Source organism: Sciurus carolinensis (assembly GCF_902686445.1).
Source record: "Sciurus carolinensis chromosome 14 unlocalized genomic scaffold, mSciCar1.2 scaffold_125_arrow_ctg1, whole genome shotgun sequence".
Taxonomy (NCBI): Eukaryota; Metazoa; Chordata; class Mammalia; order Rodentia; family Sciuridae; genus Sciurus; species Sciurus carolinensis.
The window spans coordinates 864113-936201 of NW_025920110.1; positions in this window are offsets into that span (position 1 = coordinate 864113).

Genomic DNA, 72089 nt, shown 5'->3' on the forward strand with positions numbered 1-72089 from the left:
AAATACAAAATTAAGCCCTTATCTCTCACCCTGCATGAAACTCAGCTCACTGTGGATCAAAAACTTTGGAACTGGAACAGAGACCCTGTGACTACTAGAAAAAAAAAAGTAGGCCCAAATCTTCACCATGTCCATCAAGGATGTAATTATCTTAACAAGATCACTAAAGCACAAGAAGGTAAATTATGAATCAATAAATGGGATGATCTCAATCTAAATAACTTCTTTTCAGCAAAAATAACAATCAATAATGTGAAGATAGAGCCTACAGATTAAGAGAAAATCTACCACATGCTCCTTGGAAAAAGCATTAATCTCTAGGCTATATAAAGAACTCAAAAACTTAACACCAGAAAAACAAATAATCCATTAAATTAATGGAATAAGAAACTGAACAGACAATTCACAGAAGAAGATATACAGTCAATCAACATATATATGAAAAAATGTTCAATATCTCTATCAAATAGAGAACTGCAAATAAAATCTAAGATTTCCTCTTACTCCAATCAGAATGGCAATTATCAATAATTCAAGCAACAATAAATGTTGTCAAGCATGTGGGGAAAAAGGCACACTCATCCATTGATGGTGGGAATGGAAATTGGTGCAACCATTATGGAAAGCAGTATGGATATTTCTCAGAAAACTTGGAATGGAATTGCCATTTGACCCACCAATTCCACTCCTCTGTTTATAGCCAAAGGAATTAAAATCAGCATACTACAGTGCCACAGTCATACCAATGTTTACAGCAGCTCAATTCACAACAGCTAAAATATGGAAACAATCTAGATGTCCTTCAACAGATTAATGGATAAAGAAAATATGGCATATAGATAGTATGCCATGGAATACTACTCAGCTTTAAAGAAAAATAAGATTCTGACATTTGTTAGTACATAGATGGAGTTAGAAAATATGCTAAGTTAAATGAGCCAAACCCTAAACAACCAAAGTCCAAATGTTTTCTCTGTTATGTGGATGCTAATTCACAATAAGTGAGGGGACAATAGAAAATAGTAGAATCACTTAATATTAGGTAGAGGGGAGCAAACATAGGGGGATTTTTATGCAGGTAGGAATGATAGTAAAGTGAAACAGTCATTATTACCTCATGTACAAGTGCAACTGCATGAATGATGTGATCCTAAATTAGTATAATAAGAAAAATGAGAGACTACACTTTTACTTTTTTTTTTTTTTTGTGGTGCTGGGGATTGAACCCAAGGCCTTGTGCTTGCAAAACAAGCACTCTACCGACTGAGCTACATCCCCATCCCAAGACTGTACTTCTTTTGTATATATTTCAAAATGTATAAATGCATTCTGTCATGTATAAATAATGTTAAAATGTATCTGGCTTATTGCAAAAAAAATGTAAATAAATTAAAAATAGAATATTAAAAATTAAACTTGTGGAAAAAACCCTTTTATTCCTTTTGTATATCTCCAAATTCATCTCCACAGATGTTTTTTATAGCTCCTTTTGTGCTCCTGACAAAGAATTTGCTTGTACTTCCTCTGTGCATTGCTTTTTTTCTCTGCTTGAAATGCTAGCTGCACTTCTCAGGTAACTTTTCAAGTTCTATAATCCTGATAATATAATTTTTTTTTACTCCAGGAATCATTCAGTGGCATTCAGTCTTTCTCTGACTTTATCACTGGTACTACTCATGGACTTGGGGTGTTAGCTTTTAGTTCACTACCAGACTGCTTAATAGAAGTACCGACCATGTTCTGCTTAACAGTCTTAATTGCAACCAGCACCTTACCCTTGAAATGTCCTAGGCATGCTGTTAGATATTTATTGTATTATGAAAAAAAGAGACCAAATCCCAGGGGATTCTTATTTCATGATTATAATAAAGTTACTAGAAATTTAAGAGTAGAGGAGGAATATTTGAATTGTAATTTACAAAGAATAGCTGTGTTCAAAAATCAAGTTTTGTAAAGAGAAGTTAAGCTTGGTTTTGAAAAGGTTTTATAGTTTTAAATTTTTTGTTTCACTTGAACACTTTTATTTAAGTAATTGAAAATTCATTTATGGATTGATTAGTATTCTGGAATTTAGATGAGAAGTTGTCTTGGTGATAGGTATTTGGAAGCCACCAGTATATAAATTGTGATGTAGAAAATTTCATCCTAGGAGAAATTGGAATGAGACAAGCAGAGAAATGAGGAAAAGTTATATAGCAAGGCAACATAAAACAAGTTGGGAGGAGCAATCAGGAGTAGGATAAGAAGCATGTGTTCTTGTATGGGAACATACAGAAAAGACATTGCATATGGAGGCATATTTTATTTGCAAATATTTATACTGTGGAGCAGACATGTCCCTTATGGAATGTTTCACAATCTATTCTGTTCAACTTGACAGGCAGTGTGTCTGTTGTGTCCTTTAAAATGGTTAGTGTGAATTTGGATCTAGATTTTTAAATCTTAATTGATTTTTGTTAATTTAAATTTATATTTAAGCAACATTTGTGGCCAGTTGAATTGCACAGTTGTGGAGTTACCACCATATGTGAGGCTATAATTTAGAATTTGGAAAGTCACCATTTTTAGAGGAAAATGATTGTGAAATTGTAGTGGATACTAAAGTGAATGAGGTTCAACAGTTTAGAAAGGTGAGAATTGACTAAGAACACTAAAAAAGTTGTCTCAAATAAAAATTGTAAGATTATATTTTAAGGGGTAAGATGAAAGACAAAAATACAGAGGACTGAGAATGTAGCCAGGTGTTGAAACAATTGATTCAGAATGTCACTGTAAAGCCTCACATGGCAGGAAGTGTTGGGTTAACCTCTGAATGTGATTGGGGTTGTAAATTTCTTATGATAGGTTTAGGATTAGCATTTTTTTACTTACTTCATAGTAGGAGAGGTTTGGAGGAGCTGCAGTAGTAGTGGGAGTGCTCCCTTTCCTGGGGTTTATGTGAACTAAAGAACATTGTGCAGATTTACTGTTAGTTTCTATGATCTTCATCTGGAAACGGAGGTTGGGAGTGCGGATCAGTAGCCTGTGATTTACGTTCCCCACTTACAAATGGGAGTTAAAATAATGTTGTTTACTTCACAGAGTTTTGGCTATAAAGCTTTAAAGTGCTTTTTGTTCTTTAAAACTCAAATATGTAATTGCTTGTATGCTTATGTGGGGAGTATAGGGATACATAGTACCTCCAACTTTTGCTCAGTTTTGCCATGTTTCTAAAACCTCTCTAAAAGTAGTCCATTAGAAATACTGGAAAGCATTATATACACTTGAATTGTAATGAGGTGGTGTGGTTTCATCAGAGTGACTCAGACTCAGGTGCAAAAATTTGTTTTTTTTTTTAAATCTCATATCTAGCTGCAGACTACTAACTGCCTCTTTCTGTTTTGGGCAAAATAAGATCCCTTTCTAAACTAAATATAAGTAAAAGTCCTTTGAGTACTATTGGGATCCATATTGTTATTTTTCTTGGTGGGTTTGACTGTGTTTAAAGGTTGAGGATACATTTGTGGAGTAGTTCTATCTTCTTTTAATGATTTTATTGTTTTTCAAAAGAGCTAAATACTTATTCTTGATTATGAGACAATATCTTATTTAAACTCAGTGTTCTTAGGGGAGGGTTTTAATCCTGATGATGGCAGAATAGGGCTATTTAAATGCAAGGTGGGAACTTGTGAAGAGTGGCAATATAAATTAGAAAATTCATTGGATTCCCCAAATTTTATTGTCTGCTTCCTCCCAGAAGGTACAGCACTAGGGACTTTGTAAGATTAACTTACCATTAATTGCTCAAAGGTACAGGAGATATGTTGTTATAAGAAAACAGCAAGTAACTGATGTATTCATAGAAGTATTTATTAATAAAATATTTTGGAAAGAATTTTTTAAATTATCTTGATAAACTTCATGTAAAATTTATTATTAGGTTTTAAAAGTGATGGCAGAGAGGAATTCAATATAATGCTTTGTTCTCTTACTTTCACACAAAATCACAGAGACATTTAGGGATTTTAAAGAAGGCCATGGTGATAGATATCTATGAGCCAGTTTGCTCTGCTGAGAGAAAGCCATAGACTTCACATCTGGCTTTGCCTTCCCTTGTAAATGAATGATTTTTCTGGGAACTTGAGAAACCGAGAGAAAGACTTCAGTGACTAATCACAAAACCTACCATTCCTTTTACCAAACCAATTCAGAAATGTATGTTCTATTGGCATATCATATATATTTTTATATAAGGAATACTGCATTTCATTCCCAAATTTTCTTCTTTTCCTTTTCAGTTTGAAAAAGAGTTTACCAATCACCAAGAAAATAAGGCTCAATTACAGAAAAAAAGGACAAAGATTAATGAGGTTCAAATATAGTTAAAAACTTTCAAATCTCAGGTAAAATGCCTTCCTGGGTAGTTTTGGTATGGAAACCAGACAAGGTGGACAAAAGTTATGTCTTCAGAGCATCAAAATGTTTGAACTTGTATTTCAGTTATGTGTTTTCATAGTACTGTTTGTATGGATTTCTGTTTATTTTTTACTTTTAAATTACTTTTTAACTTTATTCCTAATCATATTTTTAGGAATTACCCTGCTTCTTTGTGCATTACTTGGGTTTTGTTTCTAATGTCACATATATCCTAAGTATATTCTAATAAAGCATAAAGGTTAAGAAATCATTTTGCTCTTAGATTTGTTACTCATCACTGATCTTCATCATGCTACAGAAAATAACTACTCAAGCTATTTAATTTTCAATACCTTCAGGCGATGGTAATTTTTCTGTTAAAGATAATATCTAGCTGAATGACACTTTTGAGATAATTATTCAATTTCCAAAGATAAACAAATTTAAAACATGAAAAAACAGAGAGAAAATCTGGATTATGAAGCAGAGAGTTCATATACATGCTTTACATTTAAAACATGAGATAGGAAGGAATATATCATCTGCATGCTTTGTATGGATTAAAACAAAGGGATAGAATATTCAAAGCTAAATTAATTCATGTAGGTTTACATACATAATGAGAAGCAACTAAGTGTAGTTTAGTATTTTCCTTTCATCCTGATTTATGGTTATGTTGAAAGAGTCTCAGTATACTATTTTCTATATAATTGGACATTTTTTTCTTTTACTTTTTTTTTTTTTTTTTTTTTTTGGTGCTGGGGATCGAACCCAGGGCCTTAGTGCTTACAAGGCAAGCACTCTACCAACTGAGCTATCTCCCCAGCCCCCATTTTTTTCTTTTAAATAATTAATGAAAAGTTTTGTTACAAGGGCTGTGTGATGATATCTTAGGTGATAGCAATCTGATAGATTTTAATGTTTTTAAATAAAATTGAATACTGTTTACAGAATTATTCTAATTGATTTCTCTTTATTTCTACAAGGAGAAAGTACCACATTTCACCAAAATTTTTTCTGTCATGGAATCTTATGTTTCACAATTTTTTAAAAAAATTGTTTCTTTGCCTTGTAGGCAATGATTGAAACATATGTGACATTATCCCTGGCCTTGGTTAATATAAATTTAATAATTTTCTTTTTCATTTTCCCAGTTGTTGAATTACTTGCACATCTATCTTGGAAACTTTCAGTTTACAAAACACATATCCATTATATTTGGATAAATTATTCTCTTCATAGTAGTTTTATATAAAAATGGGAATAAATTCATGCTTTGAAATGAATCAAGAAATCTTCTTTGTTATGTCATATGTAATAATGACCTGTGTTTATGGCTATCAGAGGAAAGCCTGAAATTAAGAGATTTAAAAATAGACACCATATTCGTTTTTTGAAACACTAGCACATTATTTCTTTGAATATATGTTTGTACTTCTCATTCATTTACCTTAAGACACTTTGATAATTCTTTCACTCTCTCTGTACTTAGACTGAACCAAGTAGTGCTTTACCACTGAGCTACATCCACAGTTCATCATTCTTTCACATTTTATTTTGAGACAACTTGTCACTAAGCTGCTGAGGTTGCCTTCAAACTTGTGATCCTCCAGATTTAGCCTATTGGGCTGCTGGGATTATCAGAAAGTACTACTGTATTCAGTCTAAGATGTTTTGTATTTAATCAAAGTTTGCAAAGTATGCTTTTATTTGTGATTTCCTTCATTTGTTTCTTTCATTACTTAACTAACTACCAAACACAGTGAGTCACTAGGAATATAGTTCTGAGCCAGAGAGTCACTGTGTTATTGTCTGACCTCCTGAATCCTATAATCAAATGAATTGTGCTTTGTCATGAACTGCTCTGGAGCACAGTTTCAGCTGTATGTTTAAAATATTAGGGAGCTAACTTTAAATGCACATGAGTGTGTGTACATATTGTAGGAATTCTTGGCATTCATTGGTCATTCTGGTTCTTAATCACAGAAACCCAGGCAGCATTGAGCTGGTTCTTCTTTAGACTTTGTTTCTAATAAGACATTCTGTTTGACCTGTAGTCATTTATAATACTGTTTTTGTTTCTGCTGGTGTCATGTCATTGATTTCACATTTTTATGTGTGATATATTTTCCATAATTGTATCATAAAACTTATAATCAATATTTCTTAAATGTTCACAATTTTCAAGGTAATTCTCATATATGTTGTGGGGGCTTAGAATTGTAGTTAACAATTTCAAGAAATTAACCACATTACAAAAACTTACTGGAAACTTCCTAAGCCTGAATCCTGCATAACTTCATCCCTCCCCACTCTCCCCACATTCCTCTAACCACTGGGCTCCCAGTTGCATTGCTTTCCCTCCTTCCCTCTTTTACTACCACCCTGGTCTACTCCATCCCTGATCCTGGTCCACTGTGCTGGGTGTCTGTTGGCCACCTAGTGCTGGGCTCTGCAGCAAGTCTTCTGCCCACACTATCATGATGGTCATGCCCCAGCTCAAGCCTGTGCCAAGCTCAGTTCTCAGTCCTGCTGGAATATTCAGGAACACCCAGAGATTTGAATATTCATCATATTTCATACTTATATTTTATTCTATTAAACAAACATAAATATGTGATTAAATACAAAATACGTACAAAATGTATATTAGAAGTATTTTGCAGAATCATCAGTTAGAATAATTACCTTTGGTTTGTGTTAATTTTATCTTCATTGTTCCCTTGATTCATAACACTGACCAATGGATAATAGAGATTGCATATAAAAATGCTTATAGAAATATGGCTTAAAAAATCCTGAAACAGATAAAAGAAAATTTTAATCATTCTCATTGAAATTATGTGCTGGAGCATTTAAAAATTTTTTGTTGGAAAGTTAATTCTTCTTTACACTGAAGTACACAGCTTTATTCTAAGTCTTCAATGACTGGTGCAAATAAAATATGTGGTTTTATTTTTTTCAGAAAAAAATAGGGATAATTCAATGTGGCTTTTGATGAGAAAAAGAAAGGACAGTCTTTTGAGGCTGATCCTTCATTATTGCATACAACACAGCAAACTGGTGCAACATATCTAGGACAAACTATCCTAAGTATTTTTTCCCCTCACAGAGAAACTTCCAGGAAAGACACCAAGACATCTGTGAGATTCATAATCTGGTAATATCCAATCATTTCTATATGTATGTATTCAAACATGGGAGACAATGTTTGATGTACTTAGAAGTGTATAAAACAAAGTCTCTTTAATCTGAGTATATCATTTTCCATTGGTACTGAGACGCAGTTTGCATCAAGGTACTTAATGTTCCTCCCTATATCCCCCATAGAAGAGTTCTCACATATTTCACCAAAAAAAAAAAAAAAAAAAAAAAAGCATTCTAGGTGATGTCAAGGTCTTGAACAACTGGAGAGGACTCCATATCTGATGTAAATTAAGCACTATTTTCATACTATGTTATCCTTTCATGGTCACCCTGTTCCACTCAGAGCACATGAAGAGTTGGTGTAACAAAACAAGACTATAAAATGACCAAGAGGTTTGTTGTTTGGTCTTTGGTCATAAAAAGTTTGAAGTAAACAAATTTGTGCCAAGTCTTGCTGAGTTGGTTTTGGCCAATTCACCCACCTGCATTCTCTCTTTCTCTCTCAGCTCCGTCTCTCTGTTGCTTTTCATAGAATGTTAAAAGACAAATTTACAGTCTCATGTACACATTAGAAAACTAGAGGAAGAAAGAATTCAATTTGTTGTCTAAACACCATTCCCATTTTTGGTTATAGTCTTGTAAATTTCTGTTTAAAACACAGAGAGAGGCAAAAATCTGCAAATGGAAAATTTTAACTTGCTAGGACACCAAATCAGTAACCTATATTTGCCTTATAGAAGGTAACATACAATCTGTTACTTATGTCATGTGTACATTGCTAAGAGAAACTGTTTTAGCTAATTAATATAGTTATTTGATTATGTGGGCATATGTACCCTGCTTATGAGCTTCCCCAGGGCAGGCACAGACCCCCAGCTTTTTGTACACACCATCTGTCTGGTATAGCTTCAGCCATAGAAGATGCCACAACTGAACTGTTACTATGTGTCATATGATCAAGTATAAATGGGAACAAGGCCAATAAACTCTAACTGAGATCCTTAGAAAAATTTGTATTTTTGTCAATATTACCATATTTTAAAAGTGTTAGTAGAAAGGAAGATAGAGTGTTCAAAGTATTCCTGTGCTTTATTACATCTTTTGGTAGAAATCTAACTACACACTTTTGATTCAGATATGTGTCATCACAGTGTTAACTTTTCTTGGGTACAGTTACTGAGTTTTCATAATTCTGAAGTAAATTTAGTTGCACCAACTATTCAAATAGTAATATTTAGAAGGGGTAATCTCTGTTCATTAAAAAGTGGGTAGCAAATGGGCATGATGGCACATGCCTAGGAAGGTGAACTGCAAGTTTGAGGTCAGCCTAAGCATCTTAGTAAAAGCCTGCCTCAAATTAAAAATAAAAATAAAAAGAACTACATGTGGTTTAGTAGTGAGATGACCCTGGGTTCCATCCTCAGTACAAAAAAATCATGGGATACTGACAACTGCTATGTTTTTAAATCTCAGTGGAAATCATACTAATGAGCTTACTTGAAGAAAAATTGTAATTAATTCTCAAACCTTCATTTTACAGATAAATACTCATTAATACTCATTTTACAGATAATACTCATTAAATCTTATTGAACTCTCCCACATACCAAAGAAAAAAATTAGGAAATACAACAATCATTCTAACCAAGAATGATATGGTATCTGCTTCTGAATTACATTTACTAAATTACAGTAATTAACTGAAATATTTCTACTTTTCAAAACCAAAGCCCAGGTCATCAAAATTCTAAAATTCATTTACAAATTCTTGAAATGATAAACTCATAAAAATGGAAAAGTATTAATGGTGGCCAGAAGAGGTGGGGAGGACAGCAAGAGAACATGTGTTTGGTTATCAGAGGTCACCATGAGGGGTCCTTGTGACAGAAATGGTCTATACCTGAGCTATATCATCTTTAATGTCAAGATGTGGGCACCTCTATATAAAGTGGGCAGAAGATGTCTCTCTCTTTTAACACAACTACATATAAATCTACAGTTTTCTAGAAATAAAATTACCTTAATTGAATAAATAAAATTATAAATGGTTGAACCATGCTGAAATGTGATCCAAGTGATAATCATCCTAAAATTATCCAAGTTTTTTTTTAGAAGTCTGGTAAAGTAAGCATGAAAAATTTAAAAGGAAAGTCTAAACAATAATCACAAATGGTACCTTCTAGATAGTTCATGAAAATGTCTTCCAGGAAGGAAAATGGTTGTACATCCATATAATTCTCAGTATTTTCTTCAATTAAACATTTAAATACTACTTCACAGAGAATAATATTCACATGCAAAATACATGCATATTTATTTTCTATATATTAATGAAGTTGAAACCATGTCTTCCTTCAGAAGTTTAGGAGGAAAAAAATATGCTTGAAAATATTTAAGCTTTAGTATTTAAATGAAACTTGTAATGATATAGAAAAATATAAACAAAGGGTTCCCTTAGCTCTGGTGAATCCAAGATAACTGAAGTAGTCAATCCAAATATTCCATTTTACAAAATGACAATTCTTTTGTCACATACTAAATAATTAAGCAAAAAGCACAGATAAATGAAATACATTTTTACAAGTAATGGAAGAGCTAACCAGAAATACAGCAATTTGTTTTCATGTAGTTAAACACAAAAGAAGGCATTTAAGAAAACCTACGGGGAGATGACTCAGAAAACATTAGATAAGCATTAATTTAAAAGTTATGTTTTCAAGCTAACTGGCCATAATTGGAGTTTGGACCTTTAAAACATTATCAAATTGAAATTACTGGCACACCTAAATGACCTTCACCAGACACAGGACACAGCCAGTGCTGGTAACTTCTATCAAACCCAGAGTGCACAGTTTCCTAGTGTGCCAGTATTTCAGGATAGAGGTAATGAATAGTACAGCTAATTTTTCTAAAGTTGTTAGCAGCAAAAAAGTTCACTACTGTGTTTTAAAGACCCCATCAAAGAGGGGTCTTTTGTGAAAGACGCAACTAGCAGGCTTGACAAAGATTTAGTCAGGAAATTCAGATTTAGGTGGAAAAGCTCTTGCACAAGAGATTGTGCCTCCGTTTAAAAAAGGTCATTTGAAATCAGCATTCTCATTCCCTATTTTAGAGATCACTACTGTATTCTAAATAGTGAACAGAGGGAGAAACAGCAGAGTGGCAAAGCTGTGGATGCTGGGAGTTTTGCTTCAAGGATTGCACAATACCCACTTGGGGTGGGGAACCAGGCCTTGGGGGGCATGGAGGACGGAGCCCAGGGCAGAGGACTGAAAGGGTGGGTTTGGTGACTGGCACTTGACACTTGAAGTCCACCGTGGATGTCACTCATCCTTAGTTAACAAGACTGTGATGCTGAGACTCAGACACTAATCAACCAACCTTTAATTGGAGTAATGGGACTGGTCTCTGACATTCTTTCAACGAGTGGAGGGCAGGGTCGCAGCTTTAAAGTTTTCACCTGGCTTTGATTAAGGAAGAAAGAGCAGCAGCACGGTGCACTCTAGCTAGCTCAGTTTCCCTCTCCTTGAGTCTTAGAGGATTAAAGACATACCACATCACCAACTTCCGGTCTCCAGACCTAGCGACATGCAGTCCCTACTGGGTGACTTCGAGAGAAAGGCGGGGACCCAGATGCTAGTGCTTGCCAAGTTCGCGATGCTGTGCCGCCGAGGCCAGGCCCACAAGCCAGAGCTCATCCAGCCTGTGAACACCATAGGCCACTGAGGAGGCTTCACCGCACCTGAGCCCACGAGCAGGTCATTCCCACCATCTCCCAGCGACACCTAACTTGGGCAGCTCCCGGAACTAATGCAGCTGGAGTACTGTAGTGCCCATGATCGCAGTCACCTGGGCTGACCCTTGCCCACTGCTGCGTGCTGGTCTGAGTGTCTTCTGCGCTGAACGGGGCCCCAGAGCGTGGACACCAGGGTCTCTCTGGACCCGCCAGTTCAGGGGGCACAGCGCTGCAGCTGAGCAGAGCAGAGCAACCCAAGCGCCTGGGTGGGTAGACCACAGCAGCTGCCCCTCAGGTGGGAATGAGCTCCGCAGCAGAGCAGCGGAACTGAAGAGGGTGTCTGGAGACCTCCACGGCCGGGGGAGACTGTCGGGGACAACCGCTCTGCCCTGACTTCTGGCTGCTCTCACCGATAACACAGAGCGTGCAGCCCGTGCAGGCGCTTCAAGGACACACGGATGCCAACTTGGCCCAAGCACAGACCGTAGCACCTGCCGCTGGGGCAGCTGCTGCGCCCGCAGTCCTCCGTGGATTGGTGGAGAGAGGCAATTCTGCCCAGGGCCGCTCCTTCGAGCTCTTCTATTTTCCAACTCGCCCCGCCCACCCGCCTGCAATTTCGCTGGGGATCCAGTGACTTCCTGTGCTGACTGCGCCCCCTAGGGAGCTGAGGCGGAAGCTGCAGTCGGTGCCATCTGAGTCTGCTTTTGAATTGGAGAATATTTCAAAACCTAAATGTTTGAAGGTACTTTCTGCCCCTCGCTTCCAGTGTCTTTTTCATGAATATTTATGCAAGAAAAAGTCATCCCACTCGGTTTTTTTTCATATTTCAAACTTTGTTCTGAGTTATCTCAATGGAATAAAAGCTTAAAGGATTATATTTTAGCTGCACATTAACTGATTATTTGATTTAAATTTCTGACTTTGAGTAAATTTCACCTAAAATATAGGATGTTGTTTTCAAAATGTTAAATGCCACACTGAGATCTTTAGAATCATCTTTAGAACTATCTTTAAAATAGTTCTTCAAAGGGCAGACATTTTTAAATGTTACTGATAATGGCTCCAAAGAGCAAAAGGACCTAATATCATGCAGAAATTTTTGTTGTTTTTTTCCCAAGAGCTACAGAACTAAAATTTTGTAATTCTATTTCCTTCAGTCTATGTTGGGTGTCTCTCTGTGTGGGTTCATCTGTGTGTGTATAGACATTGATAGTTGCAGCTTCTGTTTCAGTTGATAGAATATAACTAATATTAACTTAGCATTCAGAGTGATTTCAGATTAAATTTTGACTAAATGAAATTCTAGTGACTGTTTTGATTTCATAAATTAAATTAAAACAACCTTTTTCAGGAATCAATTGACTTTTTATTTGAAGTATGTGATGAAGTGTGTGATATAAACTGGAATTGTTTTATTATCTGTGGAGTTCTAATAAAACTGCCATATATTGCTTTTGTTTTCTTTTTTTTTTCTTAGAGAATTACAGTCATACATAGTAAGTGGGTTCATTTGGACAAAATCAAACAAGCATGGAATTTTATTTACTCCATTTTGGTATAGAGTGCCCTTCAGCTTTCCATCTCTCTCTCCCTCTCTATGTCTTCCAATCCCTCTATTCTCTTTCCTCTACTCTATTGATCTTCCTTTTATTTACTCATGTATTTGACATATATCACTTATTAGTTCATATTTGTTAGTGCATAAAAAATGTAAAGATGAAAATAGAGCAAAATACAATTTGAAAAGTTATGTTGGGTTGAGTTCAAACATCTTTCAACCTATTACTACAGTTATACTTGCTAAACCATGTATTTGCACACGTCTCATGTTTTACACTGATCCTTCTCAAACAGACTTGAATGCTTAGGTTTCTTGTGCTCAATTGTTTCACCAATATGGATGGCAAAATTACATCAACCTTTTGTGGAATTATATTTTCAATATAAATTTTATAAACAATAGAATCTCAGAACTCATTTTTCTAATAAGAATTCACTTTTTCTGAGTTTATCACTATGATTTTTAAAAATTGTATCCAAACCACAAAGACAAAGCATGTCCATCCAGTGAAATCAGAAATGTTTTTTTAACAACTGGTACAAGAAATTGCCATAAAAAATCACCATAACAAGCATCCATACAAATTTGTTCTACTGCAGACTGCTAAGTCTCTACATAATACATGTATTTCAAATATAACCAATACAAATTGTCAGCATTTCCCATTAGCTGTGGTGGTTTTCCTTATCTTCTAAGCTTCAGTACCAATAATGGTCACTGGCTTTTAGCCAGGTAGAAAAGCATACTTAATTTTTTTTAGAATTCTATCTTTAAAGGTGGCAAAGGTGTTGGAGATAGAAATGAATCTTTATGCAAGAAGGTTTAATTTGGGAAATAACAAATAATAAGAAGGTTTAATTTGGGAAATAACAAAGAATATGATTTCATCCTACAACAACTAATGCCAGGCGAGGGTGGCTTCTGGTATACCCAAGGAGCAAAGGAATGTTTGGGGTTTAATTGTAAAAAGGCACAGATAGTTTAAATGTTTTATAAAAAAGATATTGGCACTTTTGTAGCTATTTAAGACATGGTGAGCTCTGATTGTTGAATGGCTACAATTGTTAGTCATTAATTATTAAATCTAAAATAACTAAATCTAATCTTAGGGAAAGAGCTAAATGTTTGATAGAATTGGACTTGCAAGACTGCATGTCAGGCCAGTGGTTTTATTTAAGTAGTGAGTTTTCTGTGTGGTAGTTTCTCTTATAAGGTGACTTGTGTACACAGCTGTCTCTTCATGGCCTTCCTCTGTTGTTTGTCAGTATTGACATCGCAAGTCTATCATGAATGACAATGTTCACAAAGACATTGATTTTTGTTTTGGAAACAACCAGAAAATGAGAATTGAATTTTTGGTTAAATTTCAGAATTAAATATGCAGTAGAATGCAGTTTACTGAATTAGGTAATAGAGGAAATGGCAGAAGATGAAAGTGAAGCAAAGATATACCAAAACCATCCTAAGTTCACTGAACAATTGATAATGATTTTGTATGATAATAATGAATTAGAAACTGTGAATCTGGCATTGTTCTAGGACTGAGAATACAACAGAGAACAAAACAAGAAAAAGTCATTCTGGTGGAGGATGAGAATTTATTGAAAATAACCACACAATAGGTCTAATTATTAAATGTGGGATGCACAAAAAAGAAATGTTTCTTAAATTGCCTTTCTTATACCTGGTGCCTGAAATCCCAACTACTTGGGAAGCTGAGATAGAATGATTACTTGAACCCAGGAGTTCAAGGTCAACCTGGGGCACATAAAGAGATGCTGTCCCAAAGAAGGAGAAAAAAGCAACTTTTCTGGGATTCTATTCCCACCTGTACTGTACTCCTCAGCAGTAAAGACAAAACAGAGTAACAAATGCTTTCAGATAAACTACAAAAACAGTTTATTACTGGTATATGCTCACTCTCAAAAGGAAGTGAACCCAGAAGAAAGGCATAAAAAGAGAGAAATAAGAGCACAAAAATTATGAAATATACTGACACATATAATATACTAGGGTTGGGGATGTTTCTCAGTGATAATGCACTTACCTAGTATGTGTGATGTCCTGGGCACCATCACAACATGGCAAAAAATGTAAAGAAAAAACATAAAAGTACCATTAGTGAAAATATGAAGTCATAACTGAAAACCAAGATGAAGGAAAAAGAATTTTTAAAAGCTGTTATTTTAATCAAAATCCATTAACAGACCAACAGCTACATTGACTTTTTTGTGTGTGTATGTGCTGGGGATTGAACCCAGGGCCTCATGCTTGCAAGGCAAGCACTCTACCAACTGAGCTATATCCCCAACCTGCTACATTGACTTTTAAATGGGGACAGAAAAGTCATGAACATTAACAGAAAATAGAGGAATAGAAAACCACAAATACAGTTGAAATTTTATTTTTAATTTTGATGCAAAATAAATAACATTATGCTAAAAAACAAAAACTTAGATGAAATTGAGCATTTTATAGAAGAATAAGCATGAATAGCAGAGAGTAACCAGTATACATTGAATATTATGAAAATGAACTTAAAATATTTTTGGAATAATAAACAAGCCAAAAACAATAAAGAAATTGGGCTGGCATTCACAACTGCCCTCCACCACACTCCCAACACACACCCCACTCCCCAGTATATGTAAATGCTTTACAAATGAGTTCTAATAAAACCTCAGAGAACAGAGTGCATCCTCTCAAATATTTCTCCTATGTTAGCAAAGAGAGAATGGTATGAAAACTTTATGAAGTTAGTGTAAATGAAATGCCCCAATAAAAGAAGGTCCAAGCACCTATGTCCTATCATTATCACCCAACTATCCTGGAAATAAAGGTGTCCATTGTCTTACATGTGGGAAGGGGCAGGAAAAACAGGTGGGTCATTTTTGGTTGTCTTTCACAGTAAACCATGAGTTAGAGTGAGTACCTTGTTGATTCACCTTAGCACCAAACAAAACCACATCAGAATTGATAATCCATATAAAAATAGTTACCTCTCTATAACATATGCAACAATCAATTCAAAATTTACTAAAGAATTACATACAAAAACAATATAGGAAAACTGTTAATTGAAAATATAGAAAAGTATATTTTGGGTCATTTAATCTACTCAAGCCATAGAGATTACTCAAGTCACACCAGTAACATGGACTGATCAAGTCATTTGGACTGCTTAGATCATTAAATAACAGTGGTCCAACTAATGATTTTAATATATCCTTACTGCATTGCCACTGAGGCTTATTTTTAAATGGACATGTTTTTCTTTACCTTTGCACACTCTTCCCCTTCCTAACCTGAGTGGAAGAACAAAATTATCTTTTCCTTGTTTGAGGCCAAGTTATCTGTGTTTGAGCACATACCCAACAGAGGAGCCAAGTAATCCAGATTTCAAGGATGGTACAAGAAGCTGGAAAGAATGGCTTACCCCCAAACAAGTAAATGAATCACAGTAGCCTACAAAAAAGACCTGGATTGTAGCCCTTAAATGAATAGCTCCTTTAAAACATCTCTGTTCTCCCTGATAGACAGAATCACAGCATTTGGGACAGGGGTTCTCTTTTACTCCATTGCATGTAAAGCAATAAACCTTATTTTACCTTCTTTCAAAACTCAATTATCTTTATTGACTGGGCACTGGGAACAAGAACCAAACTTTCAGTGACAAGCTCCACTGGCTATAGAGGGTACACAGTCATAGTTTACCAAGGTCATACTGGCTACTTATAATGGTCATAGTGACTACTCACTTTATAAAGGTCTTGAAGGATACTACGGTCATTTCAGAACAAAGGCCAGAAAGGATTTGCAGGTAATAAAGACTGAGTTGGTCAAAGACTGCACTTGTGTCACAGAGGCTATCTGAGGCATAGAGGCTTTTCAGTTAAAATGGTTATGGAGAACATATGGACTACAATGATCATAGAGGATACATGGGTCGCAGAGACAACTCAGGACACAGATATTCCAGAGGTCATGGAGGCTTTAAATGTCATAGAATACATACATGTAATGAAGGCTAATTGGATCACTTTGTTAAATCAGGACATAGAGGGAGCACAGGCAATATATACTATGAAAGACACAGAGTATTCCATACTGGGTATGGATGTCATAGCAGATATTCAGGACATTTGAGTTACTCAATTCATAGATACTATGCAAGTCATAAAGATAATGTAGGTCATACAGTATAACCAGGCCACAGAGGCTACACAAGTCATAGGGGCTAATATGTTTATTTAAGCTACTCAATTTATATACACTACATAGTTCATCAGGGATAATATGGTCATTTCTGCTACTAAGGATACTGTTGGTATGAAGATCATAGAGGTTACATAAGTTCAAGATGCTAAGGGTTTTTTAAGCTAATCAGTTTCTAGAGGTTATGCAGGGTACAAAGGATAGACCATAGAATAGATGCACATAATACAGGCCATAAGGGTAAGAGAATTTATGCATGTCATAGGTGCTACTGTGAGAAATAACATGTCTGGTGATCCTCTTTCAGAATATAGCCTTAATTGGCTACATTTGTAGGTATTTTAATTATAGCCTTTCCCTTTGGCTGATCCAATTTTAAAATTAAGCAATTGTGTAGATTATAACCCCAAACTCCTCCAATCAGACTGAAGGGCAATAGTGCTCAGGCACTTTTATCCTGAGTGCTGCTGCCATTTCCCTGAAGCTTTCTCTTGGGGCACATCTGCCCCTGAGTTCACTGCCATGGGTGCCTGGAGGTCTTTTCTCTTGGTGTTGCTGCTGATGTTGACACTGTCACAGTCGACATGGCCCAGAGGTCACTGCTGCTCTCATCACTGCCTCATATGCCTGTTTGCCATTTACACTGCTGCTGCTGCTGCTGCTGCTGCTCCTGCTATCACTGACACTGCTCTCACCAAAGTCACTGCTATTCCCAGGATGTCATCTGGAGTTCTCCTCTCTGGGTGCTGCTGCAGCTGCAGCCACAGTCACTGCTGTTGCCACTGCTGCCATAGTTCTCCCACCTGTTGCCAACACCACTGATATCTGCAGCTGCTGCTGACCCCCTGGTTGCTGCCACTGATTCCTGCTACTACCACCTCCACCACTGTTCAGAAATCTGTTGCCAGGGACACTCCAGGTTTGGTTGCACATGACCACACCCATTTTGAGACACTGGCCACAGTCTAGGTTTGTGTGAAGTGCCAAAGGTTTGCTGCCACTTCCATTTTGGGGCACACTGCCCCTGTCTGGGGACACCAGCCATTACCTGGAGGTTCAGTGCCAGGGTGCCTATAGGTTTGGCTGCAACTGGGGTTACAACAAAAAGAATAAGGGAACAAAACACCACAAACAAACCAAGATTCCCCAATAAGAGAAGCCACTGACAACACAATAGAATAAATATCCAAGAAGTTTAGAATGTCCATAGTCAATTTGATTTGCAAAGTAAAGGATGGTATACAGAGTTAAATCAAAGAGAAATACAGGAATTGAAAAATCAATAAAGAGTTAGAGATTGTGGAAAAAGCAATCAGAAATCCTCAAAATGAAGGAATCAATTATAAATCAGTCAATTATAAATTCAATGGAAAATATCAACCACAGTCTAGATCATTTGGAAGACAGAACTTTAGACAATGAAGACAAAATATTTAATGTTGAAAATAAAGTTGACCACACAGAGAAGATGGTAAAAATCCATGAACAGAACTTTCAAAAATTATGGGATGAAACATGAAAAGAACAAATAAATTCTGCCTATCTAGGAGCATGTGAGGTCTTTCCATCTTCTAAGATCTTCAATTCCTTTATTTTTGGTGTTCTGTAGTTTTCATTGTAGAGATTTTTCAGCACTTTTGTCAGATTGATTCCCAAGTATTTTATTTTTTGAAATGATTATGAACAGTGTAGTTTTATTTCCATTTCAGTGGATTCATTACTAATGTATAGGTGTGCATTTGAATTATGGGTATTGATTTTATATCCTCCTACTTTGCTGAATTCATTTTCTAGTTCCAGAAGATTTTTGGTGGAAGTTTTTGGATCTTCCAAATGTAGAACCATATCATTGGCAAATAGTGATAGTTTGAGTTCTTCTTTACTTATTTGTATACAATTAATTTCTTTCTTTCATGTAATAGATGCTTCTCAGGTCATAGAGAATACTTGGAAAATAGAGACCAACAGGTCACTAAGGAGACCCCCAAAACCTTTAAATTTGTCATTCAAATACTCACCAATGGGTGTAGTACTCTGCCTGTGAACCTAAAATACTGACTCCAACTGGTGCCAAGGAACTTGCTCCCAAAGATAAACTTTTCTCCACCTTCTGGCAAGTTCATGCTCCTTGTTTGAACAGTAATGGTCTCAGGATATCTACCACTGGCATTTTAATTTTATTAGTCTCCCTTATTATGTGCTAAAACATTTTATTTCAGCCTACCTCAGTTATCCTTCATTCATTACATGACATCCCAGCCAGAACCAATCCACCTCTTCCTCAGCCTGAACAAGAAAGAGTAAGCCCCTTGTCCTAAAGTTGTACCTGTTGAAAACAAAGTTGATGAATATTAAGCTACCTGTATTTTGCATTTTTGCATCCTGGTTGTCCCCTAAATCTGTTGAAATCTTTAGTTTCCCTACTACCAGTGTTGCAGAGAGACAATTCCATTAGCACAATCAATTCCTCAGGTGGGACAAATCTATCCAGTCATTTGTCTAAACTTGGGAATTTGCAGTGCTTTAAATGTGGTAGAGGATAACCCTCAGAATTGTGGAAACTTGGGACACAGGCCTGGATAATTTACATAATAATTTTTCTCTGGAACAAGATCATGTCAATTCCCTGAGAAAAGCAGTTCTCATTCATAAGATTATTTTTCCTCCTTCCTGCCTGTATTATACCTGGCAGTTTAAGTCTGACAATTGTAATCCTGGTGATCTCCTACTTCTTTAGTGATAACTTTCCTACATTTTGCTAGCTTCTCCTAGTGTTATTACAAATGAATACCCTTGCTGTGTTTCCTCACTACCAAGGTGTGACCAATTCACATACTTGTAATTCTTTCCAGGAAGGGTAATTTCAATACTATAATGTTAGTCAAGAAGATGGATGCATGAAATCCCTGCCTGGGAGAAGGGCTGTGAGCTTGTTTAATTAATATGCAACTCATATCCTGGGGACAAGCGCACACACCATAGAGATAATGCTCTTTCCTTTCTGAAATTTCATTATGCTGTTCAGGTCATAAACCTCACACAGTTCTTAGAGGCTGTTTATGTCCCAAAAGTTACACTTGTCATAGAGGATACTCAGGTTTTAGAAACTACATTGGACATAGAGGTTAGTCAGTTAGTAAAAGCTATTTAGGTCATCAAGATAAGGAGTACCAGTGGCTTCAGAACACATAAAATATGCAAGTCGTACATGTTACTTAAATAATAGGGGTTACGCAGATCATAGAGGATACCCAGGTCACAATGACTGCTCAATCATAGAGCCTACCAAGTCCTTAGAGACTACTAATTAAATATCTACGTAGGGCATAAGCCTGTGGAGGTCATAAAGGCTGTCAGGATTACATAGGTAATAGATGCTTCATGGATTACAAATGATATAGGTTCATAGAGTTTACTCATACTGTAGAGATTTATGCAGGCCATAAAAACCTCAATTTTTTGAGGCTGCTCAGGTCCTAGAGTTTACACAATTCATAGGGACTTCTCAATCCATAGAGGACATTCAGACTATTAATACTACATAGGTCATATGGATTACTCAGTTCATTTAGTCTACTTAGAACAGAGAGGATATGCAGAACAGGTGGTCTATGGTAGGCCATGAAAAACATACATATTATAGATAATATTATACAGATCATAGAAATTTTGCTGGTTATAAAAACTTCTGAGATTATAATGACAATTCAGGTCTTAAAGACAATGCAGGTGCAGGGATCTTCACAGATTATAGAGGCTTTGAGTGTTCTTGTGGTTACATTGGTGATAGAGGCTACACTGACCATAGAAGCTACATAAATCAGAGGTTATGAGGGTTGAAGAAGCTACTTAGGTCAGAGGGTAAGCAGTAAGTCATAAAGTCTACAGAGATCCTAGAGTCTGTGCAGGTCAAAGAGGTATGCAATTCACATGTTAACAGGACCTAGAAACTATTCAGACCAGGTAAGTTACTGGGCATATAAGTCCTATGCAGGTCAAGAAGGCTAAATGATCCATAGAGGCTACAAAGTTCATAGTGCTACTGAGGTCATTTATGTTTCCCAGCTCATGAGGTTATGTGGGTCATAAATACTGTTTAGACCTTAGAAGATAGATACACAGGTCATTAAGGCTATGCAAGTCATAGAAGCTATTCTGGCTACAGAAACAGCACAGGGCACATGAGCTTTGTGATCATTTTTGGTACTCAGGCCATAAAAGTGGTACAAGTCAGAGAGTATATGCAGGCCAGAGACACTGTGCAAATTATAGAGGTTATGCAGTTCATAGTGCCTATACATATTATAGGGCATACTAAGGTCATTTAGACCACTAAATCCATAGAGGCTATTTAGGTCTACTAGGGTACTCAGGATATAAAGACATGCAGGCAATAGAGGCTATGCATACTGTAGAGGATACCCAGGTCATAGAGGTGATACAGTTCACAGAGGCCACTCAGTCCATACAGGCTATATATGCCATAGTGGTGATGCTAGCCATAGAGAATATTCACTTCATAAAGGATATTCATGTCACAGAGGCAACTCAGGACACAAAGAATACACAAATCATATCAGTTACTAAGCTCACTTACACTTTTTAGTCCAAAGAAACTATAAAAGTTATAGAATTTACAAAGAAATAGATATTATTTGGGGCATAAATAGTGTACACATCATAGAATGTACTCAGGTCATAGAGAATATGAAAGTCAAACAGGTTAACCAGTGTTGGACACTATTGAAAACTTAGAGGCTTTGCAGGCCATAGGGGTCATTTATGTTATTCAGGCTATATAAGCTACATAAATATTAGGTGTCACTCAGGACACAGAGGCTTCACAGGTAATAAAGGCTTGTGCAGATCATAGGGGCACCATGGGCCATAGTGGTTCCTGAGATCATAGAAACTATACAGGTCATTTAGGCTAATCAGGCCATAAAGGCAACACAGGTTTTAGTGGCTGTGTACACCACACAGGCTATACATGTCATGAGTCATACACATGTCCTGGGTACTACACAGGTTTATATGCTACATTGGCCATAGAGTTTATGCAGATGTTAGATGCTTATAAGTAATAGAGGTTATATTGGCTGCAGATTGACTTAGTTCAAGCTGTATGATCAGCTTAGAGGTTTAAGTAAAAAATTGATAAATTCTACACAAGTTCTTGGAATTATTCAGGACATGTAGGCTACAAGATTTATAAATAATATAAATGTCATGGAGAATACATAAGTCACAGAGAGGGCATATAAGTTACTAAGACCATAGAGAAGACACTTGTAATTAAGAAAATTCAGGTCATAAAAAAGGTGCAGGTCATAGAGGCTACACAGGTCAGAGAGGTTGTGTTACTGAAAGAGACTACTCAGTTCCAAGATGCTACTCAGGTATAGAGTGTAAGCAGATGATAGAGATTAGTTAAGTCATATGTACTACACAGGTCTTAGGGGCTAATCAGGTCATAGAGGTTTCATAGGTCATGAAGGATACTTAGGTCAAAGAGGTTATTTAGGTCATATAGGCTACTTAAGTCATAGAGGGCATGTAGGCCATAAAGGCTCCTCAGTACCTAGAGCCTTTTTAGGTCACAAAAGTTGCAGGGATCATAGAGGGTTTACTGGTCAAAGAGGCTACTTAGGTCATAAAGGTTGTGCCAACCATAAAAGTCACTCAGGTCAAAGAGGATACCTGGGCCATAGAGGCTACAAAAACATAGAGGCCATGCAGGTCAGAGGGGCTGCAATTTTTTATGGATAAAAAGGTCATTCATGCTACTAAAGCCATTATCCTACATTTATGTTTCTCAGGCCATAATGATACACAGGTAATTGAGTGTATGATGGTTAAAAGCTATTATGTCACAAAACTTATGCAGGTTATAGATGCTACTTAGCTGATAGAAGAGAGGCAGGTTACAATGGCTACACAGTTTACAGAACCAACTCTGGTCTTAAGGCTTATACAGTCCAAAGATATCACTCAAACTATTTAGGCTACTCAAGGGCATATAACCCACTTTGCCCACAGAGATATAAGAAGTCACAGAGGTTATGAAGTTTATGAAGGCTAATATAGCCATACAGAATGCTTAGTACATAAGGTTATTCAAGTCAAAGAGGCTACATAGGTACTTAAGGCTAATCAGGCCATAGAGATTATACAGTTGATAGAGACTCTGCAGGCAATGGAGAATACTCAGGCCATAAAGGCTACATAGGTCATAGAGTCTATGCAGTTCATGGTGGCTATACAGGCCATAGACTTTAAAGGTCATAGTGGATACTGTTTTTCTGGAGAATGCTGATGCCAAATAGGCTGCACAGTTTATAAGAAATACACAGGTCATAGAGGCTGTGCAGGCAAAAGAATTTATTCATTTCATAGATTCTATGCAGGTCATAGAGGTTTCACTATTTATAGAGTCTACTCAGGTCACAGAAGGAACATGGGCAATAGAAGTGATTCTATTGAAGTGAAGCTACACAGACCATAGAGGATATACTGGCCATAAAAATCTTCATAGTCAAAAAGAATACATAAGTCAAAGATGATACAGAGATCATATAATCTACTAATCCCATAGAGCTACAGAGGATATACAGGCTTTTTTGACACAGTTTTTTTGTGGTTAATAGAGGCTAGTCAGTTTATAGAGGTTAAGGTTGTTTAGGCCAATGAAGTCATAGAGACTTGCAGGTCATTTAGGCTACTCAAACAATAGAGGTTACATAGGTCATAAAGTCTATATTATTTATAGGGGTAACTCAAGCACATAGGCTCTGTGGATCACAGAGGCTACTGAGGTCATAGAATATACTAAGATCATTTAGTGTACTAAGGCCATAGAGGCTAAGAAATAATTTGGGCTCAGTCCATCTAGGGTACAGAGTACATAGCACCTTCAGTGGTCATAATAGGTGACACAGGATATGAAGTATATGCAGGTCATAGAGAGTACTAAGGTCATAGATGTCACACAGTTCCCAGAGAATACTCAGGGCATAAAATATGAAAATTCATAGTGAATACTAAAGTAATTGAACTTTTTACACCATAAAGGCTATGAGATTCATAGAGGCTGTGCAGGCCACACAGGCTAATAAGGCCATAGATTAAAAGCAGGCTATATGGACTATTCATATCCTACAGCTTACTCAGGCATAGATGCTATAAAAGTGACAATGACTACACAGATCATAGAGGCTATGCAGGTCACTGCAGATAGGTAGGTAATGTAGGTTACAAATATCATGAAGGTTACCCTGGTCATAGAGGCTACCCAGCCATTATGGCTAAGTAGTTCATAGAGGTCAAGGACATGTAGGCTATTCAGGGCATAGAAGCTATGGCCCTAACTCAAAGGCCATAGAGACCACACACAACAAAGAAGCTAAACAGGGCATAGAGATACATATATCCTAGGCATTGCACAGGTCATAATGTCTGTGAAGGTCATTAAGACACATAGTTTATAGATGTTACACAGGTTAAGGAGGTTACTTTGTCCATTGTGGAATTGGAGGTCTTGGAGAATATGTAAGCAATAAGAACTTTGCTAAATTTGTGCCATAGAAATTCCAGGAATTACAATTGCTATGCCAGTCATAGAGGCTATTCCATCCAAAGGTGATATAGGTAATGATACCTGCCCAGGGCTTAGAGGCTGTGTGTCATGGAATAAATACATGTCTTAGATGTTATACTGGTCATAGATGCTACACATTCCATACAAGTTTTAGAGGCATAAAATAGTAGTGATTATACTGGTCATAGAGGTAACTGAGCACATAGATTGTACACAGGCATAAGATTCTCAGTCCATACATGCTACATAATTCATAGGAGTCACTCATGCCAGATATACAAATTAAGTCATAGAATATATGAAAATTATTGAAGACATTCAGTTCATACATGTTATAGAGAAAATAGAGGCTACTAACACCAGACAGACTATTCCAGAAATAGAAGTTTGCAAGCCACATATGCTATGCAGGTCATAGAAGTTACAACTACTCAGTTACAAAATGTTACTCAGATCATGGGGCTATTCAGGCCAAGGACACCTTGTAGGTCATAGAGGCTACTCAGGTCATACAAGCTACTTAGGCCACAGAAGGTTCTCAGGACATAGAAGCTACATAGGCCATAGAGACTTTAAAAAGTCCTAGAGAGTTTATGCTGGTGACAGAGTCTACTCAGTCTACTCAGGTTACAGAAGCTACCCAGGCATAAATGCTACTCAATCCATGAGATTTATACAGGTCATAGGGCTACTTAGGTCATAGACTGTATAGAGGTCATGGAAGATAGTCTGGTCATAATAGCTATTTGGGTCATAGAGACTACACATCTCATACAGGCTACACAGTTGTAAAAGTCTCCTTAGTCCATTGAAGATGTGCAGAATACTTGGGCTACTCAGTTAATAGAGTGTAGGCTGGTAATATGGGTAATTCAGAACACAGATATAGATAGGTCTAGAATCTGCACAGGTGAAAGAGGCCTTTCAGGACATAGAGGCTACTCCATCATTTGAGAGTATGCAGATAACAGGTTTTAATTAGTTGAGTTAGACTACTCAGTATATAAGAATATACACTTTATACAGGTTACCCGGAACACAGAAACTATGAAGGCTACACAGAATGTACAGAAAAAAAATGTGATCAAAGAGTAAGCCATGTTAGTCACAAAGTCTATGAAGGTCATGGAGTCTATGCAGGAAAAAGTATCTGCAAAAGAAAGGCTATTCAAACCATAGAGGTCACTGAGCCTTTTGATCCTACCCAGGTCTTACTGTCTATTGATATCTTCAAGGCTATACAGGACATACAACCTAGAGAGATCACAGAAGTTGCACAATATCATAGAGGTTATTTTCATCATACAGGCTATGCAGGTATTAGAGAATTTTCAGGTCATAGAGGAAATGTAGTTCATACAAGGTTCAAAATCATAGGTACTGTTAAGTGAATTTAGTCCAATAAAGCCCTACAGGCTAGGAATATTATTTAGGCTACTCAGGTTATAAAAGACAAGTAGGTCACAGAGGATATACACTAATAAGGTCATACAGGGTTGTTGAGAGCCATCTTGGACAAGATGGCACCTGGCAGTGAGCCAAAGGGCACTGGATACCAAAATAAGGAAGTAAAGGTTGCTTGCCTACTAGTTCCTTGGAGATTTATGACGTGTTGACACCAGACTCTAGGATTGGCTATCTAATATCATGCCACGCATGGACAGCTCATGATTCATATAGTGCTATGCTGACATTCCTCTGCATGCTCTCCTGTGTGAGAGAAAGCTTTGCTATAATTGGCTGATAAGCTAGGAGCCTGGGGGAGGAGAGAGGGAGAGGGTAGAAGAAGGGAGATAGTGGCAGAACAAAGGAAGCAGAAAAACAGGGAGGACGCAATAAATCTGGTCAACTAAAGATTGGTGGTGTCTCCTTTCTCCACGCCAGTTCTGCTGGACGAAACAAGTGGTGGCCCGGACAGAGAGCTTCTTCCTCCTTCTGTGTCCTCCCACGTAAGTAACTTAAGGTAAGCTATAGAAAACTAAGTAACTTTAGGTAAGCTATAGGAAAACTGTAGGATAACCCCAGTAAAGGGAGGCCACATAACCCCGGTGAAAGGAGTCTGCATAACCCTGGTAAAGGGAGGTCTCATAACTCCAGGGAAGGGTCACAAGTGTCAAGAAATCAAATGATAGGAATCATACGAGATGTACTTAAGGCTAATGGAACTGCCATAAAACGATCTACTGTAACAGCATATGTAACTACACTGGCCAAGGTTAGTCCTTGGTTTTTGGAAGAGGGAGTCCTAAATATTCCACAATGGGAACATGATAAAGAGAATCTTATTAAAGCAGAAAAGCAATCCCCATTACCTAGAGGTACTTTTCCCATGTGGCAGCTCATTAAGGAATGTGTAACATCTAAAAAAGGTAAAATAATAACTTTAGTAAAAAAAAGGAAATATGTGTCTGGAAGAGATAAAGAAACAACTAAGTGTAACTTCTCATAAAGAGGAAGAACAGGAGGAGGGGCTTACTGGGGAGGAATTAGAAAGAGCATCAAGGACATGGTCGTTCCCATCAGTTATATCAGGAAGGAATACCAATCCCTTCCTGGAGGCAGCCGCTCCCCCTCAAGCAGCCTGCCCCTTATATCCTCCAAAGGATGAGTTATCTCATGCTATAAATCAGATGGGTTTTTCACTGCAGGGAGAAGAAACCCCCCTTAAGGAAACCTTAGCAGTCCCACAATTCTTCCCTGTACTAGAGAACCAAAATAGACAAAGATTCCACCAACCTCTGGATTTCAAAACAGTAAAAAATTTTAAGGAGGCAGTGGCTACATACGGTCCACAGGTCCCATTTACAATTAGTATGTTGGAATCAGTAGCGGGGCTGAATCTAGTGCCGGAAGATTGGAAAAGGCTATGTAAAGCTGTGCTATCAGGGGGGCAGTACCTAGTGTGGAAAACTGCATGGCAGGAAGCCTCATTAGAAACAGCATGTTGTAACACTTCCGCAGGCTTTCCCCAAAGAAATGTAGAAATGCTAACAGGAGAAGGAAATTATGAACTTATTCAACAGCAGATTATTTATGATCCTGGGGTGTACTCACAAATTGCTGCTGCTGCCACTAAAACCTGGAAGTTAATTCAAGGGTCAGGAGATTTACAGGGGCAGTTGTCTAAGGTGATTCAGGGGAGTAACGAACCATTTGCAGATTTTGTTGATAGACTAATCCAAATGACTGCTAGAGTATTTGGGGATTCAGAACAAGCTATGCCTTTAATAAAACAATTAGCTTATGTGCAAGCAAATAGATGGTGTAAAGAAGCTATAAGACCATGGAAAAATAAAGATTTAAGTACATATATAAAGGTCTGCAGGGATATCAATAATGCAGTCATTACAGGACAAGTAATGACTGCTGCTCTTCATGGGCCAAATCAGGGGCAATCAAGAGCTAAAGGAATAATATGCTTTAAGTGTGGGCAAGAAGGGCACTTCAGAAGAGACTGTCCTGAAGGGCCCACAGGATTAAAGCCCAGGGAAACACCTAAGACTAGAGAACAGCAAGGGACAAATCAACCTGCCCCAGGTTTATGTCCCTGGTGCCGGAAAGGAAGGCACTGGGCGAGATTTTGTACATCAAGATTTGACATAGAGAGAAATCCTTTTTCTACCCAGTCAAAAAACGGCCAGGGGGGCCCAACCCGGGGCCCTCAAATATACGGGGTCTTCCAGAATCCTATAGTCCAGATCCCCACTCACAATCCTTTCCAACTATCTCCTCGTTGTCCTGAGGAACATCAGGGAGCGGGAGATTGGGTCTCTGTGCCTCTGCCCGACTCATTCTAGCCCCAGAGATGGGAGTACAAGTGGTCCCCACGGGCATACATGGAACACTCCCTGAGGGCACAGTAGGATTATTGTTGGGGCGGAGTTCCACAACTCTGTCAAGATTACAAGTATTTCCAGGAGTCATTGATTCTGATTATACTGGGGAAATAAAGATTATGTTATCCTCCCCTCAAGGGGTATCTGTTTTTTCTCCAGGAGACAAAATAGCCCAAATATTGATATTGCCTGGCCATCATGGGACTTTTCCCAGTTCACAAAGGACTGGAGGAGACAACAGGTTTGGATCCGCAGGATCGGGTGTCTTTTGGGCACAATCAACAAAAAATAGACTCATGCTTAAATTGAAAGTTAATGGTACTCCCATAGAGGGTCTAATAGACACAGGTGCTGACATCTCTATTATAAGACAGAAGGACTGGAACAAATCATGGCCTGTTACAGCACAGTACTACCTTATGGGGACTTGGATTTGCCCAAACCCCATTACAAAGTTCAGCTGTATTATCTTGGGAGGACCCTAATGGGAAAAGGGGGACATTCCAACCTTATGTATTAGCTCACCTGCCTGTCACTTTTTGGAGAAGAGACATTTTAACACAGATGGATGTTGTCATTTCTTCCTCAGTTGAACAAAATATTTCCTGTCTAAACCCAACTGTTTTACCAGTCATGGTGGGACAAGGTTATACCCCTGGAAAAGGACTAGGCAAGAATCTACAAGGTATTACCTGCCCCATTCAAGCCGAAGGACAAACAGGGACTAAGGGCCTGGGTTTTATGGAGGGGCCACTGAACCATTAAATCCAATAATCCTATCTGGGTCCCCCAGTGGCCCCTTTCTAAAGAAAAAAATAGAGGTGGCCCAGGAAATAGTTAATCAACAATTGAAGGAAAATCATATCATTCCTTCCACTTCCCCTTTGGAATACACCCATTTTTGTCATAAAAAAGAAGTCTGGGAAATGGCGACTCCTGCAAGATCTGAGAGCCATAAATTTCAGTATGCAGATTATGGGCCTGGTGTAACTGGGTCTCCCCTCGTTAACTGCTGTTCGAAAACATTATCATATCATCTCTATAGACATAAAAGATTGTTTCTTTTCCATTCCTGTGTATCCCGAGGATGGCCCTCGATTTGCCTTTTCCATTCCCTCTTTGAATAATGAAGGGCCTAATACTAGATACCAATGGGTGGTCCTTCCCCAGGGAATGGCAAATAGTCCCACTATGTGTCAAATATATGTTGGCCAGGCTATATCACAGATTAGACAAAATTGTAAAGGACTTTATTGTCTCCATTATATGGATGATATTCTTTTGGCTCATGAGGAACAGGAGACCTTATTAGGAGTATTTGATGATATTATCAAAACCCTAGAAAAATGGGGATTACATGTGGCCCCAGAAAAGGTGCAAACCCACAGTCCTATTACCTTTCTAGGACATCAAATATTAGATACCTGTGTTAGGCCACAAAAAATTCAATTAGTCACAGGAAAGCTTAAGACTCTAAATGATTTCCAAAAATTATTAGGTGATATAAATTGGATAAGGCCAAATTTGAGAATCACCACTAGTCAACTTAAGCCTCTGTTTGATATTCTCCAAGGAGATTCAGACCCTACATCCCCCAGAAATTTAACTCCTGAAGGTAGAAAAGCCTTGAGGTTAGTAGAACAAGCTTTAAAAAATGCTCATAGTGATAGAGTTGATCTATCCTTGCCTTTTAATCTCATAGTATTAGATTCTGAATATACTCCTACAGGTCTGTTGTGGCAAACTGGACCCCTGATATGGATCCATTTGCCAGTGTCCCTCAAAAATGTTTCCCTATATCCTGTGATGGTAGCAAATCTAGTTACATTAGGACTTAAGACAGCCCTTTGAGTTTTTGGAGTTCATCCTCAGACAGTTATTGTCCCATACACGGCAAAACAGATTGAAATACTAGTTAACAATAATGAAGATTGGGCAATTGTCTATTGTTCCACCATGGCCACATTTGATAATCACTTGCCAGGTTCACCTATTGTCAGCTTCTTCAAAAGACATCCTGTTATTTTCCCTCAGGTTGTTAAGGCTCAACCTATCCCAACAGCAAATACTATCTTTACAGATGGCTCCTCCTCTGGCACAGCTACAGTAGTTTCTGATAAAGTACAGACTATTATTACTTCTCATAAGTCTGCTCAAAAAACTGAACTGGAAGCAATTATAACTGCCTTACAAACATTTCCTGAGAAACCTTTAAATATTTATACTGACAGTCTCTATATTGCCCAGCTTGTGCCCCAGCTTGAGACAGCTGGACCCATTAGTCCTCAATTTACCTTACAACAATGCTTTTATCAAGTACAAACTCTTCTGTGGGCTTGCAAAGAATCTTATTATATAGGCCATATCAGAGCACATTTAGGCTTACCTGCGCCTTTAGCTCAAGGAAATTCTACTGCAAACTCAGCTACTCGAGTTCGTCATGTGTTTAACATTGTATAAAAATCAATTAATTTCTATAAAGATTTTCATGTCATTGCTACTCTTCTCAAAATAAAATATAACATTACAAAAGAACAAGCCAAAAATATAGTAAAACAGTGTCCTGCCTGTTTGCCTCATTTATCTGTTCCTCATTTTGGAGTCAATCCTAGAGGACTCTTTCCAAATCATCTATGGCAGATGGATGTCACCCATATACCTGAATTTGATACTTTACGGTTTGTACATGTAATTGTAGATACCTACTCAGGGTAAATATTTGCTACTGCCCATACAGGGGAAAAGACAAAAGATGTAATCAGTTATTGCCTTCAAGCCTTTGCTACTATGGGAAGGCCAAAATCATTTAAAACAGATAATGGGCCTGCGTATACTTCTTCAACAGTTTTGCTCAAAGTTTAATATCTATCATTCTACAGTATTGCCCTACAATCCACAAGGACAAGCTATCATGGAAAGGGCTAATCAAACATTAAAAGTCTGCTTGACTAAACAAAAAGGGGAAATAGGGGCATTAGCCCCTCCCAAGAACAGACTTAACCTTGCTTTATTCACCCTCAATTTTTTAACTTTGGATGCTATGGGCTGTACTGCAGCTGATAGACATTTTAGTGGAAAGTCTGGTGGCCATCCACAAGCAATGTGGAAAGACATCTTGACTGGGTCCTGGAAAGGACCTGACCCAGTATTAATTTGGGGGAGAGGATCTGTTTGTGTTTTTCCTCAGGACCAACAACAACCTATCTGGGTCCCAGAGCGCTTGGTAAGAACTATCCATAAGAAAGAAAATGGCACCGAAACACAAAATGATGGTGATGGTGGTAAGCCTGCTGTTGTTTTCCTAAAACTTTTGGGGATATCGCTCATGGCACACAAATTTTCCCTCAATTATTTCATAGTACAGAACTTCTAGGTATTCCTTACCTACCAGTTGATTCCACTGTAAAGTCAATTATTTCTAGTCTAAACTTCAAGTTAAGAGGTAGTCTTTGCTTCCTCTGGTTAGCCACCTCGGAAACTGCCATAATACAGGGAGGAAATCTCTCTCATTCATTAAAGGTACAGTCTAAAACAAACCTATATAAAGGGAAGTAATACACCTGTTTATAGTTATACAGGGTGTGAAGCCAATTACTCTTCCTTTTATCAGGTTTTCCCCCCTACTCCCGTATGTGTCATGTCTCCATTTGTGTTCATTCTGTCTAAGAGTTCTAAGTTTGATATTAACATTACTAATAACAATGATAATGATACTGAGGTCCTTAACTGTGTTATGTGTTAAGAGTGTTATGTGTTATGTGTTAAGAGTGTTATGTGTCTAGTTGTTGGGATGCTTCACTATTTCCTCTGGCTGTGATTGCCAGGATTCCAAAATTCATTCCAGTCCCAGTGACCTTAATTCATAGTGAGTGGAATTTCCTACCCATGAAAGCAAAAAGAGATTTTGGTGTCTCAGCCATTATAGCCATCGCTGTTGCTGTGGTGGCTGCTGCCACTGCTGCCACTGCTGCTGGACTTGCCCTAGGACCTGCTTTTCCTACTGCTCACGCACTCAACAATCTGTCACAAGCCACTGCTGAAGCATTGACAGCCCAGGAAAACATCAATGTGCATCTCACCATGGGAATCCTGATTCTAAACCAAAGAGTGGAATTACTACAAGAATAAGTGGACATGTTGACTGTTACCACACAGACAGGTTATCTAGTGCATGCCTAAGCACTATGCATTACCCTGATACCCTATTCTAATATTACTGCTGCTGCCAATCTGTCCAAATGGCTGGTTAGCATGCTTAATGGGACATGGACTAAAGAGTTTACTAATTTGACTACCCCATTAAGAAATTCTATATTTGTGGTGAAGAGTACTCAGGTCAAGGTCCTGGGTATGCCAGAAGCCATTAGTTTCTTACAGTCAGCATTACAATTTGGTAAACAATGGATGTGAAGTTTTGCTATGATGGGATTGCTTTTCTTGCTGTTGTTATTGCTGTTCAGATATCTGTTGTCTCTAAGGAGTCATCAAAGACGGCAAGCTTTAGTGGTATGGCAAGCCCTTATGGCCATGGACCAAGGCTCTGATCCTCAGGTTTGGCTCTCCCAATTACAGGACTGGTAGTCAATGACAGGTAAGCACAGGGTGGACTTTATACCAACCTAAGACAGGGATCAAAGCATGCCAACAGCTCTTTGACTCCCTATGACGGGTAAGGATAAAGTCTGACTCTGGCACCTAAGACAGGCACAGTCGCTGTCCTTTTCTTTTTATAACAAAAAGGGGGAGCCTGTTGAGGGCCATCATGGACAAGATGGCACCTGGCAGTGAGCCAAAGGGCACTGGATACCAAAATAAGGAAGTACCCAAAAAATTTGCTTGCCTACTAGTTCCTTGGAGACTTATGATGTGTTGACACCAGGCTCTAGAATTGGCTATCTAATATCATGCCACGCATGGACAGTTCATGATTCATATAGTGCTATGCTGACATTCCTCTGCATGCTCTCCTGTGTGAGAGAAAGCTTTGCTATAATTGGCTGATAAGCTAGGAGCCTGGGGGAGGAGAGAGGGAGAGGGTAGAAGAACGGAGATAGTGGCAGAACAAAGGAGGCAGAAAAACAGGGAGGATGCAATAAATCTGGTCAACTAAAGATTGGTGGTGTCTCCTTTCTCCACGCCAGTTCTGGTGGACGGAACACAGGGTAGGTAAAAAAAAAATTCTCTTTATGAAATAGATGCTAGGAATGCTATAGAATCTACTCAGGCCATAGAGACTTCAAAGGACACAGAGGCTACATGGGTTATAGAAGAAACCCAGGTCATAAACTCTTCTCAGTTCCTAGAGACTACACAGGCCAGAGAAGAGACTACACAGGCCAGAGAAGCTATTCAGGATATGGGTAATGCACAGGTCATAGGGAATATGCAGATAATAGAGACTACTCATGCCATAATACCTCTGTAGTTGATAAAGGCTAGCAGGTCATAGAGGTTATACTGGCCATAGAGGCTCTACATATAATAGGGCTACTCTGGAAACACAGGCTTTGTAGGTCACAGAGGCTAAACTCATCATAGAGGCTACATAAATCAAAGAGGGTGTTATGGTTTGGATGTGAGGTGTCCCCCAAAAGTTCTCATGTGAGACAGTACAAGAAGGTTCAGAGGAGAAATTATTGGGTTGTGGGAGTCTTAACACAATCAGATGGGATTAACTGAGTAGTCACTGGAAACAGGTAGGGTGTGGCTGGAGGGAGTGGTTCATTGGGGGCATGACTATGGAGTATATATTTTGTATCTGGAGAGTGGAGTCCCCCATTTTCTCTCTGCTTCCTTATGATTGGAGCTGTTCCCCTCCATCACCCTCTCTTGCCATGATGTTCAGCCTCACCTTGAGCCCTGAAGAATGGAGCTAGCCTTTTATGGGTTAAGATCTCTGAAATTGTGAGTCCTCAAATAAACATTTTTTCTTCTACAATTGTGATGACCAGATTATTTAGTCACAGTAGCAAAAGAAGTTGACTATAACAGAGGGTACACAAGGCATAGAGGCTATTGAGATTATAGAAGTTACACAGATCATAATAACTATATAGGTATAGGGGCTTCTAATGTCATTTATGGTAATATGCCCACACTGGTGAGGGAGATAATTTAGGCTACTCTAGTTATAAGCCTTGTCAGGACATACAGGTTACTCAGGTAACGTATAATGCAAGGGTCAAAGAGGTTATACAGGGCATCAGGGCTACTAAGACTATAGAAGTTATAAAGACTATAGTAGCTACAGAGGTCAGATAAGATACTGTGATTGTTTAGACTACTCAGGCCATTCAGTTTATGCAGGTTATAGAGACTGCACAGATGATTGAGGCTATTCAGAGCTTACATGCTATGCAGGTCATAGAAACTAAAGAGGTCATAAAGGCTTATCATGGCATTAGAGGTTTTGCACAAAATACAGGTAATTCAAGTCATAGAGGAAATTAATTCCATACAGCCTATGCAGAATTTCAGAGCTACTAAGATTTTCTAGGCTTTCAAGTCCATAAAATTTGGAGAGGTCATAGAGTTAATAAAATACATAAAAGCTATGCTGATAATGGAGATTTCAATTGTCATATGGGGTACTAAAATTATTTGGGATATTTAGTCCATAAAGGCTACACAGGTCAATAGAGGATACTCAATCCATGGAATTACTGGGCATAGTGTCTTTTTAGGTCACCTAGTAACCTGGGCCATAAAGCATATGGAGATGATAATATCTATGGGATTTATAGAGGTTATGTTTGGTACAGAGTCCAGAAAGATCACAAAGGCTACTCAGGTCTTAGAGTCTAGATAGGACATAGAGCCTACTCAGATATAGATTGTAGAGTAGAGTCTACTTGCTCATTGGAATTACTAAAGCCATTTAAGCTAATAAGGTCATATAGGCTAGGAAGGAAATACAGACTCCTTTGACTGTAAAGGCTAAATTGGTCATACAGACACTTTTGATGATATAGGATGTACATTCCACAGAGGTACACAGTTCAGAGGGACTAATTAGTTCATACTGGCAGTGAAAGTATTAGTGACTACTGAGGTTATAGACTACTGAAGTAATTTAGGCTATGAAGGTATTAAATGCTATCCAGGTCAGAAGAGATCATCAGGGAATAAAGGCTTCACAGGTCATATGAGTTACTAATATCATAAAGAATCAACAGATTGGAGAGGTAACTCAAGTCATTGAGTCTACCTGGGCCAGAGAGACTTCACAAGCCTTACAAACTACTAAGGTTATTTAGGCTACTTGAGCCATGGAAGTCACAGATCATAGAGACTACTAACACCATTTAAGTTACACAACACAGAATATCTATTCTGACCACAAGGGTTATATAGGTCATAGTGCCAACTGAGATGAGAAAATACAGAACTCATTTAGACTACTCAGATCATACAGGTGACAGAGTTCACAGTGGTTTCATAGCCATAGAGACTAAACCAGTCATAGAGGCTACATGCATTTTTGAGACTCTCCAGACTATAGAACCTATGGAGCTTTACTGACTTCAAAGTCATAGAGGTTATGCTAGTCATAGAGACCACTCAGTCCATGCTGTCTACTTAATTGATAGAGGTAAGTAAAAAGAGAGAGAGAGACAGAGACAGAGAGACAGAGACAGAGAGACAGAGACAGAGAGACAGAAAGGCATTTTAGGTCACAAGTGCTATGCAAGTCATAGGGACTATTTGATCTGAGAAGCTACATGGATCCTGGAGGATACTCAGAGCACAATGGTTTCTGGAGCCATAAAGACTATGACAGTTACAGAAACTGCAAAGTTCATAGAGGCTATTCAGGCCTTAGAGCTTACACAGGTGATTCAGGCAAAATATGACATAAAGACTACACAGATCATAGATGATACTCAGGTCATAGGGCATATGCAAACAAAAGAAGTTACTCAGGTCATAATCATATACACTACTATGTTGATGGAGGATATACAGGTCATAAAGTCTAGGCAGATCATAGGGGCTATTAAGATCTTTTAGGTTACTAAAGCCATACAGGCTTGGAGGATCATTTAGGTTACTCAGGAAATAAAGATCTTGCAATTTTAACAACTACTCAGGTGATAAACAAAATGAAAGTTGAGAGATTATTCAGTATACCAGGACTACTCAGGCCATGCAGAATGTGAAGATAATAGTGGTTACTGAGGTCAGAGCGGACATTATGTTAATATAGGCTACTCAGGCCATTAAGGCTATGCAGGTCACAGAGGATACTAAGGTTACTTTGACTATACATGATATAAAACAGAAACGGATTACAGTGGCTCCATAGGTTTAGATGCTCCTCAGGTCATAAGGGGTATGCAGGTCATAGAACCTACAAAACTGATAGAGGCTCTTCAGGCCATAGATTATTCTCAGGTTTAGAGTGCTTAAAGTCAGTGATTCCACAGGTCATAAAGGCTAAGCAGTTCACCTGTTCCACTTATGTCCTAGAGGGTGTGTGGGCAGTGGAAGATACTCAATCATTAGGCACTACAGAGGTAATAGGGGCTACTCATATCATAGAGACTAGCAGGTCATTGATTATACTTAGGTCAAAATGGCTAATCAGCCATAGAGGTGATGAAAATGACAGAGGCTGCACAGGCCATGAAGGCTTCTCAGGTCACAGAAGTTACTCAGATAATGCAGGCTACATAGGAGGTTTAGGCTGCTCTTGTCATAAAGTCTATTCAAGTCATAATGGGGACCCAGGCAATAGAGACTATTCAAACCATAAATACTGAACTGATAATAGAAGCTACTCAGGTCATAGAGTCTACTCTGGTCATCAAGGCTATGAATTTTATATTGATTCTTCAGGTCATTTAGACTACTAAATGGGTAGGCCATAAGGATATGCATAGGATTTTCAAGACATGTAAGTTACACAGTTGTTTTAGTCAGCTTTTTTCCTGCTGTAATTAAAAGATGTGACAAACAATAAGAGGTGGAAAAATTTATTTGTGGGCTCATGGTTTCTGAGGTCTCAGTTCACACACATTAGGCTTCATTCCTCAGTTCTTGAAGTGAGGCTAAACATCATGGCAGAAGAGTGTGGTGAATAGAAGGGGCTCAATGTATCATATCAAGAAGCAAAGACTAAGTTCAGCTAACAAAACATGCACCCAAATGAAACGCCTTTCCCAGTCACACCTTACCAGTGTATAGTTATCATTCAGTTAATCCCTATGGAGATTAATACACAGATTGGGTTAAGGCTCTCATAACACAATCAATTTATCACTAAATATTCTTATATTTTCTCATACACGATATTTTGGGTGATCCCTCATATTTAAACCATAACAGCATTCATAGAGACACAAAGATCACATAGTTTGCACAGGTCAAAGGGACTACTAAATTTAGGATACCATAAAATCTTACACTGGCCATGGAGTCTAGATAGATCATAGTGTCTACTTGGTCATAGAGGCTAGGTATGTCTTAGTGGCTACTGAAATATAGAGTTTTGCAAGTCTTAGGGCTATCCAGTCTATAAAGGACATGCAGATAATATAGACCATATGGCTATGCAGTTCACATAAGTCATTCAGTCCTAAAGCTACACAGGTTCTACTGGCTACTAAGTATTAGGACTGCTCAGTTCATTCAGTCTATTCAGGTCATAAAGGTTATCTAAGTCATAGAGACTTCTTATGCCACAAATGCTATGAAGTCATGTAGGCTATGCAGGACTATTCAGATACACAGGTCATTGGTGTTAGGTCACATAGGCTACTCAATTCCTGCAGGATGATCAGTTCATAGAGGCTATTCAGGTCATAGAGGCTATGTGGGTCATAGGGGATGCTGAGGTTATTTAAATTACTCAGAACAAAACCTCTACACAAGTCATATATTATATGCAGAAATTAGAAGATATTAATGTCATAGACAATAGGAAGTTCATAGGAGATACTCAGATCAAAGACACTAAAAAGTTATAAAGTACACTAGGGTCATTCAAACTTCAGGGGAAACAGGGGCTCCTTACTTCTTAAAGGCTACTGAGGACACAGTGGCTATGCATTTTGTAGAGTTTATACACATCATAGAGGTTACACAGGTCATAATTATTCCTGAAGGTATAGGTACTACAGAAGTTCCTTAGAACACTCAGGCATTGAAAGTGAAGTACATCATATTGGCTGTCTGGCTATAGATGTGGCACAATTCATGGAAATATAAAAGACATAGATTTATGCAGGTCATGGATACTACTTACAATATGCAGTCTAAACTTGTCATAGAGAATTCTCAGGTCATGGATGCTACACAGGTCACAGGAGCAACACAGGTCATAGAATCTGTTCATGTCAATGAGGTAAATGGTAGTGTAGTCCAAGGCACCTAACCATGCTTTTAATGCTACCCAGATTGTTGGAGCTACTAATGTCATACAGGCTACTTAGGTCATAGAAGATGCACACACCATATAAACTATATTTCTCACAATATCCTTAGTATGCACTGTGGCCTTTCCTATTAACATAATATCTATATACAAGTATTTATAACCATTATAGTAGATGCCTTGTGGATTTTAATACTAACATTATCAATCATTTTGCATCCAAAGTGAATTGTTTCCCTGATTTATTTCAAATTTATATAATATGGCAAATGTGACCTCTTAAACTTATATAGAAACTGTCCTGTGGTGTTTCAATACTAATATTGTATTTATACTGTAGCATCAAAAACTGCTATACTTGCTGCCTTCTGTCTCAGAAAACTTGAAACAGACCCACAATTTGATCCAGCTATCCCACTCCTCATTTATACCCAAAGGACTTAGAATCAAAATACTACAGTGACACAGTCACATCAATGTTTATAGCTGCTCAGTTCACGATAGCTAAATTGTATAACCAATGTAGATTCCCTTCATTTGATAAATGGATAAAGAAACTGTGTAATATATACACAATAGAATACTACTCAGTCATAAAGAAGAATAAAATTATGGCATTTACTGATAAATGGATGGATGGAGTTGGAGGATATAATACTAAGTGAAATACGCAACTCTCCCAAAACCAATGACTGATTGTCTTATCTGATAAGAGGATGATGAGACATAAAAAGGGGAATATGGGGATAAAGAAGAATGGAGGCACTTTGAATTGTGTAGAGAAAAATGAGGGTAGGAGGGGTGGGGAATGAGATAATAGACTGAGACAGACATTATTACCCTATGTTCATGTATAATTACAAAATTTGTGTGGGTCCACATTGTGTACAACCATAGAAACAATAATTGTATCACATTTGTGTACAATAAATCAAAATTCAGTTTTTAAATATATATATATATGTACTTTAAAATATTGTCTTGTCAGGGTACATTTGTCAATATTGATGTATCAATTTTGATTGGTCAATGTAGATTCATTCAAATAAACCTATAGAGGAAAATTTGTTACTGACTACCCATTGGGGGAGATTTTATAATATCAACTCTTTGGTGTATATTCATCAAAATTGATTCATTGGTGTAGATTTTTTCATATTGACCAAACTGAATAGATTCTGTCGTGTCCCTCGCCCGCAAGAAAGCACGACACAGGAATCTTCCTTCAGCAGTTTAATCAGGACCTTAATACTATAAAACCATGGTTTTTCTTCTTCTACCTCTTGAGCTGAATTCATACACTTTTATACTCTTGCAATAGCCAATCTACTCCTGCCACTTGGCCTATGTTCATAGGTGCTCCCATTTGCAACAGTTAGCTCAACCAAATATGGGCTTGTTTACCTAGAAAGCACTTCAGGAAGCCAGCGCCATCTTATCATGGTGGCAAGGCGGCTCGCCACAGCTCCCCCTTCTTTATTTTATGAACACAGGTAAAGGTAGAGGCCCTATCCTACTGTGCAAAAGTGGCAAATAGTGAACGTCAGTCCCAGAGTGACGCCTTCTCCGGGCCTAATATCACCTAAGCCGATGCCTTTTTTTGTAGGGTGGGACGTGGACATCAAACCCACATGCAATAGGGCATGCCTTCCTTGAGGTTCAAAAATAAAACTCTCAAGTGCAGTGCTTTGCCTCGCATCCTGTGTCCATGAAGACGTAGCGGTATGGAAAACCATACTAGGGGGAGCTTATCCAGCTTATGCAACTGCAAAGGCCTGAGGTAGGAAAACACATCACCCTACTTGCCAATGCTGCACAATACAGGGGCACCATAATGAACACAAGGCATACAGTAACCGTTCTCTCCTCCAACATCATTGTTATAGCTCAAGATCAAAAGTGGAAGTTACAAGACAATTGAAGCCTTAATTAGTACAAGAAATCCCCAGGATGCAAATACACAGTCCTCAAAGAAAAGTATATAGTAATTACAGCAGTACCCTGCAGACACCTAGCGTAAATGATAATTCTAACTCTAACAGAGATATATTAAAAATGTCACTTATTCCCGTGCCAGATTAGCCAACCACATAGAAGGTGACACCCCTTGTTCAATGGCTAACACAGCTTGAATTAACACCGCCTTTTCACGTGCTTGACGCACTCTTAGCTTGCAAATAAACCAAAGGCAAAGGCAAATGCCTGCAAAACAAATACATCCAAAGATCCCCACACCAACCCATTCTTTAAAATAACTAAAGGCAGAGGTGAGCCAGTTAGAGAACTGACTCAAAGTAACAGGCTCAACACGAGTTCATTTAAAATTGCAATCTGCAATAATTGTTGATTCATCATCTTCTCAGCTTTTAGGGACCAGTTGCCTGCAAGAAAGACAGAAATCAAGTGGCTTTGATTTTTACTTCTTCATATCTTACTGGAGTTATACACATGTGTTTATGATTCCCGATGCATCCAACTTGTGCAATGTTGAAAAGTTCATCCAACTGTACTTGTAGTAAATCTATCCTTTGATTCGCTGCCAAGATCCCAAATAAGATATGTCTGTTGATGTGGTCCTGGGATTCTAACACCTGTGCAGTTTACTGTATGACTTGATCAATGGTTTGTGCTGTTTGAACTTGATTGGTCATGGCTAGAGCAGCGGTAGTGGCTGCAGCAGCAGAGACAGCAATAGCAGTTATTATGGCTGCGGTAATGCCAAAGTCTCTCTTTTCTCTGAAGAGGTTCACCAACGGAAAATTATCTGGATTGACCTCCACTGGGACAGGTACAAAGGTGGGTACCTTTACAATCACAGCAACAGATTCACTACCGTTCCAACACTCTGAAAGCAGGCAGGTTATATTGTCATTAGAACAATTTAAAATCACTTCTGAACTGTTTGATAATAGGAATAGAAAAAGGGAGGCAGGCGGCGAACAATGTCTGTCAGCCGCAGAATTATCATGTGCATCCAAAGTTAAAAAATTAATGGTAAAAAGAGCCAAAGACAAACGCTCTTTAGGAGTACGGCTTGCTCCTATTCCCCCTTTTTGTCTTTGCAAAAGTTCTTTAATCATTCTATGAGCTCTCTCCACGATTCCCTGACCTTGGGGGTTGTAAGGCAAGCCATGAGTCAGTTGCACTCCCATAGTGGAGCAGAAAGAGGTGAATTGTTGACCAGTGTACGCTGGCCCATTATCTGTCTTCAAGGAGCATGGAAGGCCCCAGGCGGCCCAAGCCTCTAGACAATGGGAGATGACATGATGGCCTTTTTCTCCTGCCAAAGCAGAGGCATGCATAATTCCAGAGAAAGTATCTACTGAGACATGAACATATTTTAGGGAACCAAACTCTGTAATATGAGTTACATCCATTTGCCAAATCGTAAGAGGTCGCAAGCCTCGGGGGTTAACACCAAGAGAAGGGAGATGGTGAAATGGAACACAATGGGAACAATCTAAGACAATCTGTCTCGCTTCTGCGCGAGGAATAGAGAAGCACTTACGAAGTGTTTGGGAGTTAACATGAAACTTATTATGAAAGTCTCGAGTACTGTCAAGAGAAGAAAGAAAACAAATTGTACGGGTAGCGGCATCTGCCCTTGCATTTCCTTAAACAATAGGTCCAGGAAGAGCTGTATGAGCTCTTATATGTAGAGGAAAAAAGGGTGCAGAACGGCCCAAAATCAAATTTTGTAACTGAGTAAATAAAGATGAAACTTTGTTGTTAGGATTGATGGCACCTACAGTTTCCAACACCTTAAGTGCTCCTTAGAGAAGTCCTTTTATTCCCTGGGTTCAGGCTGACTGAGGGCAAAAGATCCAAATACTGGTGTATCTTGCCTTCTGTACTCCAATCTCTAAGTTTGATCTGAATCATCCAGCAAGCCAGTCTCACTAGTCATAAAGTAAGACTACTGGGCTTTAACTTTAATGTCCATAACTTTACAGTTATTTACCCTTTTATATAACTGGATTCTGCATTAGTTCTGGAAGTTACCACTATTTGTTTTGGTATCTGTTACCACTATTTGTTAGGTGATGGCTTATTATCACAAGTTACATAGGTTGCGTGTTCCTGAAGCAGCTACTTCTGCAAAACATTAATAGGCAACAGTTTTATAAGATGAAATAAGTAGGAGTAAAAATATATTCTGCTTGTATAATAGCTATTTTGAATTTTGACTGAGAACCACATTATATTCCCTATTTGAGATCATAGTAATTTTACAACAAAAAAACCAATCTTTTGATTATAACTTTAAATAAGCTGAAGTCTGACTTATTTTGGAGTCACTCTAACATGCAGTAAGGTGGGAGGCAGAGCCTTATCTCAGGTAAGGCATGACTCTTTACAGATCTTAAGTGTTCTAATCCTACAACTAATTTTTTGTCCCTTTTGTCATGACCAGCATGACCAAATTTTTAAGTTCAGTGAGGGTCAAAGGAGTATTAGAAAATAAAGGTTTATAAACACAGATTTTGAAGATTAAGCTGAGATCAGATGGAGCTCTGTTCTCTGATGGAAATGTAGATCTAAAGGGTTATGTTAGCAACATTTATACATGTCTTATTATTAAGTTAAAGACTATGTAAGCATTATTCTTTGTTTTCAGGAGAGTTACAGAGACTAGACCGTCTACATAACTTTTTCTCACAACTGCAAAGTGCAATGTTAGGAAGTCTGTGTAGTTCTCAAAGAACTCCACTGTCCAAAGTTACTGTAAGGTGGGCAGGAACTAGAGAAGGGAACTGATGAAACACTGGTTATCTAGCAAAACAATTTCTTTCTGCCCAAGAGTTGTGTGCTTGATATCAATGTAAGAGCTGATAGGACTCCTGTACAGAGCCTCCCCAGGGAGGTTACTGCCACAGCAGTGAGGCATCTTGTGCTCCTACACAGGAACACTTCCAGGCACCAGGCATGCTACAGTCATGAAGTCAGGGACCCCGATCTCAGTCATTGTTGTCCCATTTTTGCTATAATGCATTATACTCTTTCTTAAATGTCATTTTAAGAAGTTTATATATATTGATTTTTGAGTTCATATAAACATCAGTTAACACAGTCTAACATTATATCCAAAACAGGAATCAATCAAAGAAAGGCTGAGAGAGCTTTTAACTTTTCTTTTGTGTAGCAAAATGATTTTACCTTCTACAATATGAACCTTTAAACAAATCAGGCTGTCACTAACTCTTAGATATATATTTACATTTAAATTTTTATCTCAGTGAAATAAGTAACCAATGTTACATATACCTTACTGATAATATGTCCCATAATAGAACATTAAATGATAGAAATAAATCCCCAATTAAAATTTACTCTTTATAAGTTTAAGATTACCATTACAGACAAGTTTAATCTGGAGAATAGCACAGCTTGATAAATTTCCTGCTTTAAAAACTTGTATACCTGAAAAATATGAACACATTTAATATACAACTAGTGACCATTTTACAATTACCTTGACACTTTTATCTTACCAAATTTAGTTTCTTAAGAAAAATGTAGACTCTGTAACACAGTACAATACTTTAACAGTTGTTTAACCATAATTGTATACACCCCAATTTTTAAGACTAATTGTTCTAAAGAATAAAACTTAATAGACACAAAGTTAAGAGTAAATTAGTGTTTCTAAGAAATCCTTGCCATTTTACCATGTCATTTTACCATGTAGATTAAACTTTGGTTTATATCAGAACATTAGTATTTCACCTTAGGAAAAACCTTTAATAGCTTTAGCTGTCTCACATACACACAACCAACTCAGTTTCACACAAACATGTTGAAACTTGCCCTTTACTTACATAGACTTTCTTAGCACTTACTTAGACCCTCATGTATTTCATCACACAAGCATTTTCTTACCTAGAAACATTTCCTTTTTCCTTTTACTAAATATATTTCCATACCCAGACCTTTCTATTTTTTCTTTCCTATCTGTTGACCCCTTTTTGTTCACATTCTGAAACAACTCTTATGAAATTTCTGAATTTAGATAAATTGCTCTATTTTTAATAAGATTAAATATTTTGTTGTTTATAGTACTCTAATTGAAACACAGTTGAAACCTTTAGAACCCTTTGTATATAGAATTTCACTTGTTAGGACATAACTCTTAGTAACCTTGTTTTTAGTTTAGTGATGACACAAAGAAAGTTTAAACCCTTTTTATTTACCAACCTATGAAAGCACCAATAATGTTTAAGTATGATACTCCATGGAATTTAAGGAGTTAAGAGTACTTGATGTTATTTAACAATGAGCATTTTAATTTTGTAAATTAATCAGATGTCTCTACAAACACATTCAAGTAATCCCATATATGGTAACTCTAATTTACTTATTCTGTAAAAACCAAGAAAGCAGGCAGGTGTCCTGAACAGTATTTGCTGTCTCTTTCCTGTTGAAGAAAAGTCCTAGAAACAATTGATATTAGACATTGTTTAACATTAACATTTCATTAGTTTGACCACCTAGAGACTTGTAAGTTATTTTTAAAGACATGTCACTTTTATTAGTTTACTCAATTTAAATTGAACCCTTTTAAATCACGTGAATAAAAGTATTTGGATCCATTTTTAAATTTTAATTTTAGGAGCGCTCAGTTTTGATGCAGACAAGACATGACACCAGACAGCACGACATACAAATAACACAAAATCAAAGGCCTTGTAACTTTATAGGTGAATCTCCATTGCAATGTAACAGATGTTCAAAAACTTTAGTTGAATAAAAAATAGAACTGATCAAAAAGAAAAAAATCATTAACCTAGGTATGCAAGATCAAAATTATGAGCTCAAAAATACAGCATTAAAGAAAAACAAAACAAAACAAGAATCCTGGAAAATGAATTAGTTCTGTGTAGCAACCCAGAAGTTTAAAACAGACATCCTTTTGTTTTCTTTCTCTTATCTTCAGGTTACCCCCCTTTCCCGCTGAGACTGTTGCAGTTTACATTCCAATGCAGGCTTCAGCAAGGCCAGGCAGGGGGGAGGGAGGATCACCCAGGACTTTTTTTAACCCTTTTTCTTCCTGGTTGAGAAATCAGGTTAGGTTTGAATGCAGAAAATCACAAAACATTATTTCTTACTACTTTTGAGGAATGGAGCTGCTGAGATCTCTGCCTAGGGGGAGGACTGCTTCAAGGACATGGGTGTTCCCTCCCTAGGTGGCCATGGAGCTGCGTGGAAGGGATCAGGAGGGGGGCCTTTTTCTGTCTCTTGTGATAGTTTCTCTTGATCCAACAAGCCCTTATCTAAAAACCAAGGGGCTTTGTCTTCTACAGTTTTTAAAAACTTCCTAGCTGAGGAAACCTCTAAAGGTGCTCCATTAGCCTTTAATAAAGCCTTTAATAGTCCTTCCATGCGAAGGAAGGCAGCGGCTAAGCCTGCATTTGTTAATGGGCCACCTATTTCTCTACAAGCTTTCATCCATGCCTCTATGTCTTTGCTTTTAAATGGATTAATAGCATTTCTGCATTCTCTTGTACATTGTTCATATACTAATTGTTTAATTAAAGGCATAGCTACATTAGCATTCCCGAAGATCTTCCCTGCTGCATCTACCATTCTAGCCACGAAATCTGAAAAAGCTTCTGTGGGGCCTTGGACAATTTTTGTTAAGTTACCTTGCACCTCTCCTTTATTAGGGAGTGCTTTCCAGGCAGCAATGCAGATCGTATTAATTTGTTCATAAACCTCTAATGGAAAGCCTGTTTGCTGATTGGCAAATCTACCCTGCCCCAGAAGCATATCCACATCCCAGGCAGGTTTGCCCATAGCTTGGTTGTGTGCAGCCTGTTCATTGGCCCCCTCTAACACGAAGGCTCTCCAGTCTAAATATTTACCTGGGGAAACACAAGCTTTCACTAAACTGGCCCAGTCCGAGGGGGTCATGCAGAATCTATTGAGCCCCTCTATTTGGGCGATAGTAAAAGCAGCATCCACACCATAAGTGCGGACAGATTCTGCTATATTCTTTATCATTTTAAATTCTATGGGTTCCTGATGTCTTCCCCCATCATTGTCCTGGAATACAGGACAGGCAAACCCCAACTCTACATGGGCAGCCCTCCAAGCTGCAGAGTTAAAAGCTCTACCCGTGCCTGGAACCCCTCCCACATATGGGGGAGGATCATAGGCTAGAGCGGGCTTCTGTTCTTCCTCATAGTCCTTTTGTCTAAAATCTTTTTGCCTCTTAGTTCCCCCTTCTTTTATCTTCACCTTCCGTAAGTGCTGCGTTAGCTCTTTCACTTTCTCATCACCGTCTGATTCTGACTCCCCTGTATCTTCTGGTGTTCTAAGGGCTTTTAAATCTGGGTACAGTCTCCTCTTTGGAATAGTTCCATAAACCTGCTCTCCTGCACTATGTTTACTGGAAGTACTCATAGAATCCTCGGACTTCTCCTCATGTAGTTGTTCAAGAACTGCCTGTCCTTTATGAATAGCTTCCTGACATCTACCATCAAGAATACATCCTTTTATTAATTTCCATAGCGGTATCACCCCTTTCTCCAATTGTCCCTGCTCCTGAAGGAAATCCAAATCTCTTTCCAACTTATCCCAACTGGCAGGAGTCAAGCTTCCGGAGACAGCAAACCATGGGGCCGCTTTATCAATTCTTACAAGGAATGTTTCTAAAGTACTGCGTTTGACCTTGAGCTCTTTGGAGCACAACAAAAAATCTAAAGACTGTACTAATGAACTAGATGGAGAATTGCCCATAATGAAAGCAGCATTCAGAGCAAGCAGAATGAAAGCGAAAACAAAATATCTTTCTTTGTTGACCGACTACACAAAGTCGGTTGAATTTATCTTTGCTGACCGACTACACAAAGTCGGTTGAATTTATCTTTGCTGACCGACTACACAAAGTCGGTTGAATTTATCTTTGCTGACCGACTACACAAAGTCGGTTGAATTTATCTTTGCTGACCTGAAAGACCCTCCATCCCCCTGTCCAAGGAAGATCACGCAAAGACACTGGCTGCAATAGCAAGAGGCTGTTTATGGATACACAGGCACCTGCGGGTGCTCAGCAAAACCTCAGCCAGAGCTTCGGTGAACTGGCACACCGGGCTTTGGGGCACAGGGTTTTTATAGGGTGAGGGGGCAGGTTTCTTGCACGGTAAGCAACAGGTTTCTTATTGGCTATTTTGAATCCAGCACATAGGTCACCTAGGCTGTTTCCTGCTTATCAGTTCCTGTTTTGACTCGATATTCTGTACTTTCCTAACCGTCCTGTTCTTTCTCAGTTCCCGTTTATCAGTGTAACGGCCTCCAGGCAGGGTGTGCTGTTGAGAGCAGGGTGGTATCTGTGCTGCTAACTGTCTCAAGAACAAACAGGACTGCTGGGCCCCCGTGCCCACCAAGGTTGCCAAGAGATATTTGTCTGAGGAATGTGTGGTTGCCTGGAGACCTTATCCGTCAAGGACGGGAGCGGGGCTTAGCCCCGACTCAGGGTTCAAGGCATGGAGCTGGGGCCTTTCATTCCCCCCTTTTTCTTTATCATGGATAGAATCCTATATCCATTTGTCCATCCTGCCTCGGTTATCAGTTTGCTTAATCATTTGGTACTGTTGAGTAAGGACCATAGTCTGGATTGTTTAAAGGGAATAATACAGACATCTCCCAGCAGGGAGAAGGGGGCCATGGCTGATATTCTAAAAGTTCCAAGAAGTGAGCGCACCCTACATCTTTTATAGGTTAAAGTTTCTTTTGTTCTTTAGTTTTTTTTTCCCCCTTACTTCTTTCTCCTTCCTGCCTACGTGACTAGGCCTGGTTCTGCATTAAGTGAGAAACCATGGGCAGGGGGAGGGCCAAGGTGATTCAGGCAGGTAAGGGCCCAGGGGGCATTAATTAGCATCTCCTTGCTTGCAGTCCTTGATAAAGGCAGGTAAATTTGGTAATCAATGGGCTCCGGAGATCCTTGATATTCCATTTTTTCAGGGGCAGTTTCCAACTTCCAAAGGCAGATGGCTTCATGGCTTCATTTCCTCGAATTGACCTGATTTCCTATTTCTACACTAACTACCTGTCCTTAATTCTGGCTTTATTCCCCCCTTTAGCTATAGGAACTCCCAACTGCTTTAAGGAAAATGGGGCGCCGATCGTTCTGGTTGCTTTGAAGCTGAAAGGGGGCAGCGAGGGGCAAGCAGTTTGGAGTTCCTTTTTTTTAAAAATTGGGTCCAAGGTAAAAGCCTGGTTGGGGAAGAGCAGGTTGTAAAGTCATCTGGGGGTGGGTGCTTCTATGATAGGAGAACAAAAAGACATGAGTACTCAAATGAGATTAGTACAAAGTAAATGTTGCAGCATCTGGAACATGCCACTGAGTATCATGAAAATGACAGAAGTCAATCTCTAACCAGGAGGTGGAAGAACTGAGAAATTGTTCCCATTAACTAGGCCTAGCAAAGGCTGGAGAGGACAAGGCCTTTATTTGGGAACTTTGACATTGTCCAGGTTATTAGGAATGTAAACACAACATTTAACTCTTAATGTTATAAATGTTCCAAAAATATAGTTAAGCTACTTAATGTTATTTGATTTTTGTAAAATATCCCTTTATTGGTATAACCTGTGTTTAGTAGAGATCTCTATACTTCTGTTACTTAGGGATAGATAATCATACGAGCAAACATAGATTAAGTCTACCTGTGTAGCTTAGGAAGGTCTGCAGGCCTTAAACTGACTAAAAACTTCTGACTCTGGCAGTTTCTCTTGATAGTTTTCAGGCACATTTGCTGAAGAATCTGTCTTTCATTTGTAGCTTTCAGTTTTATTCTAGTGGGCTAATACAAGTGTACATCTTAAGTTACATTTAACTATTATTTTTTTTAAATGTCCAAGAATGGTTATATTTTGGTTTTAACTGTTTTGCTGGGTGTCTAAGATCAAGCTGGTCAAATTGACCTGGTTCCTGTCTTGTTAAAGAGTTAGCTGATTTCCCACAGGGGCCACTTGTAGAGAACTTAAGGGCAGCTTCTTAGCTCCATCAGTGCCATTGGTTAGGCAGGGTCTCCTTGATGAGGTGACTTCCTTTGGAAGCATTAAGGGATGTCTTCCTTTTTCCATGACCCTCCTCTGCAGCAGATGCACTGAGCGATTCTTTTCCTCTAGTCTCAACAATCTCCTTGATCAGTAGGTTGTGTGACACAGAGTTTCAAAGCTCCTTAGAGAAGTCCTTTTGTTCGTGGGTTCAGGCTGACTGAGGGCAAAAGTTCCAAATACTGGTCTATCTTGCCTTCTGTATTTAATTCCAATCTCTAAGTTTGATCTTAATCATCCAGCAAGCCAGTTTCACCAGTCATAAAGTAAGAGTACTGGGCTTTAACTTTAATGTTCATAACTTTACAGTTATTTACTTTTTTATCTAACTGGAGTATACAATAGTACTGGAAGTTACCACTATCTGTTCTATAGGTGATGGCTTATTATCATAAGTTACCTAGGTTGCCTGTTCTTGAAGCAGCTACTTCTGCAAAACATTAACAGGTAACAGTTTTACAAAATGAAATTAGCAAGAGTAAAAATACATTCTGCTTGTATAATAGCTATCTTGAATTTTGACTGAGAACCACATTATATTCCCTATTTGAGATTATAGTAATTTTACAACAAAAACCAATTTTTTTGAATATAACTTTAAATAAGCTGAAGTCTGACTTATTTTGGAGTCACTCTAACATGCAGTAAGGTGGGAGGCAGAGCCTTATCTTAGATAAGGTGTGACTCTTTACAGATCTTAAGTGTTCTAATTCTACAACTAATTTTTGCCCCTTTTGCCATGACCAGCATGACCAAATTTTCAAGTTCAGTGAGGGTCAAAGGAGTATTAGAAAAATAAAGGTTTATAAACACAGATTTTGAAGATTAAGCTGAGATCAGATGGAGCTCTGTTCTCTGATGGAAATGTAGATCTAAAGAGTTATGTTAAGTTAAAGACTATGTAAGCATTATTCTTTGTTTTCAGGAGAGTTACAGAGACTAGACCATCTACATAACTTTTTCCTACAACTGCAAAGTGCAATGTTAGGAACTCTGTGTAGCTCTCAAAGAAGTCCACTGTCCAAAGTTACTGTAAGGTGGGCAGGAACTAGAGAAGGGAACTGATGAAACACTGGTTATCTAGCAAAACAATTTCTTTCTGCCCAAGAGCTGTGTGTTTGATATTAATGTAAGAGCTCATAGGACTCCTGTACAGAGCCTCCCCAGGGAGGTTACTGCCACAGCAGTGAGGCATCTTGTGCTCCTACACAGGAACACTTTCAGGCACCAGGCATGCTACAGTCATGAAGTTAGGGACCCCAATCTCAGTCATTGTTGTCCCATTTTTGTTATAATGCATTATACTCTTTCTTAAATGTCATTTTAAGAAGTTTATATATATTGATTTCTGAGTCCATATAAACATTAGTTAACACAGTCTAACATTATATCCAAAACAGGAATCAATCAAAGAAAGGCTGAGAGAGCTTTTAACTTTTCTTTTGTGTAGCAAAATGCTTTTACCTTCTACAATATGAACTTTTAAACAAATCAGGCTGTCACTAACTCTTAGATATATATTTACATTTAAATTTTTATTTCAGTGAAATAAGTAACCAATTTTACATATACCTTACTGATAATATGTCCCATAATAGAACATTAAACAATAGAAATAAATCCCCAATTAAAATTTACTCTTTATAAGTTTAAGATTACCATTACAGACAAGTTTAATCTGGAGAATAGCAGCTTGATAAATTTCCTGCTTTAAAAACTTGTATACCTGGAAAATATGAACACATTTAATATACAACTAGAAACTATTGCACAATTACCTTGACACTTTTTTTACCAAATTTAGGTTTTTTAAGAAAAATGTAAACTCTGTAACACAGTACAATACTCTAACAGTTGTTTAACCATAATTGTATACACTCCAATTTTTAAGACTAATTGTTCTAAAGAATAAAACTTAATAGACACAAAGTTAAGAGTAAATTAGTGTTTCTAAGAAATCTTTGCCATTTTACCATGTCATTTTACCATATAGATTAAACTTTGGTTTATATTAGAACATTAGTATTTCACCTTAGGAAAAACCTTAAATAGCTTTAGCTGTTTTACATACATACAACCAACTTAGTTTTACACAAACTTGTTGAAACTTGCCCTTTACTTACACAGACTTTCTTAGCACTTACTTAGACCCTCATGTATTTCATCACACAAGCATTTTCTTACCTAGAAACATTTCCTTTTTCCTTTTACTAAATATATTTCCATACCCAGACCTTTCTATTTTTTCTTTCCTATCTGTTGACCCCTTTTTGTTCACATTCTGAAACAACTCTAACTGAAACACAGTGAAAGGGGAGATGGTAACTCTAAATCCAAATCTAAGAGCTCCTTGGAGCTTTGCAGAACTGGAGGGGGAGCAGGAGGAAGTGGTAAGGGAACAGATGGAACGCTCACCCTCCGAGTTGAGGTTTTATCTGTTAGAACATAACTTTTAATAACCTTGTTTTTAGTTTAGTGATGACACAAAGCAAGTTTAAACCCTTTTTATTTACCAACCTATGAAAACACCAATAATGTTTAAGTATGATACCCCATGGAATTTGAGGAGTTAAGAGTACTTGATGTTATTTAACAATGAGCATTTTAATTTTGCAAATTAATCAGATGTCACCAACAAACACATTTGAGTAATTCCATACATGTTAACTCTAATTTACTTTTAATTTCTGTAAAAACCAAGAAAGCAGGTAGGAGTCCTGAACAGTATTTGCTGTTTCTTTCCTGTTGAAGAAAAGCCCTAGGAACAATTGATATTAGACATTTTATTAACATCAATATTTTATTTGCTTGACCACCTAGAGACTTGTGAGTTATTTTCAAAGACATTTTACTTTCATTAGTTTACCCAATTTGAATTGAACCCTTAAATCATGTGAATTAAAAGTATTTGGATCCATTTTTAAATTTTAATTTTAAGAGCGCTCAGTTTTGATACAGACAAAACATGACATTAGTACGACATACAAATAACACAAAATCAAAGGCCTTGTAACTTTATAGGTGAATCTCCATTGCAATGTAACAGATGTTCAAAAACTCTAGTTGAATAAAATAGAACTGATCAAAAAAATCATGAGCTCAAAAAAATATAGAATTAAAAAAACAAGAGTCCTGGAAAAATGATACAGCCATTAATTACTTTAGTAAAGCACCATAAAATTCACTTTTGCTGGAGTTTAGGTAAGGCTCTTTTTTACCTTTTTTTTTCCTTGGGTTTGAGACCGGTCTGCTACTGAGCCTTTCGGCTTCTTTTATTTACATTTTAATGTAAGCCTTGACTGAGATCTGGAAGGATCTAACAGGTTTTAATAGAAATTTTGTGCCTAAGGCACTTTAACCATTTCATCAGGACAGGTTGGACGTCAAAGAAAATTATGAGACCTTATATTCTATTACTTTTGAGAATAAAGCTACTTTGCTAAGTTCCTCACTGAGATATGCCATTGGTTATTGAGTTGCCTATGGCTGTTTATCCAGGATTTATTTTTTTTTTGAGATCTTTTAATTCCTATTAGCTAAGAAATTTAGGAGTTCTGTAATGGCCTTTTGATATTCCTCCTGGTTGGAGGCACATAAAGGATGTACTTTACTTACTGGAGAACAATCACAGAATGTTTTATCTCTGAATTTTGTTAATTCCTTAGCTAAGGTTTGTCCAGAACACGTGAGGACCATTTAAATCCTGAGGCAATACTGTCTAGGTTATTTAAGATACAGTATCTGGTTCCTCAAAGGCAAACAAATTGCCATTCAGAGTCTAGCATAGACAGGAAAAGTCATCTTTTAAATCTAACTTAGTAAACCAAGCAGTAGTTGGAATCCAAGATAAAAGTGTATGAATTAAGAACTACAGGGTGGGGGGAAATTACTGCTTCATTATTTTAAGGTCTTGGACTAGGCAGTTTGCTTTTTAACTCCTAAAATGGGCAAATTGCATGGACTATTGCAAGGCATTACTGCTTTTCTCCTGCCACTATAAACTCCTAATTATGAAAAGCGATGACAAAAGTAAAAAGTGTGCCTTTTACCTATCTTCTTGCCCTGTAGACTAAAGGAATCTCTGGAGGGTGAGGGGACACCTATTGGTTGTTAGGCGTATAACGCCCTTTGCTTGGAGGGTCTCACGGGAGGGGTTTTTAAATGCCTCCCTCTTTCAGCTTAAAGAGAACACTGTGAGCACATTTAAGCACAGGAACAGTAATGGGGAGACTTTAGTGTGTAGACTAGTGAAGGCTAACTGTGCGAACAAAGGGAACCCGGGCATTTTTATATTATCCCAGGCCTTCATCCCACAGCTTGAATTCCTAATGTCTGACCGGCAAGGGAAGGGGAGCATCCAGGAGGGAGTGGATTTGCGGGAGTGTTGTGCACTGTATGGCCCATACTGAGGCAAAGGTAATTGGTGCTTTCCCTCAGTGCCATTGTCTACCGATCACCCTGGATACCCTTCAGGGCTGTTGGAAGGGGGGCGTGAGAGAGAGAAGCTTACTTACCTTGGCGTAAATCTTTCCCTGGCATCTCCACCAAGATGAAAGACCCTCCTTTGGGCCAGCCTTCATTGAAGGTTGGCCATTCAGAGGTGCAGAGGGTTACCCACTTCTTCTTTCTGACCTCGACTGACAAGTTGCTGGCATGGTTTTGGACGTTTTGCCAATGGTCGAGGGTGAGACTCAGGGGGGTTACCACGGATTGCCCCATTTCAGTCTCGCTAGCGGAAAGGAAGTTAAGGAACAGGCACAAGAGAACAAAGACAAGACAACAGATCACAAATCACAAACGCTGCACGTCTTCGGCACAAACCAAAAGTACCAAACCGAAAGTACCAAGTGGTGTCGGAGAGTGTAAGTTCCTCCGGCCAAAAAACAAATCCTGAAGAATCAGGTACTAGGTCCCCTGGGACGTCTCCCAGGGTGGCAGGGGAGAAGTCTGAGTTCGTCAACTCCTTCTCGGGCTGCCCAAAGTACAAAGTGACCACGCGTGATCATACTAACGCTGCACTTAAAAGACGTGGAAACAGACATGCAGAGATTCAAGAAATATGACAACACGACAAGGAGCTCGAGCTGGCCAGCTTACCTCCCAGTAGTTCTTCCAGAAGTTCCTTGGGCAGGAATTCGGGGCAGCAAGAACACAAATCTCGGTGGAACCTCCAAATGAAAGACCCTCCGTCCCCCTGTCCAAGGAAGATCATGCAAAGACACTGGCTGCAATAGCAAGAGGCTGTTTATGGATACACAGGCACCTGCGGGTGCTCAGCAAAACCTCAGCCAGAGCTTCGGTGAACTGGCACACCGGGCTTTGGGGCACAGGGTTTTTATAGGGTGAGGGGGCAGGTTTCTCGCACGGTAAGCAACAGGTTTCTTATTGGCTATTTTGAATCCAGCACATAGGTCACCTAGGCTGTTTCCTGCTTATCAGTTCCTGTTTTGACTCGATATTCTGTACTTTCCTAACCGTCCTGTTCTTTCTCAGTTCCCGTTTATCAGTGTAACGGCCTCCGGGCAGGGCGTGCTGTTGAGAGCAGGGTGGTATCTGTGCTGCTAACTGTCTCAAGAACAAACAGGACTGCTGGGCCCCCGTGCCCACCAAGGTTGCCAAGAGATATTTGTCTGAGGAATGTGTGGTTGCCTGGAGACCTTATCCGTCAAGGACGGGAGCGGGGCTTAACCCTGACTCAGGGTTCAAGGCATGGAGCTGAGGCCTTTCAGACCGACTACACAAAGTCGGTTGAATTTATCTTTGTTAATCGACTATGCAAGGTTGATTCCCGCTCTCTCTCTTTATACAGAGGAGCGCCCCACTATGTGTGGACCCCACTTACCTGTGGTACTTACTGGTGCAGCCCCTGACCACTGAAAGTTCTGACTCCCGGGTTTCGGCACCACTTGTCATGTCCCTCGCCCGCAAGAAAGCACGACACAGGAATCTTCCTTCAGCAGTTTAATCAGGACCTTAATACTATAAAACCATGGTTTTTCTTCTTCTACCTCTTGAGCTGAATTCATACACTTTTATACTCTTGCAATAGCCAATCTACTCCTGCCACTTGGCCTATGTTCATAGGTGCTCCCATTTGCAACAGTTAGCTCAACCAAATATGGGCTTGTTTACCTAGAAAGCACTTCAGGAAGCCAGCGCCATCTTATCATGGTGGCAAGGTGGCTCGCCACAGATTCCTCAATATCAACTTAAATGGTTTGAATCATTGACATCAACTCCACTGGTTAGATTCATTGAAATCATCTCAACAGTCTAGATTTGGCTGTATTGAATGTTGTGGTAGATTAATTGATATCTACTCATTGGTGTAGATTTGTCAATTTTGTCCCTTCAGTGTAGATTCATTAATATCAAGAAGAAGGTGTAGATTCATTGAAATCAACTCTGGTTGAGATTGGTCAATAAAGCCTCAATGAGTAGGTTTGTCAATATTAACCTGTCAGTCTTGATTCATCAATATTGACTTGATAGCATAGATTTATCAATATCTACTCATTGTTGTAGATTTATTGATATTGACCCATCAGGGTAGATTTGTCACTATCTACTCTTCAGTGTAGATTAAGTGAGATTGACCAACTGGAGAAGATTGGTCAATATTGATCTGTCATGAGAGATTTGATGATGTTGACTCAACTGAGGGAATTCATCAGTTTTGACTCATTGGTAGAAATTCATAGAGATTGACTGAACTGGTTACTTTCATTGATATTGATAAATTGCTATTAATTTTTCAATGTTGATTTATTGATATTGAACATCAGGGTAGATCCTTCAATATGGAGTCTTCTGTGCATATTCATCAATATCAACCTGTTGAAATAGATTCATCAATATCAACAGTGTTGTAGATTTGTCAATATTGAATCAAAGATAGATTTGCCCATATTGACTCTTCAGGCTTCATTCCTCAATTTCAACTCTATTGGTTAGATTAACTAATATCAACTCTGATTAAATTCATCAATATTAACTTCACTGGTTCAATTTGTAAAAAAAATGTCCTCATTGGGGTTTATTTGTCTATATAAACCAATGGGGTAAGACTTGTTGATAACCCTTTGGTGTAGATGCATCAAAATAGACTTATCAGGGTAGATTAGCCCATATCAACTCATTGAGATAGATTGTTCAATATTGATTCTTCACATTAGATTCATCAATATCGACCCATCTATGTAGATTCATTAAAATTGACTCAAGAGTCTATTGATTTGTTGATGTAGGTTCATTGATATAGAATTTATGGGGTAGAGCCATCAATATTGAATCAGCTGTGTAGATTCATTGGTGTAGATTCATCAGTTTTGATACATCACTGTAGACTCATAAAATTTGACTCAAAGTTTATATTTGCCAATATTTATTTATCAGTGTAGATTCATCTATATTGACTCTTCAGGATAGATTTGTCAATATTGACTCTTTGAGATAGATGCCTCAACTTTGATCCATCAGGGTAGATTCATCAATATTGACTTGACTGGGTAGATTTGTTAGTATCAACTCATCAGTGTAGATATGTTGATATTGATATGTCAACATAGACTGGGGTAGATTTATGGACATTGACTCACCGATACCGATGCATCAACATTGATTTATTGATGTAGATACACTGATATCAAACTATCAACATAGATATGTCAATATTGACCCATTGGGGTAGATTCATCGATACTGACTTGATGATATAGATTTGTTGATATCAAATTGATTGTGTTGACTCATTTATATTGACTCCTCAGATAGATTTGTTGATATTGACTTTTTAGTGTAAAATCATCAATAGCAATCACCCAGAGTAGATTTACAGAGATCAAATCAATGGTAGATTCAATGATATCAACCCATCAGTATAGATTAATTGATATTGACTTGAAGGCATGGATTCATCATTGTAGATGCTACAATGTAGATCAGTTGATATAGATTCAATGGGTATATTCATAAATATTTGTCAATATCAACTTGTCAGGGTAGATTTGCTAATATCAACCATAGGAATAGATTCACACTGACATTTGTTGATAGTGACTCAATGGGGTAGATTTGATGATATCTACTCATTGTTGTTGATTTGCTGATATCTGCTCATCATTGTAAATTAATCAAAATCAACCCTTAGGGGTAGATTGATCAATATTAACCAGTCATGGTGGATTTGTTGATGTTCATATGTCCAAACTTGTCAATTTAGATTTCTTGATATTGACTTGAAAATGTAAATTTTTAATAACAACTCTTTTGGGTGTATTCAATATCAACCCATTGGTATGGATTTGATAATATCTGTCAACTGGGGAAGATTCACTGATATTTAATCATCAGGATACATTCATCCATATCAACCCATTGGGGTAGTAGCAGGATTAATGGGGTTGATGAAACATTGTAATTGTCTAGCATAAGAGTTCCTCTATTCCCAGGAACTATGTGACTGAGATCAATGTTAGAGCTCAAAGGACACTTGTACAGAGCCTCCTCATGCAGGGTTTTACCACAGCAGCTAAAAATCCTGTGCTCTTGCACAGAAAAATTCCCAGGCACCAGTCATGCCACAGTCATGAGGTCATCAGATACCCCCCAATCTCAGTCACTGCTCTCCCATCCTGTCACCACTCTGTACAGAAATGTACTCATTTGGGTAGATTCATCTATATCAACCAATGAGGATAGATTTGTTGATATCAGCTTGATGGGTTAAATTTATCAATATTGATTTGATTGGATTGATTTGTCAAAATCAATTCATTGGGGTAGATTCATCGATATCCACTTGCCAGTGTAGACTCATCAATTTTGACCCATCGGGTTGATTCATCAATATTAACTTGATGGCATAGATTTATTAATATGGACCCATAGGGGTAGATTAATTAATATCCAACTGTAGGAGTAGATTTATCCTTATCAACACATCAGTGTAGATTCATCAATAGCAAATTTTTAGGTAGATTCATTGATATCAATGTGTTCATATTAATTCATTGTTGTAGATTCAACATGATTGTCTCATCAGTGTATATGCATAGATATCAACTCATCAGGGTAGATTTGTTGATATCGATTCTTCAGTGTAGATTTATAGATATCAAATGAATTGTGCTGATTTGTTGAAATTAAACCTATAGGGTAGATTCATCAATATTGACCTGTTAAGTACATTTGTCAATATCGACACATCAATGTAGTTTGGTCAATATTGACCCATTGGGTTAGATTTGCTCATATCAACATGTTGGGGTAGATTTGTCAATATTGATATAAGCATGTAGATTCATAAATATTGACTCATTGTGGTAGATTTTTCATTATCAATTTGTCATTATCAATGATATGATGTAGATTCTTTGATGGGTAGCTTTTAGAATATCAACTTGTCAGTATATATCATCAATACTGACCCACTGTGTACAATCATCATTATCAGTCCATCAAGATAGATTCATCTGTATTGACCCTTTGAAGTATATTTGCCAGTATTGACTCTTTGGTGCATATTCATTGTTATTAACTTGTTTGTGTAGATTCTCCACACCAACCCATTGTGTTAGAACAGTCAATATCAACTTGATGGTATACATTCACTGATGTCAATCATAGGTGTTGATTCATTGATTCATTGGTGTAGATTCTTTGATATCTGCCAATTGGAGCAGATTCATTGATATTGACTCTTCAGTGTAGGACCATCCATATCAATCCATTCATTTAGATTCTTCATTATCAACTTGATGGGGTAGATTCATTGACATTGACCTTTAGATGTTGATTCATCTATATTGACACATCAGTGTAGATTTTTTTATATTAAAATGTCTGTGTTGATTTATCAGATATTGATTTGTCAGTATTGATTCATAGATGTAGCTTCATTTATATTGAACCATCAGGGTATATTCTTTATTATCAACTCTTCTGGATAGATTCATTGTTATTCACCTAAGGGTAGATTTGTTGATATTGACTTTTAGGTGTAGATTCATCAACATTGAATCATTGGTGTAGATTTTTTTATATCTAACCATTGGGGTGGATTCATCATAATTGTTTCAATTGGGTAGGGTTGACAATATTAATGTATCAGTGTAGGTTCTTTAATATTGACCCATTGGTCTAGATTCATTGATATTGACTCAAAGGTGTAAATTCATAAATGCCTCCTTAAAGCTGCAGATTCATCAATATCTACCTGTCTGTGCAGATTCATTAATATTGACTCAATATTGTTTAGATTCATCAACATTGACACTTTGGTGAAGAAACATCCATGTGAACCCTTTAGCACAGATTTGTTGATATTGAGCCATAGGCATACATTCTTAATATCGACTCATTGGTGTATATTTTTTGATATTGACTTGTTGAGGTATATTGTTCAATATTGATTTGCTGATATCACCTCTTCAACATAGATATGTCTATACTGACTTAATGGGCAAGGTTTTTCAATATCTATTAACCTGTGTAGATTTGTCAAAATTGGACCATCAGTGTAGATTCATGGATTATGACTCATCAGGTTAGAATCACAAATATCTACTCACTGGTGTAGATTTGTTGATACCAACACATTGAGGTACATTCATCAATATTGACTCTATGGGGTATATTTGTTGTTATTGGCACATTGATGTAGATTCATTGATATTGACTCTGGGTTATATTTGTTGATATCAACTCAGTGTGAAGATTTGTTGATATTGAAGGGTTGATATTGATTCATCAATGTAGATTTGTCAATATTGACTCAACAAAGTACCTTCATCAATATTTACTCACCATGATAGATTTTTGACATCCACAATTCTGTATAGTTTTATCAATGTCAGCCCATTGGGGTAGATTCATCATTATCAACCAGTCATGGTAGATTCTCTGATATCAACTAAACTGGGTAGATCCATCAAAACTGATTTGTTGAAATCAATCTGATGATGTAGATTCATCAATATTGACTAACCCATGTATATTGATTGATATTGATGTTTCTGAGTAGATTTGTTGATATTGACTCTTTGGTGGAGATATGTAGATATCAACTTATAGGAGTAAATTCATCAATATTGATTTGCCAGTATGGATTTGTCAATGTAGATTCATTGATATCAACCCATTGGGGTATATTTTTTGATATCTACTCTTCTGTATATATTCATTAATATCTACCCTTCTCATCAGTGTAGATTCATTTATATCAACCAGTCAGGGTAGATTTGTCAATATCAACCCATCAGAATACATCCACCAGTATCAATGATTTGGTGTAGATTCATTGATATCAATTCTTTGTTGTAGATTCATCAATATCAACTCATCAGGGTAGATTCATCAATACCAACCTACGTAGATTTGATGATAAAGGCTTGACTTGGTAGATTTGTCAACATTGACTCCTTGGTGGACATTTGTAGATATCAACTTGTAGATTCATCAGTATTGATTTATTGATACAGATTCATCAATGTAATTTTATTGATATTGATCCATTGGGCTATATTTGTTGATATCTATTCTTCTGGGTATATTTGTCACTACCTACATGTTGATGTAAATTTATCAATATTGACTCATTGGAGTCAATTCACCCAAATCAACCCATTGTATAGATTCATCAATTTTAACTATTATGGGTACATTCATTGACATCAACCCTTCATTGAAGATTCATCAAAATCAACACATCAGTGTAGATGCATTGATATTGATTGGTTAATATCAATTTTTCAATATAGATTTGTTGATATTAACTTGATAGGGTAGGTTCATGAATATTGATTCATGATGGTAGATTCATTGCTATTGACTTTTCTCCTTAAAATGTTCTTTTATAAATGCTTATTCTATTTCTGTTAAATCTATTTCATCTAATTTTAACTTATGGTATCCATGACATCCAAGATTTTAGATCAACCTACCTGATATTTTATGTCATTATTTTTTGCTGAAGACACATTCTATAAGAAATAGATGTTACACTTTAACCATTTTAGAGAAATCAACACTATATTGATTGCTTCACCACTTAGAGAAATAAATACTTAAGTAAATTTAAAGATATTCTTACTTTTATCTATTTAGCCAATTTTAATCATGTGAATTGAAAGGCATTTGGATCCATTTTATTGAAAATTTATTAATGCTTATTATATATATATATATATATATATATGCCAATTTTGGCACAATATACATAATATACAGACAAAAGCATATATTTAGATACAACATACAATAAACAGGTATGCACACACATGCAAAAAATGGATATAAAAAATAATTTATAGTTTTAGGTTCCCAGTTATGAAACAAAATAGTTTCAGATGCTTATTGCACACAATGTCATATTTAACCACTGAGAAATTAAATTAAAGCCTGTCACAGATTTTTATAAAACATGCATAGTACCTGTCAGTTGGAGACATAAGGTGTAGAATCTACCAGCCATGGGGAAGACTAAAATCAAAGGTTTATGTGGGATACTCATTCTCCAAGGTAGAAGATTTACTCTCATTTTCACATTAGGCAAGAAACTCCAGGAACAGAAAACAAGACCAACTGATGCAGGACAAAAACTGAATTCACAAAAACACCCTGGAACTCAGAAGGCAGTCTTTGAAACAAGACACAGTATGAAATATTATGCAACTTGATCAGATTAGAGTCAAATCAGATATGAAAAAATTCTGGGAGAACATAAGTTCAGGAGACTTTTTGAAAGGACAATAGTACATACGGGATCCTTTTAATTTTTCCTTACTGTGAATATCTGTAAAGAATAAAAAAATGCATGGAAATCAGTGAATTCCCTGACATTCTCAGGGCTGGTGCACCTGACTGATCCAGATTTTTCTTTCTTTCTTTCTTTCTTTCTTTCTTTCTTTCTTTCTTTCTTTCTTTCTTTCTTTCTTTCTTTCTTTCTTTCTTTATCATCCTTTTCTTTAGCCTTAATGTGAAACAAACTCAAAGAACAGAATTGCAGAGTATAGAAAAAGAGAAATCTATCTTTTAAGACCTGTAGCAACTTGGATTTAAAAGTGACATCATATTTCCTCTGCTTTTGAATCAGTTTTGGCTTTAGCTGATGGAGCTTTCATTACATATGGATAACAGGCAGGTAGCAAAAAATAAGGGAATATACCATTTTGAACATGATAGAAAACTTCTACACAGCACAGATTGACCATTTTCCTCCATTTTTGTAAAACAAGTTCTTCTATAAGATAGGGTAATAATTTATGTTTTTTTTTTTTCAGAAACCATTTTTTCCATTCCCTGGCTGGTAATCAAGCCAGGCTCAGGTGCAGAATAAACCTAGGATTTTTCTTTAAAGTTTGGGGAGGTGTTTCCAGAGAAGTGTAACCTTGTATCCAGTCTATGACACAGAGGGAAGAATAGGGAGTGTCTCCTGATATTCCCTGTCTCCTGTGAACCAGAGTGTGGTGAGTGGTGACAGAGGATGGGAGAGCAGTGATTGAGATTGAGGGTCTCTGATGACTGCATGGCTGTGGCATGCCTGGTGCTTTGGAATGTTTCTGTGAAAGGGCAGAGGATGCTTACCTAATGTGGCAATGCCCTTTATTAGCAGGCTCTCTGCAAGAGTCCTATCAGCTCTGACCTTGATCTCAGGCACACAGCTCCTGGAAAGGAAGAAATTCTTTTGCTAGACAATCACAAAATTTCACCAGCTCCAATTCTCCAGTTTCTGCATATGTTATAGTAAATTTTAACAATGAACTTTCTCGAGAGATAAACAAATCTCCTAATATTGCACTTTGCAATTGTGGCTTGCAACTAGAGAATAGCTACATAGTCCTAGTTTCTGTAACTTTCTTGAATACTAAGAATAATGGTTGCATAGTCTTTAACCTGATAATGAGACATATATAAATAAAGATTGGTGGCAAAACTCTTTAGATCTCCATATCCATCAGAGAAAAGAGCTCCACCTGATCTCAGTTTAATCTTCAAGGTCTGTATCTGTGAATATTTTCCAACCCAACTTTGCCCCTGGCTAGACCTGGGAGTTTGGTTGCACTGGTTAAGACAGTTGGTGGCCCATATGGATCTGTACACAATGTAACTTTCTCAGCCATTAGAATAAGGGACAATCCTGGAGGTGCACCTTATAAGTCAGAAAAATCCTCAAAGGTAAGGTGGTCAGGGGAGTGGGTCTGAGTCAGATACAAATTATGGAACATACAGGATCCAAAGAAAGGGATTATTATGTGTCTGTTCTTAGAGATCTGCATAGGAAGAGTGATAGTTCAGTTAGACAAGCACAACTGTTAGAATTTATAAACTTTACTACTAAAACTCTCTCCCACTGTTGGTGAAGTCTCAAAATGGCTTTATCAAGACTCCCTTGCTTAGAAAACTGGCAAAAAATGTTATGAGAATGCCCTAAATATTGCTTTTATTGTGTAGTCAGGGCTGAGGATTCACTATGTTGTGGTTAGTCATTGCCAGAAACATTCTGATTCAGTGTATATACACAGAGTCATAAACATTAACTTTGGAGCATGTGCATTTACCTTTATATAATGCATTTTCAGCGTGCCTTCTTTATACTTTATGTAAAACGGTCCTAGGAAAAGGGTTATGACTGTGTTTACATCAGTTTTTTTCTCTGTTGTGACTAAAAGCCTTGAAAAGACCAATTATAAAGGAGGAGAATTTTGAGAGTTCACAGTTTCATAGGTCTCTGTCCATAGAAACCTGGCCCACATAGAAAGAGGGTCCACTGTTGTTAGTTGGAAAGGTTCACAGAGGAGCCTATTATATGAGTAAGGAGAACACTGAATTGTGATGGGAGTTTTCTTTGAGGATAGTAGAGAGAATCTCTGTGATGTTTAGGGAGGCTAGTCAAAAAAGAATCATGAAAACTCTCAGGTGTCTAGGTATAACCTTTCAAAGTAAGTAGGAAGGGCTTTTTGGTGAGCAGTGAGGTTGATCTGAGATGCTTGGTTAGGGTTTGCTGAGGTGTGTATGTAGGACTTGAAATCAAGTATGGTGCATACTCCCTTAGCTCTGTAGGGTTTTCTCTCTGAAATGTGTAGGTACAGATTACAATATGACTAGTGAAGGCTTTTTTTATGTGTAAACAGTGCACTCTGATGTTTACAGGGTGGGCTCCTTGATATTTGTAGTGAGTGTTCTCTGGTCTATGTAGTGTGAACTTCATGAAGCATTTAGGAGGATTTCATGATGTTTGTCTGAGTGCTCTTTACATTTCTGGGAAGGACCAGTTAGGTGGTTTGAGAGGGCACACAGAGTTACACAGGTACGGAGCTTTGTGAATGATAGAAAGAGTTCAGTGTGTTGTTTTCAGAGGGCTGTTTGATGTGAGCAGTGAAAACTCATTGAATTGAGAGAAGGGGACAACATGATGTGGATGGGAGGACATTATGAGTTGAGGATTATGGTTGGGCCTAAGGTAAGTGTTAGGTTAAAGGTCAGTGTGAGCATTTGTGGTGTATAGGAAAGGCTTTGTTTTGCATTGAAAGGCTTCTCTGTGGTGTGAATTGAGGGTTCTCAAAAGTGCATAAATAGACCCTCTGGTGCTTAGAGTGGGTTTGTGGAGAAGTATAGTTAGTAGAGAGGGCTTCTAAAGCAGTAAAGTTTGTACACACTGAGGTATGTAGGTATGACTCTGTGTGGCAGGTAGGGATTGTTCTTGAGTTGAGTAGGGAAGACTTTCTTTAATGGGTACGGAGGGTACACAAACTGTTCTATGAATGACTTTCAGACTTGTATTTTGTGAGATGAGTAAAGAGGGCTATATGAGGAGGGCAGTGGGATTGTGTTATGGGTGTCAGAGGTCTCTTAGATGTGTATGGGAGGGCCCTCTAAGAAGCATTTTCATGGTTCACCCAGGTGCATAGGGAATGCATACTCAAATGAGTAGAAAAGACTCAGTTGTTTGGAAGGCCATTTAAAGTGAGTAGTGAGAGCTCTGTGAGATAAGTATGGAGCACAAAATGACAGAAATGAGGAACCTAGGAGGTGTTCATTGGGTTATCTAAATAGTATGTAGGTAGGACTCCCCAATATAAGTAGGGAGGGCTCTGTGAGATTTGTAGTGTAGTTTCTTTGAGGTCTAAAAGTAGAGGTCATTGAAATACATAGAGACAAAACTCTGATATATGTATGGAGGGCTTTCAGAGGTGCCTAGGTAGGTCCCTACTTAGAGTGTGCAAAGGGATATATTAGAGGTGTAGAAAGGCTTTATGACAAATTAGAAAGGCTATCTCAGTTGTGTAGGGAGAGTCCACTCAAGGCAACACTGAGATATATCTAATATGTGTAGGGAGAACACACTGAGGTGTGATGGGACTGTTTATTAAGAATAGTGAATGTAATCAAAGGCATTTTAGGAGGGCACTTCAAGGAATATCTGAAGTTTGTATTTATGGTGTCTGGAGGTGAATAGGGAAGGTATTTTGCTGGGTAGTGAGGGTTATGTAGTAGATGAACAGGTAGAGTGTTTTGAGTTTTGTTTAAAGGGCATTCTAGGGTTTGTATGAAAGTATCTCTGAGATTTGTAGGGAGGACTCTTGATTGGGGTGTATAGGGATGGTGCTCGTAGGCAAGTATTAAGAACACCCAAGTTATGTAGGAATGTTCACCTAATGTGAATAAGAAGAGATCTCTGAAATGAACTGGGTGGATTAACTGAAGTGGGTTATAGGCCCACTGAATTTTGAAATTAGGTCATTGTGAGGTGTGCAGAAAAGTGGTGTGTGGTGTTTACTGACAGTTCTCTGAGATGTGTAGGAATTGCTCAGTGAGGTGTGTGGGAAGTATTTCTGAAATGTGTATGGAAGGCCCTGAGAGGTGTAAGGGCACCTGTTGTGAGCAGTAAGGGTTTTCTCAGTTGTATAGGGAGGTTTCTGTAATGTGTGTAGGTAGAGTACTCTGAGGGAGGGACAGAGGTTCCCCTGAGGTTTGTAGTTCAGGTGCTCTGATATGTGTTGGGATGTATCAGGTGTGTAGTGGAAATCTCTGTGGGTGTAAATGGCTTTTGTCTGTGTAGGAGTGCTATCATTTTGTGTACAGGGTTCTTTGAAGTTAATAATGAGATGCATCTAATATGAATAGAGAGAATACACTGAGGTGTGATGCGAGTGTTCTTTGAGAATACTACAGGGGATATCAATGATATTTAGGAAAGCCAATCCAAGGAGTATCACAAGTGATCTTTGAGTTGTGTAGGAACAACACTCACAAGTAATTAGGGAGGAATTTTTAGTGTGTAGTGAGGTCTATCTGAGATGTGTAGGCAGTGTTTGCTAAGGTGTTTAGTAAAGGCATTGTGAAGTTTGAATTAACATTTCTCTGAATTCTCTAAGGAGTACTTTTTGGGGTATATAAAGAGGGCTTTCTTTATTGTTTAGGTGTTGCTCAAAAACGTGTTGAAGAAGCATCCATAAGGTGTGTATGTATGATACTTTTAAGTGTGTTTGAAGGGCTCTTGATTTAAATAGGGATGGGTTTCTTAGATGTGTAGGGAGGTGTGTTTTAGGTGTGGAGGAAAGGTTCTCTTGGTTCTCTTCATTGCATAGGAGCTCTCACTGAGGTATGTAGGGAGGGCCCATTGATGATTGTAGGAAGGCCCCTTGGTGCTTGTAGGAATGCCCCCTGAAGTGAGTTGAAAGGGTTCACAGATGTGCATAGGGATGGTACTCTTTGCTGGGTAGAAAAGCCTCAATAAGTTGCTTACTGATGGCCTTCTGAGGTACATATTGAGAGCACTGTGAGACCAGTAGGTAGAACAAACTGATATAAAAGGGAAAGAACTATAAATTTTGTGTTAGAGTTAGGGTGTGCCTTACAATTTTCGGTCAGGATTTATATCTTGCTCAGTGTCAGGGTCAGGGACACCCCTCTGTGATATGTAGGGAGGGCTTGTGTTTATGGTTATGGTTAGGATTAGAGTTATGTTAAGGTTCATGGTCAGTATTTTCAGTTTATAAAGAATGACTTAGTTATGAGTTGAAAGGACTCTTTGAGGTGTGTATTAAAAGCTTTCTAAGGTGAGTAGACAGGCTCCCTGTTGTGTTTAAAGAAGGCTTGCCAAGAAAAATAGTAGGGAGTGCTTGGAAAGGAGTATATTTTGTACCCATTGAGGTATAGAGATGTGTCTCACTGAGTTGTGTAGGGATAGTTCTCTGAGGTGTTTAGGGACTGCTCTTGATGTGAGTAGGGAAGGCTACTTTGATGTGTATGAGGGTACACTCAGGTGTGTAGGGAGTGCCCTCTGAGGTTGGTAGCATGTGACCTCTGAGCTGTGTAAAGAGGGCTCTATGAGGTGTGTAGGAGTATTCCATGATGTGTGTCACAGGACAATTTAACGTGTTTGGATGTGCCACTGATGTGAGATGGGAGGGCACCCAGCAGTGCAGAAGAAAGGTGCTTTTTAATGTGTAGAAAGGTTCAGTGAGTTGTGTTTGTAGGGCCTTCTGAGGGAAGAAGTGAGATCTCTGAGAGATGAGTAGGGAGGGCAAATTGATGTAGAAGGGAAAAATTATGAGGTTACGGTGTGTGTTGTGGTTAGTGTTAGGGTTTAGGGTCAATGTCATGCTCATGGTCAGTATCACAGTCAGGGATGGTCCTCTATTTTATGTAGAGAAAGTTTGAGGTTAGAGTTAGGGTTAGGTTTAAGGTTAGGTTTATGATCAGGGTCAGCATTTGTGGTGTACGTAGAAGGACTATGTAGTGACTCGAAAGTGTTCTCTGAGGTGTGCATTGAAGGCTCTGTGAGGTGCATAGATAGGCTATTTGAGGCATGTAGAGAGGACTTGAAAAGAGGTATACTCAACAGAAGGGGCTTTAAAAGAAGTATAGTTTGTATTCAGTGAGGTAAGTACAGAGTCTGAGGTGAGTAGAGATTGCTTTGAGGTGATTATGGAGTGCTTTTATTTATGGGAATGGAGGATACTCTAATGTGTGTAGGGAGGGCTCTCTGAGATTAGTAGTGCATGGTCTTTGAGCTATGTATAATACACTATGAGGTGTGTAGGAGAACTCTATAACATGTCAGAGGGCTATTAGAAATGTGTGGGAGGTCCAACTTTGATGGGTTGAGAGCGCTCACACAGGTCTATACAGAGTGTTTACTGAAATGAGTAGAAAGAACTCTAGTGAATTGTGCTGAGAGAACCATTTGAGGTAAGCAGAGAGAGCTCTATGAGTATGGAGGACAAATATAGAAATGGTGGCATTGTGAGGTGTGGAGTGGAGTCTCTTTGGTGTGTAAGTAGGATTCACTGAGATGAGTATGGAGGGCACTCTGAGCTTTGTTGTGTAGTTTCCCTGAGGAGTTTAGTGAGGACTCATTGAAATGCATAGGGATGGCACACTGATATGTGAAGGGAAGTCTCTCAGGGGTGTGTAGGATGGTCCCTATCAGTTGTGCAAAAGAATCTTTTTTTTTTTTGCAGTGCTGGGGATTGAACTCAGCGCCTTAGTGCTTGTGAGGTGTGCACTCTACCAACTGTACTATCTCCCCAGCACCAGAAGAATCTTTGAGGAGTGTAAGAGGGCTTTACATCTGAGGAGAAATGCTGTCTCAGTTGTGTATGAAAGGTTCTATGAAGTGAATAGTGTGATATCTTTGATTTGAGTATGAAGAACATACTAAAGTTTGAAGAGAGGAACCTTTGAAGATAGTATAGGGAATCTCTGAAGTGTTTTGGGGGCACTCAATTGAGTATAATGAGGACTCTCTGAGTTTTGAAATTTTGGCCTTTAGCAGTGAATACCGAGGGCTTTTTGGTGAGTAGTGCAGGCTACCTGAGATGCACAGGTAGCAATTTTTGAGGTTTGAGGTTTGATGAAATGGCATTCTGTGGTTTGTATGAAAACCTCTCTGAGATGTGTACAAAGGATAGTTGAGTAGGGTGTTTTGGCATTGTCCTCTTTGTTGAGAGGTATGTACTCTCTAAGGGGTGTAGATAAGAATTTATAAGGTGAGTAAGTGGAGAATTCTGATGTGAAAATGGAGGAAAAACAGGTTTGAAAGGAGGGCTGTATGCATGTGTAACTGAGTCCTCTGAATTTTAAAAGTAGTGTAGTGAGGCAGGATGTAGTATTTAGCAACTGCTCTCTGATTGATAAATGATGTGTGTAGGGTAGGTTTCTGTGGTGTGAATGGGTGGCCCTCTGTTGTGTAGCAAGAGTGCTTGATTTGAGCGTGGAGGGCTTTTTGAGATGTGGAGGAAGGTGACTGAGGTGTGTAGGAAGGAAAGGCTCTCTGAGGTTTGTTGTGTGGACTCTCTGAGGTATGTAGAGAAGTCTCCATTACTTGCACAGAAGTTTTCTATGAGGTGTGTAAAATGGCTTTTGCCCATGCAGGAGTGCTATCTTAGTTCTGTATTGAGGGCCCTGTGAAGTAAATACAGAGATCCATCTGATATAAGCAAGGAGAACACCATGTGGTGGAAGGTTTCTTTTAGGATAGTAGACGGAATCTCTGAGATGTGTTTGTAAGGCTCTTGGAGGTGAGTAGGGAGAGTTTTTGGTGAATATGGAGGTCTATCTGAGATGTGTGGGTAGGGTTTGCTGAGAAGTGTAGCACAAGTATTCTGAGGTTTGAATTAACATTTCTTTGACATTTTTAGGGATTATACTCTGGGGTGTTTAAGGAGGGCTTTATGAGTTGTTTAAGGTTTGCTCAATGAAATGTGGAAGGTGTGTCCCTAAGGTGTGTACAGATGGGATTTAAAATTGTGTAGGAAGGGTCCTTATGTGAGTAGGGAGGAAATCCTTAGATGTATAGGGAGGTATGTTTGAGGAAATCTGTAGGGAATTTCTCTGAGTTGTGAAAGTGGATTCTTTTCATTGTGTAAGGAGGGCTCTATGAGGTATTGTGGGAGGGGTCTCTGAGGAGTGTAGGAGGGCTTTATGAGGTTTGTAGGAGGGCTAATTGGCATGAGTGTGAGTGCTCAATTAAGTAAGCAGGGGTATTTTTGGTGTATATGGAATGCCAGTCCAAAGGTATTTCTGAAGAGTGTAGTGAGTGTTTTATGAAGTTAATAGAAAGGTTCACTCAGGTGTTTAGAAAGGCTTGAAAAGGAGTATTGTATGTACTCACTTATTTGTACAGGGATATGTCTATTTCAGGTGTGTATGGACTTCTTTTGAGACATATAGTGAGGACATTTTTTAATGTGTCAGTAGGACACTCAGATGTGTAGGGAGGCTTCTGTGATTTTTGTATGAGATGATTCTGTGCTGACAAGTAAGGATTACTGTTAGGTTTAAGCTTAGTTTTTGAGGGGAGGTCTTAGATTAGGGTTATATTTAGAGTTAGTAATAGAATAAGGATGTTAGTGATAGAGTTAGAGGTTAAGATTTCGTTCAGTGTTTGTGTTAGGATCCAAATGGGTATTTGGATTTTAGTGGGAAGGCCTCTGTGCTGTGTTGAAAAGGCTCTCTGAATTGTTGTAATGGCTCTCTGTGGTGCATTATGAGGGCATCTTAAGGTGAGTACACAGGCTTTCTTAGGTGATTAGGGAAGGCTTCCAAAAAACCATAGTGAGTACTCACTGAGGTCTGTAAGGATGTCTCTCTGAGATGTGTAGGGACAGTTCCACAGATGTGTAGTGAGGGTATTTTTTGACATGTCAGCAAGAAACTAAAATGTGTGTACAGAAGGCCCTCTGAGATTTTTAGGAAATTTCCTCTGAGTTGTGTAATGCAGGGTACTATTTATGTGTGTCAAAGGACTCCTTTACATATGTGGGAGTGCCCCCTGAGAGGAGTTGAGATGGTTCACAAAGGTGAATCAGGAAGGTGTGCTGTAAAGTATAGAAAGGGATAACTGAATTATGTTTCAAGGGCCATTTGTGGTGAGTAGTCAGAGGTATGTGAGATGAGTAGGGAGAACAACCTGATAAATGAGGAAAGGCACTACTATTTTAGGCTTAGGGTCAGGATTTAGGGTCAGTTTTAGGTTCATGGTCAGTGTCAGTGTCAGGGAGGGCACTCTAGTATGTAATAAGGGCTGAAATTTAGGCTTAAATTAGGATTAGTGTCAAGCTCAGGGTCAGGTTTAGTATTTGCAATTTATAGGGAAGACCTCTGTGCTGAGTTAAAAGGGCTCTATGAGATGTATATTGAGGACTTACTGTCATCAGTAG